This window comes from Opisthocomus hoazin, chromosome 12, assembly GCF_030867145.1.
Source record: "Opisthocomus hoazin isolate bOpiHoa1 chromosome 12, bOpiHoa1.hap1, whole genome shotgun sequence".
Taxonomy (NCBI): Eukaryota; Metazoa; Chordata; class Aves; order Opisthocomiformes; family Opisthocomidae; genus Opisthocomus; species Opisthocomus hoazin.
In genome coordinates this window covers 28,723,015-28,793,998 of record NC_134425.1, presented here as the reverse complement: position 1 = coordinate 28,793,998, position 70,984 = coordinate 28,723,015, and the positions used below count along the sequence as shown (strand labels likewise).

Below are 70,984 nucleotides of genomic sequence, written 5' to 3'. Positions count from 1 at the left end.
GAGTTACAGACAGCAGGCATTCCCAAGCACGCCAGCTGTTAAAACTTGCGACTCTTGCGGAGAGCAGCCTCCTCTCCACAGACGTCGGGGACGGAGAACAAAGCAACCTCACCGAGCTATCCAGTCTCAGGGCGTATTGCATTGGTACTCCAATGGTGGCTTCGTGAGAGATACTCCTGCCTGACAAAGTGTGGGCAGAGCAGGTCCCACGTCTCGCACAAAGCGAGGTTCATTTGTATAGAAATGAGCTGCCGTACAAGAGATAATGGTTTGTTATTGCACGTTGTGGATCTCCATTCATTCACAGCCCATGTGACTCTGGCTGCAGCCAAGTCAGTTTGAATTCATTTTTCAAGTATGGCTTCGTGAGACAATGCATCAGATGTTTTAATAAAATTCAGTCAGGCTGCAGCTATCACCGTCCTTTCATGCACTAATTAGGGGTTTCTATTAAAAAAAAAAAAAAAAAAAGAAAATAATTTTTTCCGGTAATGTCCTTTTGTGATTCTGATACTCACAGTTCCATCTTCCTGGATGTTTATAAATTCCTGCCTTTAATATTTAACATGTAGTACATTGGTTTACCAAGGCTTAGGCAGATATTACAGCCAGCCCAGTGCCAAAAGCACTCTGTTTTGCTTTGTTCAAGATGGCTCTCACATCTGCTTTCCTTCACCCACTCTTGCCTTCCCTTTGCTCTCTAACTAAACGGAAAGCAATGACATTATTTTTGTTCATTCCTTAAATAATCTCTGTGCCCTTCTGCCTGCGTGTTAGCTAGATCCCATGATCTGCTGCTGCTCCGCTTTTGCCTTACACGTATGTTCATTAATTCCTTAATCCCAGCACGCCTCTGAAAACAGCTGCAGCGCTGCGAGGGAGCCCCAGCCTGGGATCCATCACCAGCCCTGCGCTGGGCGATGTCAGCAGCGTGCACCCACCCCTGGACAGGCTGACGGTCAGGGATGGCTGCGACACAAAGGACCCTGGGCCTGCGGGTTTCCCAGATGGACCAGCTTGCTCTGGAGCTGCTGGGAACACAAGGCTGATTTGCACGGTCAGAGAGGCTGGGTCCATCCCACTTGCACCTGAGGTGAGTCCAGCGGCTTCTTCCGTACTTGTCCAAGGCCCTGGCATGCTCACTGGGCTGCCTGCCAAGTTTCTGCACACACTTCTTAAGAGCAAAAATTTTCCTAGAAATTCTTGCCAAAGTGGGGTGGGTCAGTTCCGACTTGGCTGCAAGCTGTAGGTGTGATGGGTGTTCGTCAGCTGCTGTTTTACAGGGCTGACGAGCTTTGGTGGGTATCGAGAAGGATGGACAGCACTCGTCCGATGACAGCACCCCCCAAGCTCTCAGACACATCGGTCTGATTGCAGATGACACCAATTTACTGCAAGCAACGACACATCCCATAAGCGTGTTACCTTTTGGTAGACGGCACCTCTGGAGCTGGTGCATAGCTGGGTTCACTGTTTTCAAAAGAGCATTGACAACCCTTCACCCGCACACATCCCCAGCTCCAAGAGGGACAGCCTTTCCCCCAAAGTGCCTTATGGGCAGAGAGGGGTGTGCCTGATGGGTTCAGATAAAAGCAAACAATTCTGTGTTCATGGATGGAGCAGAGGTTTCTGTGCTCCTTGCAAGTTTCAGTCTTTGAAATATTCATCTAGTAGGTCAAGAACATCCTTGGCATAACTGCTGCCCTCCTGGATTGTGCCCACTGCATTTTGGAATGAAATGTGTCAGATTAAGAGGTCTATTCCAGCTGCCTTGCTGGCTGCGCAAATGGCGCACTGAGTTCTGCCCCTTGCTCTGCGCTGGCGCTCACACCCTGCCTCCCACTGCCCGGAGTTCTGCGTCCAGGTTACAGGAGGCTCTTCGTCGCTGGAACAACGCACTCGCTTTTACGTTTATTTGGGGGAGCAAGTGACTGTCAGATCCGCGCAGCCCAGCTGCTGCCAGTGTCACCGTGCTGTGTGGTGGCCATGACAGCGTGGGCTGCTCACCCTTCCCATCACGGTGCTGCCTCGCACCCTGCTGCAGATGATGCTCAAGAGGTCTGATTTCTCCACGCCAGTGGCACGGGCCCAAAGCAGCGGTTGCTACGCCATGCAGGGCGGACCTGTGGGCTCTTTGCAGTCCCACCGGGCCCCAGCCTGTGGAGGTGAGCAGAACCAGGACTGCTGTGGTGGCACAGGGGCAGGAGGGGACGCCCGGGCAGCTCAGAGACCTGTTGCAGATGCTGCGAGTGCACAGACACACAACTGCTCCCACCACGCGTAATGCAGTTGATGGTTTGGGGAAGTTAAAGCCTGAGCAAATGAATTACTCAGCATTATTTTCAGTTAGCAACTGAATAGCAAAGTGTTTAATAGAAACAGCTCAATAAATCAATTAACAAATGCAACCCTGAGTAGCACACTTGCAGGTATTTAATATGAATTACTCTGTGGAACCGCTAACTCTTTAGAGAAGAGGCAATTATCTTTACTGCACCTCAGTAATTACTAACTGTAGTACGTACCACAATAATTCAGTGTAAGTTAGAGGACAGTACTGCCAAACCAACTGGCAATAAAGGCGGGCAGCAGAACCCGTGAAAGCAGATCAGCACTGAGAACAGAAACACCCAGCACAAAATGCGTTGTACTGTCCATGTTCCCCGGATGTGCAATCTCTCCTTGGATGCACTTTGACCTGCAGGAGTCAGGAATATAGTCCCTAACACAGCATTTTGCCAGCAAATGCAGCTTTTGCACGTTTCAAAATTCCCGTATTAGATTTTTCTGTTCACGTTTTTCCCACTGGGAAAACGAAACATCTGTCAGCGGTGGTACCTACCACCCCGAAGAAAGCTTTCCACTGGATTCACATGGGGGTGCTTGCTTCCGGGCAGCTCAACGACCAGCATAGGTCTGTGAGCAGAGGTGCGAGCGTGGGGCTTTGGCCGAGAGTGAGGGGGATGCTTGCTGCCTAGCCCATCAGTTGTGCAGCAGCCTGGGGCCAGATGCAAATGCCAGAGAGCTTTCAGTGCTAAAAAATCTGTCCAGGATTTCACCTTTTCATCCCTGTGTGGAATGGACAGCCAGAAGTTGGGGTTACTGTGGAAAGGAGGTGTTGCATCCACCCGCAGCCTGAGCACTGTACCCCCCCGCCAGTGCCTGACCCCAGCACTGCCTTCGCCCTCCTCCATGGACCAGGGCACTCACGCTTCCCTCGTGATCCCCACGTTGTGCTCGTGAATGTTAGCACCACAGCAAACACACGCTGTTTACAGAAAGTTTGCAACAGCTTTCCTCGGAAGTATCCTCTGCTCTCAGGCAGCTGTCCTGCTCCTGGCCCCGGTCTGGAGATGACAGGCTGGCCATAGATTATGTTTTGTGGTTCCTCCTGAAAGAAGTATCCAGCCCTCATTCCACACATGGGAAGTGAAGCACAGCTTGTGTCCCAGATGTTTTGTGGTAGTCCGTCTTCTGAAGAGTCTCTCTGAAGTTGGTCTTTCAGTTTGTCCTGGCTTCTCTATCTTCGTGAGTACCCTGGGGAGTGATACTGCCTTCTTCCAGTATCAGGTGAGTGCAATCCATTTGCAGGGGAGCTGTGACACCATACGCGAGAACAAGTCCTCGAGGAACCAGCTTGACCCAGCCTGGGGTCTGCACTGGCCCCTGAGACCTTTTTCAGTGGAACCAGTGTCACCTGAAGGACTTGGATCTGAGACCAGTGGCTATGGCAGATCTGTGAACCAGCCTAAAGCCGAGCAGGCTGCCAGGAGGTGCTTGGTAAGACTAACACTCCTGCAGGCACACAGGTCCTGATGCTGCTGCAAACATCGCTGGGGAGTCATACCCCATGCCAGGGGCCTGGGGTCTCTGTCTGCTTGGTCCTGCCTCCGTCCAGCCTCCTCAGGCAGTGTCCCAGTGCTGCTGGAGAATGGGTATGGCCGCAGGGCAGGTAAAACAACAGGGGACCTTGTTTGCACCACATCCTGCGTATGCCAGAATCATTCTCAGGGCTAAGCAGAGCTCTGCTGAGGCTTGACCTTGCTGTTCTAGCCCTGGGCTGATTGGTATGCTGCAAGCTGAGCAGATAAATGAGTGGCTTAAATGCAGTACCACGCGAGGAATATATTAGAGTCACCATGGAACAATCTCTCCATAACTGGGCAGGACACAGCGTGCAGACCCCACCCCTGTCTGCTGCATAGCGACTCCTGGAAACCTTTCTGAATTTGGAGAGAGAGTTTTTTCAACAGACCCCCTGAATTGCAATGGGCAAGCCCATAAGACCTCTCTGCCAGACACAGGTGCCCTTTGCACCCCTCCTGGAGCACCAAGATCGTGTCAGATGTTGGCTCCAGCACTTTGGAAAGCTGTGACCTGCCATGCGAGTGCTCTCTGCAAACCACACACAAGAATGGTCTCTCTGGCTGGGTGCTGTGTTGTGATGATCTGGGCAATCCTTCATGTATCGCTCTTGCCGAGGAGCTGCAGGATGCCAGAGCTGGCCGTGCCTGTCCTTCATGCGTGCAGCCAGTGCAATCCCCAGTCCTGGGAGTGGAAAGAGTTCAACCCATCCTTTAGATGTGGGAACAGGAGAGTGGCCATTCATTCTACAAGTTCACACTCTGTTTAGCCTCAAGCCAAGTGGAGTCTGCTGAACATCCCATGGAGGAGCCATCTGCAGCCCCACCAGCCAGATCATCCACCAGTCATCCTATTCATGCATTCCCCATTTGCAGTTCAAGCGGGCTTCACCCAGCTCAGCCACCTGTGACATCCACAGCACCAAGAGGTCCCAGCACTGCTGGGATCTCATGCCACAGGTCCTGTGGGTCCCAGGAACGCAAGCCCCCTTCAGGTGGTGCTCACCATGGGGGAGGTGGGCTGTGGAGCCCCGGTCCAGGGGACGACTCTGCTGGTGCAGAGGAGCAGGGCTGGGGTGGTAGGCTGTCTGTCCCTGCAGGTGTCGTAGAATCACAGAATCATAGAATGCTTTGGGCTGGAAGGGACCTTTGAGGTCATCTAGCCCAACATCCTGCAGTAAGCAGGGACGTCTTCAACTAGACCAGGTTGCTCAGAGCCCCATCCAACCTGACCTTGAGTGTTTCCAGGGATGGGGCCTCCACTGCCTCTCTGGGAAATCTGTTCCACTGTTTCACCACCCTCATTGTAAAAAATTTCTTCCTTATACCTAGTCTAAATCTACCCTCCTTTAGTGTAAAATCATTGCTCCTTGGAGGAAGGTGCATAGTTGAGTTGGCTGAGATCCTGCAGAAGAAATGTGCTGGTTTTCCCTCTCACAGCAGCTGCTCCAGTCCGGGTCTGCTTCACTTGTCCCAAGTTCTGCTCATGAAGCTGAGGAGGGTCCTCACAGGGGCCACTGCCTCTTGTGCCCCAGAGACTCAGGGCATGTTGTGGGCCCCTGCCTTCCTTTCATTAACCTGTTCCTATTCCTGTTTCTTATCAGCTGGTCTGCCTCCTCACGCAGAAATTGTGCTGAGTAGATTTGCATTCCCTTTTGCATGGGAGAGGATTTGTGTAACTGATTGGTCTGACAAGCTGCTACCAACTTACAGCGGCAGGTTACCCTGGCACGGTGCGAGTGGCTGTAATGAGACAAAATAATGAGCTATCGTAAGGCCACCCCAGCCTGAGCTGCTGCACGGTGACAGACGACTGCTCAGATGTGCCTCGCACATGCGTGGCAGCCCGTCCCGTGGGCACGGTGCTCCGTGTGCGCTAACGAAGCAGCAACGTGGCGGAGGAATGGACCCCCGGACACAGCGCCGAGAGAAATCGTGGGGGTTGGTGCTCCAAGGCCGAGGAGTGCTCATCAGGGCTGGGGTCTCGCCTGCCGCCTCGGGGATCGCCCGGCTCTGCTCGCCACTCGCAGCGATGCTGCTCCGGGCACTGTCGCTCTGGTTCCTGCCAGGGTTGGGAGCAATTCATGTCAAAACCCACCACTCGGCCCCGTGCGAGAGAGGCAGTGGAAGTAAAACACAGCTGCTCCCAGCAGCTCGGGCAGTTTCTAATTCACAAGGTGCCGGCTGCAGCTCGTGATTTCATCCGGGGAAAATGAGCGCTCCCACGGCAGCTCTGCTCAGTTGCTGGAACAGACCAGAAGATGTAGCTCTCTGGCACCTTTTCTGACTCCTGATGTCTCCGAAGCCCTCCCTCCTATCGCTGCAGTGCTCGGTGATCAGAGCCAAGGCGTCGCAGGCTAAAGAGACAAAAATAGGCTGGGATCGTGAACCCGGCAAAAGTTTCCAAGCGAGTTTTACTCCAGTTTGAGAGGAGATCTGAGGCTGAGCAGTAAGTGGCTTCTCTTCCTCTCGAAGGGGATTTAAACTGATTGCATCAAGATCTCCCATTAGCCACCAATGTGATTAATGTCTCCTGTATTGTTATAAAGTGATTCTATGTTGTAGATCTTTCTGAATGCCTCCTGAATTTATTATTTCCTTGTCCCAGTTGCTATTGGTGACGGCCTTGGTAAAATCCCTAGCAACATATAGAATGCAACATACATGGAAATTAGTTGAATACTTATCAGTATTATAGTCATAAAAGGCCCTATTTATTAAATATACGGCTAAAGTGACACCTTAACAGCCAGGGATACTAAATGACATGGGTAACATTCATTTGTATGTTGGTACATTGGTATGATAGTGCTCCAGCTACAGTGAACTTTATTACCAACATCAAATTAAGATATATTGTGGGTAACATCATTAGGGCTGGTTGAACTGAACTGAATTTAAATAATGTCTTGAAGACGCAGATTTTTCTGTGGCTTCAAGACCCTCCCTAGCTAATCTCCCATGGCGCAGAAGTGCTAGCCAGCAAGCACAAGTCTTCACTCAGAGAAATACCCTGATTTAATGATGTCCTTCTGCTGAGATTAATTAGAGTTGCTGAGCAAGACCTGGAAGACGATGCTGCACTGCATAAAGATTCCTGGGGTGTGAGATCAGTGCCTTTGCTGAGATGAATGGAGATCTCACTATTTAACTCATCACAGGGAAGGTGACACGATCACGGGAAGAACATTTCTGATTTGAGGAGCTCTTTAGTGTGACAGCCAGGGAGAAAACTTTCGGACTGGAAATAGGGAAGACACTTCTAGCAGGCAGAGGAGAGAACTGTGGGAAGCCGTGGAAAGTTTTTCACCACTAAGGGACTCAACTAGCAACCGGGTGGCCTTTTCTACAAGAACCACTGTAGCTCAGCCATGAGTTACAGAGTTTGAAGCAGAAGTCACAGGGTGAGATTCTCCAGCTGACCATACCGTCGGTCAGACAAAACACTCTTCAGTTTAAACTACTAGATAGATCATAGCAGAGGTGGTCACCAGCTCATGACAGACGTGCTGCAGCCCTGTGAGATGCATGCCTGAAGCCTGATCTTCTCTGCCCCTGCGGAGGAAGAAATCAGCATCTTCTTCTAGCGTGTGGTAAGGGAAAGAATGAGAATATCTTCAGGAAAACCTGGCACGCTGGCATCCTTGAAGGTGCTCCTGGAAGGTCTTGATCCATGCACCATCCAGCCTACTAGAAGGAGCCTGTCTGCATGCCATCTCATGGATAGCAGGTTTTAGGGTCGCCATGCAGGCATTTACACAAAAATGGCTGGAGGCTCAAGAAGGTCTGTCAGGTCCCATGGCTGTTACTGTTGATTAAAAGTAGCACAGTAAATCATACGGTTTGCAGGCAATGGTTTAGAAACACGATGCTTCAGAACAAATGGGACACATCATCTCCCAGTGAATACACTGCACGGTGGAACTTATCACCACGGGAAGAAAGCCAAGTAGTTGTCAAGAGTGAAAGCGTGGCCTTTTCTGTAGGACTCACGCGTCCTCGGGAAGCCTGGGAGGACGGACGTGAGGAGGGCACTGAGGAGGGATGAACACTTATGCTCCAGACCTTGTGCTGGTCTCTGTTCATTCGATACTATGAAAAGACCTAGTCTGGGAAGCAGAAGGTTTTCACTCCTTCCTACAGATCTTTACAAGTTGGAAGCTTCCCATGCTGCCACAGTCTTGGTGCCAGTCTTGGCCAGGCCTCCTGAAGCCTTGCAGAAATACCCTGGAGAGCTGCAGACTGAGGATGGGCTCAAGCCCTGCCTGTTCCAACAACATTATACAAAGCTCCAAGGCCCAGACACCAACAAATTAAAACAGAGATCAGGTATTCGAGAATTTTGATTTTCTCTTCTGGAAAAGCTGCCTTAGAGGTTCTGGTTTATGCATAGCCCTTCTCCACCCACAGCCTGGGTCACGGCATGGCCCTGGATGCGAGTCTATCTGTGATCAAGCCAATGCTTTCAGATCACTGCAATAGCAGCGTTCATGTTAACCCTCTCCAGAGGAGAGGAACAGGATCAGAGCTTTCCTCTGGGTTGCTAGTTTTTGAAAGCGGTAAGGTCAGTCTGAAGCTGCATGCAGTTGCACACGGGTGGTATTACTTGGTATTTCTTGCAGCCAGAAGCAGGGCTGCCAGCTGCGTGGCCTTACCACCCATCACCTACACTTGCCTTCAGCTGCAGCAGGAGCCGTGACACCTCCCAGCTTCAGCTGGGGCTGGGGGGTGGCAGCTGTCCCTCACCTATTTCACAGCTACAGTACTAGACACTGCAGAGATGAGTGCTGTGGATCCTACCACCTGAATCTGTGGCACAGCCTTTCTTGGTGCTTTGCCCAAGGCTGTGAGTTCACCAGAGCAGAGAAGGTGCACGTTTGGGCATCGCTGTACTGAGAGGCTTTTCAGCTGGAACAAACTCACCTTACAACTCCTCAGTGCGGAAGAGTTGATGTTACCCACACGAGTAGAGAATTCAAGAAGAAAGCCAAACATTTTTAATCCTTTTAAAAACAAGCCTCACCCTTTGAGGATGGTTTCTGGATTTCTGAAGGTCCTGTGGCTCTTCCAAGGTAGGTGATTTTGCATTCTGCAGTTTGGGTGTCTGATAGCATCTCTCAAGCTTTTTGCTGAACTTCTGCTCCCAATCATTTTCTGTAGTGACGAGGGCACCAACCTCTCCAGCTCTGCGCCTTGTTGCTAGAGGGAGCTCCGTGAACCGAGTGTAGGATTGCTAATCGGACTCCTGAGGGCTTTCTGCAGCAACACGTGGGCTTGTTTAATCACGGGTTCACCAGGAAATCGTTTTGAAAAGACCTGTCACTTTCTATCTGTGCCCGACCGTAAAGCGGCAAGGCCTGGGCAGGGTCCCTGGCTGGCCCCACCTGCAGACTTGATGCATGGTTAGTGATTGCTTACTCTGCTCCAGGGTGATTATTTGTGTTCCTCATGCCATACTTCATAGCATCTGCGAGCTGATCTCCTCCTATTTATTAGATAGCTATTTGCACTTTGTGTTAATTCACATTTACGATGCGAAAAGCATCCCTGCCCAAATTGCAGGCTTCCACTATCACATTCATCAGCTGGCGCGTGGCTGGGAAAAGGTACCTGCAGAATAAGAGTGTTGGCTAGTTTGCCTGTCAATTCGCACTAAATTGCAAAGATGCTGAATCACACCTAGCAGCAGTGAGTGAAATCCTGGCAAGTCTTGTCCACGGGTGGTGGGAGAGCAAAAAGATGCAGACATCTGGTGTGGATACACATGGAGCAAATCAGAAAGCCTGCTGGGTCTTGCACTGAGTGGGTGATGGAAAACCAGATTGCTGTGATACAGGAGTGCTAGGTGAGGGTTATTAAAAAAACATCACAGCTTGCAGCCCCTGTTCTAATGGGCTGCTTTTTCTCTCTCACTCTTCCAAAATACGTACCTCCCAATCCAAGCCTATGCATTTCCCACTTCTCCCCAGTTTATATATGTATTTCAGTTCTCGGGACTTTTGCATGAATAAAACAAGTGTGATTATCTCACAGGAGGACACACATTTCTGACTTTGATTTTAGTCTTGTAAAGGTGGTGAGGTCTTTGTCCAGCAATCCATGGGCAGAGTGCTACAGACAACTTATCCAAGGTAACCCTCCACAACAGCAACACTTCTGGTGAGAAGGGTAACATGATATGCAGCTCTGGGAAGAACAGGTACTGCTACGTCCACCTATAGACACAACCGAGGTCTTCCTACACCACGCATAGCGATGGGACGTGAGAACTGGAGCTACCTGAGGCCACAGGCAGGAATAACTGGTTGCACTGGGCATAGGGAACTCTGGAACTGGGCCTTTGCTGGTCCAGAGCCTTGTAATCATTCAGCCACAAATCTCCCGATGGCTTTTCGATTATACGAATATAAATGACATCCACAAACTCACAGTCATTAATGAACAAGATCTTAGAAAGGGGCCATTCAATGCACAGAGCAATTAACACGGCAGTTGATTAAGGCAGTTTGAGGATAAGTCCTACGAAGAATTCAATATTGCTGTGTTGCTTCATATAGGTGCTTGGCAGCAGCATGAAATCGTGGCCAGTGTGCTCTGTGAGCAGCCGGCACACAGGCTCCCCAGCGAGACACGCGCTTCTTCATCCCCGTGACCTTCCCAGTCCCCAGCGGCATTCAGCTGTTGCTGTGCAGAAGGGCCGAATATCGGGGTGATCCCATGCTGGCAGTGGGTGCCTGAAGGTTCACAGCACGTTATACCTTGTCCCCCTGACCCACACATGCCAGGTACCCCATGGGGTGCCATGCGTGTGGAGGAAATTTCTGTTAGGCGTGGAGTAGCCCATGGAAGCAGGGACAGATCCATCTTGTGCTCCCAGAAACCAGTGTGAAAACCCCCCACGGGCCAAGCCATGATATGTTACTGCTGCGACGTGCCAGAAGGAAGCCTCTGCACACACACCATGTGCTGGGGAGAAAGAAAGGGATTCAGCCCAAGCCAAGGAAGAGCTGAAAGGACCAACCTCTGTGAAGCTGAATACGGAGACATGTACACTGCAAGACCTCACCACTCCGACACACCCTGTCTGGTTTCACCCTGTGCTGAAGCAGCCCTGCTGCTAGGCAAGGGAGAGCATCGTCACTGCCAGGAGGTCAGGGTAGGACAGGAGGAGAGGAGGCCATGCGTTGGAATATCCCTGATGCAAACAGCGACAGACATCACTGAGGGAACATGAAGCCGGGGACTTGGGGACCCGGGAAATTCCTCCCGAGCCCATCTGCTGGCACCAGGGCTGCGGTCCCCCGGCCCTCGCCCACCCAACAGCGAGGTCTCTCACACAGTGTCTGTGCACGGACAGCCAGCTAGTCCCCCCCAGCCTGCAGCCTCTGACTCCAGTTGCTGCAGTCAGACCCCTCGTTCTACCCACCAGCTAGTCTGGCCCAAAGTTCGCTAGTCTGGCCTGAAGTTTACTAGTCTGGCACACGTGCAGAGCAGAGACCACACTCACGCAGGTGCAGGGCTTGGCCAGGAAAACACCGATCAACAGCTTGTTTGCAAGCCATTAACCCTTTTTGTCCCCCTCCCCTCTACTTTTCCGCACTTGTTCCTCACAGGTCTACTTTGTTCCCTCACTTTTTCCATCTTTGGCCTTTCCCCTAAACATCCCATAATAAGTCTTGCACATTCCCACATGCACTTTCAACTGTTTGATAACATTCTCTTCCTGATGAGACCCAGGGTAATCTTGTTTCCCTTTTCTTGTCATTTACAAAGTTTTGGTTGAATGTGGGTAGGGAGATGTTTGAGCAGTTCCCTCAAAGGCTGGTGAGTACATGGCTCCAGATTTGTGATCTTTGGTGTTGTTACCAAGGGTTAGGGCTTGTGTCTGTTTAGCTTATTACTCTTCCCATGTCTTCTCTTTGCCATTTGTGCTGATTTGGATCTCACATCGGAGCCCAGCTGTGCCTCCATGAGTGCTGCAGGGTACCAGGGCAATCTCCATCTCACCATCTCAGCAGCACTGTCACGTATCTGGCAGTGTGACCAGGACAAGGGTGCCCTGGTCAGCGTGTGCGGCGCGAGCCTGCTCCGGTGACTGCAGCCATCGTACAGTGCTGGCCCTTGCTGGGCAAGGCAGATATGGCAAGTCCACAGGCCTCAGTTTCCCCTTCCAGGGGATGAAGGTGGCATTCAGCCCCTGCCCTTTGTTGAGTGCTTTGTGTCCCACAGCAGCAATGTGCTCTCACAACACTAAGCTTTACTGTTGGTACGACTGCTAGGAAGTATGAGAGGTGACTCATTCTCCTAGGAAAATATTGCTTTCATTCAGAGCCTGGAGCATTTCCCAAAAGTAATTAACTAGGAGAAACCGCTAATTAAAAGACCTGGTGCCTACAGAAGTGTCTGGCAGAGATGGGTGTCATTTTGCCAATTTTGAGGCACTAAGATACGATACTTGAGCTCTCAGCTGCCATCAAAGCCCACCAGTGCTGCTTCCCAGTCTGCCCCAGCAAGGTCCCAGCTGCACGGGCTGGACCCATCAGCGCAGGGAGTGGGCAAGGAGGACAAGAGCTGCAGGATTTTGCTCTCCCCGTGAACTGTCTGTGAAGAGGCTGATGTCTGGCAGCTGAGTCCAGCACATCGTGCACACTGCAAGATTTGTCTGGGTGTGGACTTGCCACCTGACTGGAAAGTCTCTGAGGACAGGCCACGGTAGCTCATGTTCCTGGTGGGCTGATCAGCCACCCCGCATACCCAGCCTGTACCTGGGATTTTGTTTCCAAACTTCCACGCAGAACCAGGAAGAACGTAATCATGAAGAAAAACATCTTCCTCAAAATAGATATGGTCTGCCTGATGAGTAGCTGCAATCAGTTCAGGGAGATAGGACAGATGAACCCAAAACTTGTGTTCTGGCTAAGGAGTGTGTGCCAGTGACCTGTGGTTTGCCAGCTCCTTCCTAGGCTTTCGGTCCCAGTTCTAGCTTTGTAGCAACTTTTTTCAAAAGGTGTTTGGTATCTTCCATCTCACTGAACGGGAGAGCCGTATGTCACTTCTGCAATATGAAGAGATAAATTTTTCATTTTCATGGTTATAGCAAGCCCTGTCTTCTGCCCTAGCTGTGTTTGGCACTGATGGGCTCAACAGCCTACCTATCTGATAGCTTCAAGCACAGCTTGTCTCTACTCCACAGTGTTTTTTTTCTCCAGAAGCAAGTTTGATGGCTATGACCCAATGAACTTGAAGGAACGTGTGCTTTCTCTCTGAAATGGCATTGTAACCTCAGGTATTCTCCAGGAAAGCAGACACGGTGGGTGGCAAAGACCCTGTGAACCTGAGCACTGCTCAATCCTGAGGCAGATCATCTGGATCCCTGGATCTAGCCTGAGCTTTGTGCATCATGGATAGAGGGGGTCAGCTCACTACCCCTGGAAGAGACCGCAGCAAATTTCTCCCTCCAGGAGCAGAAATCAGATCCATCCCATCACTTGGTTCTTTCTTCCATGAAGGAAGAGAGAGTGATATGGTGGCTCCTCATTTGGAGAAGGAGCAGGAAGGCTTTTTGTCTGTCTTTCTGCCCAGAACGACGATGTGGGAACACATGGTGAGGGGCAGGTTCTTCCTCAGAGGCAACTGTTCTCTCCAGGGCGTCTCCCTGCTCCAGTGGTGGCAGGGCTGTGACCCAGACACACCAGCACCAGGAGTTAGGAATTAGTTAATTTTGTTCGTTATAGCTATCTACGCTTGGCATAATGACTTGCAAATGTGCTCAGGTCATTAAGGTGATAACTCTTGTCACTGTGGAAGCCAGTGCGGCAATGTCAAAGTAGCTTTTTTAGGACTCTGCTTCAGGCACCTTATCTCACGACTGAGAACGGAGTACCTTTCGGCAGGGCTTAGGCACTTGCAGTATCTTCGTCCAGGCTGTGCTACGGATGTGGCCGTGCACAGCAGCTGGTAGCACCAGTTGTGCAACACAAGCCCTCCCTTTCCCTCCCTGCAGGAACCTGGAGGAGGGAGAAAACAGTGGCAGGAGGCAAGAAGGGGAAGAGGACAGTGTGGCTGGAGGACGCTGAGCGCCTGTGTTGCACTGGAAGCTGTCCATGACTGCCGTTAGGTGGGTCTGTCTTCTGCTAGCAAAGCCAGATGATGTTAAAGCCATGTGAGAACCTGCTCTCCAGCCACAGGAGTGTCAGCATTAGGAGCCATGTCCCAGTGGTGCGAGTCCCCATCTTAGCCCTGCCTGGGTGAGTCTGTTTTCAGCCTGGAAAGCATGAGATGCGCCAGCAGGACTGCTGCACAGCACAGGCTGTGCTCTGGGATGTAGCTGTGGAACCTTTAAATGAAGATGCAGGTAATCAGACTTCAGAAAGGATTATTTGGGCCCTAGTCTCCTCTTATTCTCTCTGTGTATCACTGCAGATTTCACTGCAGTGACTCCAGTTTACACCCTATCAAGGATGGAAGAGTTAGCTCTTGCATTTTTAGCTGTAGTAAATTATTTTTAGAAACCACAGCATTCATCATGAAAGCCTCTCTGTCTCCTCTTGCAAGGAAGGACTGAATAATGAATGAATACAGAGTTGGACTAATATCTACGGCTCAGCGATCCATGTGAGCAGACCAAGCAGACCGCATGTGTGCTGCTAGTGGGCAAGCTTGCTTGAGCCTGCATCCTGGGAGCACCAACGTGTCCAGGAGCTCTGTCTTCTCCTTCCAGCCCGGCAAAACTACAGCCTTTAATTGCTCTGACACACCTCCTTTGGTGCTTGGATCGTGAGATGCATTTAACCTCAAACGTGAATCTTTGGCCTTTGCTTGAGCTGGGTTGTAGGTGTGCTTTGCCTGGCCTTGTACCTAGCTGACTCGACCTCGGACCTGACCCATCACCGTGGACTTGTCTGGCAATCTGGACTGTTGGCCCTGGTTACCATCAATGCATCTGCTCCTCCTGCTTGGGTACGGTGGGACTGTGCTCTTGCTGGTGACAATCCTGCCCCATTGTCACCCTTGGCTCTTGGCTTGTCTGCCTTGAAAAGCAGGCACACTTGAGATGCTCCCTGGCAGCTCTGGATTCCTGGAGCCCTGAGATGAGATCCCTGCTCCTGGCCCTGAGGCTGTGCCCTCACAGCTCCCCGTGGTCCAAGGCTGACCTCCAAATCCTGCAAGACCCCGGGGCACATCACAGCCCTGCAAGACTCTCTGACATTCCCTGCAACAATAATGACCTTGGAAGCCTTCAGCGGAGTTTGGGAAAGGCTCTGGGAGTTTATTTCTTAGATGTGGCTAATTGTTGATGCCTACCTGGAAGGGCTATGGTTCAAATGTTTGCTGCTTAATGACAATAATGGATGGATGCCCTAATGAGGCTGCTCAGGGCAATTAGACCCTCTTGATGTGCTTAGAGTCTGAGAAATCTGCCCTTTTTGAGAACTGGAAGCACTTGCTTTGGGGAGAAAACTTGTAAAGCACTTCCCCACGTCCTGACTCCTCGTCGCAGCCAAGCTCCAGGTGCTTGCAAAAGTGCTGCCTGTAAACTTCGGTCATGCCTGGTGTTTAGTACTGGTGACACAAGCCCTGTGTCCTATCCTTGCAGATGTTGCCCTTCAGCCAGGTTGCATTGTTTAATTCTTCAGGCCCATAACTATTTCAGGTCATGTGTTAATGGGTTTGAAATCAGTTATTGTGCAGGGAATGATAAATGACTGTACACTGCAGCTAATGAAGGGGATAGATTATTGGGTTATAAATCAATTAAGTGGTTCTGAGGAAGTTGCAAACCGCAAGAAGAAACCATGAAGGGAGAGAACAACACCCAATGTCTGGGGAAGAGCGGGAGCCATCAGGTGCCATCAGCCATTACTTTCTCCCTCGAGGGAAGCAGAACAACACCGCTGTGCCATGACGCTCTTCAGTCTGGTGGTGGTTGCTGAGGAGGGAATCCGGCACGCTCTGTGGTTATCAGGGGGTTACCAGCAGCAGGCTGCCTCTTCCAGGAAATAAATCGTGCTCTGCCTGTGCAATCTTAAAGTGGCAATGTGTCCTGCTCTACCTCAGGTGGTCTGGATTTGTTTTGGAGTACGGCCAGAGCTGGCTGTGGTGACTGTCCACAGGGGCTGCCGCTCCAGACACACATCTGCCAGATGTGTCCAGAAAAGGACGCATCTACCAAAACTCATATTCCCAGCAGATCAACAAGCGCCTGTTGACTCTGCTGCATCAGGATTTTTCCCTGTATGGGACATGGCTCTTCTTTGGGAGAGAGCCAACGAGGCAGATGTCATAGTGGGAGTCTGTTATAGACCACCCAACCAGGACGAAGAGGCAGAAGAAATATTCTACAAGCAGCTGGGAGAACTCTCATAATTGCTAGCACTTGTTCTCACGGGGGACTTCAATTTACCAGATGTCTGCTGGAAATGCAACACCTGGGAAACAGTCGAGGAAGCTCCTGCAGTGCATGGAAGAGACCTTCCAGACACAGCTGGTGAGTGAGCCAGCTACAGAGGGTTCCCAGCTGGACCTGTTGTTTCTGAAGGACTGGTGGATGATGTGATGGTTGGAGACTGTCTTGGGCACAGCAATCATGAAGTGATGGAGTTTTCAGTTCTTGGAGAAGTAAGGAGGGGGTCAGCAAAACTGCCACCCTGGACTTCCGGAGGGCAGACATTGGCCTGTTTCGGAGACTGGTTGACAGAGTCCCTTGGGAGGCAGTCCTGAAGGGCAAAGGAGTCCAGGAGGGCTGGACATTCCTCGTGAAAGAAATCTTAAAGGTGCAGGAGCAGGGCATCCCCATGTGCCGAAAGATGAGCTGGCGGGGAAGAAGACCAGCCTGGCTGAACAGAGAGCTTTGGCTGGAACTCAGTGAAAAAAGGAGAGTTAATGAACTTTGGAAGCAGGGGCAGGTAACTCAGGAGGACAATAAGGATATTGTGAAGTTATGCAGGGAGAAAGTTAGTAGGGCCAAAGCCCAGCTGCATCAGTACAGGCTTGGGGTGGACCTGCTGGAGAGCAGCTCTGCGGAGAGGGACCTGGGTGTCCTGGTGGACAACAGGTTAACCATGAGCCAGCAGTGTGCCCTGGCTGCCAAGAAAGCCAATGGGATCCTGGGGTGCATTAGGAGGAGTGTGGCCAGCAGGTTGAGGGAGGTTCTCCTTCCCCTCTACACTGCCCTGGGGAGGCCTCCTCTGGAGTACTCTGTCCAGTTCTGGGCTCACCAGTTCAAGAAAGATGAAGAGCTACTGGAGAGAGTCCAGCGGAGGGCTACAAGGATGGTGAGGGGACTGGAGCATCTCCCCTACGAGGAGAGGCTGAGGGAGCTGGGCTTGTTCAGCCTGAAGAAGAGAAGGCTGAGAGGGGAACTAATATATATTTACAAATATCTGCAGGGTGGGTGTCAGGAGGATGGGGCCAAGCTCTTTTCAGTGGTGCCCAGTGACAGGACAAGGGGCAATGGGCACAAACTGAAGCAGAGGAAGCTCCAGCTGAACCCGAGGAAGAACTTCTTCCCTCTGAGGGTGACGGAGCCCTGGAACAGGCTGCCCAGGGAGGCTGTGGAGTCTCCTTCTCTGGAGATATTCAAGACCCTCCTGGACAAGGTCCTCTACAGCATACTGTAGGTGACCCTCCTTGGGCAGGAGGGTTGGACTAGATGACTCACAGAGGTCCCTTCCAAACCCTACCATTCTGTGATTCTGTGATTCTGTGAACTAGAATTTAATCAGGCTACTGCCGTAAAAGACAATAAATTTCTTTTCTATAAATACATTAGCAACAAAAGGAGGGCAAAGGAGAATCTCCATCCTTCATCGCAGGGGGAAACATTATGACAAAGGATGAGGAAAAGGCTGAGGTACTTAATGCCTTCTTTGCCTCAGTCTTTAATAGTAAGACCAGCTGTTCTCCAGGTACCCAGCCCCCTAAGCTGGAAGACAGGGACGGGGAACAGAGTGAAGCCCCCATAATCCAGTGGGAAATGGCTAGTGCGCTGCTACACCACTTAGACACACACAAGTCTGTGGGGCTGGATGGGATTCCCTCAAGGGTACTGAAGGATCTGACAGAAGTTCTCACCAAACCACTTTCGATCATTTATCAGTGGTCCTGGCTAACCAGAGAGGTCCCAGCTGACTGGAGGTTAGCAAATGTGATGGCCATCTACAAGCAGGGCTGGAAGGAGGATCTGGGGAACTAGAGGCCTGTCAGTCTGACCTCGGTAGCAGGAAAGGTTAGGAAGCAGATCATCTTGAGTGCCATTCCATGGCACGTACAAGAAAACTGGGTGATCAGGCCCCATCAGCATGGGCAATGAAGCTGATGAAGGGTCTGGAGAACAAGTCCTATAAGAAGAGGCTGAGGGAATGGAGGTTGTTGAGCCTGGAGAAGAGGAGGCTCAGGGGGGACTTTATCGCTCCCTACAACTACCTGAAAGGAGGTTGTATCGAGGTGGGTGTTATAGAATCATAGATTGGAAAAGACCTCTAAGATCATCAAGTCCAACGGTCGATCTTTTCTCCCAAGTAATAGTGATAGGACAAGAGGAAATGGCCTCAAGTTGCGCCAGGGGAGGTTTTGGTTGGATATTAGGAAAAATCTCTTCACTGAAAGTGTCTCAAGCATTGGAACAGGCTGCCCAGGGAAGTGGTTGAGTCACCATCCCTGGAGGTATTTAAAAGATGCCTAGATGTGGTGTTTAGGGACAAGGTTTAGTGGTGGACTTGGCAGTGCTACGTTAGCTGTTGGACTCGATAATCTTAAAGGTCTTTTCCAACCTAAATGATTCTTTGATTCTATGATTCTAATATTAAAAGGGTTAATGGGCACCCTGTAAGCCCTTGGCACTCTGTCCTGTACAGCAAGATCCAGTGATGGTGTGCTCACACCAGCTCAGAGGGTAGGGGTGGTTTGGGCACTTGTGACTAAGTCCCCTCTGAGTCCCTGTGTTGGGAGCACAGACCTTGCCTGAAGGACATCCATCATGTACAACAGGGGCTAGCTGAGAGCATGCCTCCTGAGTGTGTGGGATGAAGTTTGTTACGGTCCCACCACACAGTGGTCTCAGTATTGCCCCTCTTTAGGACAGGGATGGAAAAGTTCCCAGTTTGGGAAGAGCAAACGATGACAAGAAACTACTGTTATCTGGGAGCCGCACAGCTTCCATGCTTCTCACTGTCTTCTAACTTCTTGCTTTGTTCTGTGTGAGCAAACCTTTACAAAACCAGCAATGCAGCGTTTTCTAAATTCTAATGAGCTGTGTTCTAATAGTTATCTAATGAGCTGTGGCAAACAGCAAACAAGCCTCTGTTCGCTTTAATCTCTTTAACTACAGCCTATCCTAGAGGCAAAGCGTATCAAGTAAGAAGTGGACTTGAGGCTGAACAGATACTCCAGAGAGTGGTGCTTGTCCTCTGTGCCATTGGTGATGTGTCTGTTGCAGGCCTGGGAGATGCCGGCACATGCATTAAACCACATGTGTGCCTGAGCTCTGGTTCAGCAGGAACAAATTTTCAGAGCCCTGCATCCTACTCACAGAGGAGACCATGTCTTGATCAAGGTTTTGACTGCTCTTGAACGGTTAAATTTTGCTGAAAACAGCACGTCTTCAGGCAACAGAGGTGGACTGAGGAGCATGGACACAGACTTCTGTGTTAGAAATATACATCTAGTCTGGATGCTTGGACCTGTCCCTGCAATGACCCTGTCATAGACCATCCCACCCAGATGTCTTTAGCTCTCAGGCGCTTGGCCAAACTGTTCATGGCTTTCCAGCCCACCTCTTCAGGGCAGACCTAGGACAAAGATCTTCACAGGAAGACATGTATCTGTTTCATACAGGGAATCACATCTCTGACCTGATCCCAGCAATGTAGTGACTTTCCCAAAACTGCTTCTGTGCCTTGTTTTGCACCTGAATGCCAGCTGGTGATTGTTTAATTGTGCTGAGGACCTCCCTTCATGTATAGCTACTAGTTTCCAGGTAGACTTTTGGTCTGCAAAACACAGCATATGCCTTTCGGCTTCAGAGCAGCCTGAAAGGCTCATCTAGCAGGAGAGGATGGTAATCGTGAGAGTGAGTACCTGAATGCATTTTGTCCTGTTGGGTGGAAGGTTGGTACAGGATTGACCTCTTTGACACAGCGGGATGTTGTTAGGAAGCCTCCAGAAGGGACGAGCTGGCCCACTCTTCGCGAATGTTTACCTGCTGTATTAATAGTCAGAGCTCCACCTAACCAGCCTATGATTCCTCCAGGAGGCAAGTTTTCTTCCCGTGGTGAAGGTGCATTCAGTAAGGCTGCAAGAAATAAGGTGCTCGTCTTTTCTACATTTGTATGGAGCGGCCCGGAAAAGGAGGTTCACCTGTAAAATCCATCAGGGAAGCCTTTAAGAACTGCCTGCATCTTCAGTATTCAGGTGCTGAACTTCCCGCCAGGGTGAGTGCTCAGGTGATAACTCTCTGCTTTTGATCTATTGAATTTTGCAGTGACTTTGGTATGGTGATGAGACTGCAATATCCCATAATATATGGCTCTTTCTAGCAAGAGCTCAGCTATAATTGTATTTATGAGCAGAATACTTATAGAGGCCTTCAGGGAGCTTCAAGTGTAAAAACATTCCTGTAACAACATATAGACAGCCAACAGCCAAGCAATTAATTTCTTGACTACAAGTGGTGTTTGGGGCTCTGTCCTGGTGTACGACATCCATTAACGCTGCAGATACTCTGCTGAAGGGAACGAGGGAGCTGCTGGCTGGACACTCAGTCTTTCCTCTGTGCTTTGTGTACTTAAAATTGTTTTTAAATAAAGTCCACTGAAGCTACAGGAGACCACCGAGGTTCTGGCGTATTCTGAGGGAAAACACAGCTTTTTGTCCGTGGCAGTTTATACAGTAACAACCCTCCTTCCCAACTTGTCCTCCCAAAGAAAAGGCAGGTACAGACCCCTGAGGTCCAGGCACCCAAACGGAAAGAGAGGGATGAGTTTTCTAAGCCTGCTTGTGACCCTGACACGCTGAGTGTCGTCACCTCTGTATTTCTCTCTGATCTTTCCTTTCCCCTCCACAGTTATGAAGGCCCAGACGATGCCCTCATTAACTAGGTCTGGTCATGGCTCCACACCTGATGAAGTCAAACAAATATGAGTTCCCTTGACAGGAATCTCAGTGCCTGTGTTTGTTGCTGCTTTGGCTGAAATTTACTTAATAATGGGATATCTCACACAATTCAAACCTCCCATAGAGTGGCATTAATCAGCCTTGCTCTATGGGGGAAGAAATTCTGTTGCAGTTAAAGAAAGCTTCTTTACAGTTTCTGATTAGTAGGGTGAGAGGAAAGGAGATTGTTTTCATCATTTTATGAAACAAAATAACAGGATATTCAAAGAATTATAAATTTTCAAATTAAAAATTTTGGAGAATAGTTTCCATTCAACAGACAAACTCTACCACAGAAAATTGCTGAAGCCAAGGATTTAGCAAGTGTGAAAGGGCTTCAACATGTATATAGTTAGTAGGATTACAAATAATTATTGTGGTTATAATATGGATGGTTCCAGCATTATAAAGAAAAACACATGTATTAAGAACTGAGTTGTATCCTTCAAACACCTTGTACGGTGTTCAAGCTCCCTGGTAAGGACTCTAGTTTGGGTACTCCAAAGCTGCAAACCCCTTCCCAAGGAAGATGTGTAAAGACAGCTGAGCCTATATTGCTCAGTTCAGCTATTAAACACAGGAATGAGGACCTTGTCGTGCCCTTCTGGTTTCTCACGTACCCCTGACTGTGTCAAAGCAGGCAGTGCAACAGCTGGTGGAAGAAGGCAGAGAAGTAAAGAGCCAGCTTGGGACTGGGCTGCTCATCCACAAAGAAAGAGAACTAAAGGTATCTGGCTCCCAGGTAAAAGCCTGTACTAGACACAAGGCTTTGCTCAGCTCTACTTTGAGAAAATGTCTCTTTAATAATCATAGGTTTCTGGGCTTCAGCTAGCCACCTGCAGCAGTCAGCAAGAATTTTCCCCCAGAAACCAGGTTTTCCTCATTTAGGGGGAAGGTGTTTTTCCTAATCTCCTCTAATACATAAGGATAACTGCAGCTAGAGATGCAATGCTTCGTGGAGTGATTCTGTTAACTGAAGCAGCACTATCTTGAAGCTCTTAAAGCCCTGCTAGAGAGGTATGTGTGTGCTTGGCTTTATGACTGATCTTGGCTTGAAGTGTGCTGCTAGAAAAGTTGTTATACTTACACAGATTATAGTTTGCAAAGCCATATTGTGTTTTTGTTGTGTAATAAGGAGAAGACATTAAACTTCTTCAGCGATGCTGGGATAATTATCAAATGAAACATGAAGAGAGAACAGTTACTGCTGGTGCTTGTGCTTCCTTTGGACTTCTGGTTCCTCTCTTGCACGGTGGGGTGAGCCCAGGATCCCCTCCAGCAGATAACATCCTATAGTGTGCCAGCTCCCAACTGTATCTACAGACCCTGGAGACCTGTGTGTGCTGACTAAGTGTCCTGGGTTCAGCTGAGCTAGGGTTGATTTCCACAAGAAGCTGGTTGGGCTGACCCAAACAGCCAATCAAATGGGATGTTCTGTACCAGGTGGTGTCAGGCTCAGTATTTAAGTGGGGAGCTGGCTGAAGGAGAGGGATTTGCTACTCAGGAGCCAGCTGAGCATCAAGTGGTGAGAGTGTTGTGTGTTGTATATTCTTTTTATCAGTATCATTGTTGTTGTTTTCTTCTCCTTTTGCCATTCTGTTAAACTGTTTTCATCCTAACCCGTGAGTTTTGACTTTTCCTTCTGATTCTCCTCCCCATCCCACTGGGGAGGGGGAAGGAGTGAGAGAGTGACCGTGTGCTTCTTAGTTGCAAATTGAGGATAAGCTACAATGATAAGCCCAGCAAACATGGAACAGGCCACGTAACTAAGTTGGAAGACATGCTCATAGAAGACTGAAGTCTAGAAAATTTGAAAGCTGCTCTGTCAAGGTACCCCTGCTCTCTAAAACAGCAGACTGTGGTCCCTGCCCAGGGAAGACAAGGCATTGCAGAAGGGAAAGCTGGTGGCTGGAGGGAGGAGTGCCTGTGCAGAGCACTGCCGGGGGAGGACTTGTTCTGTTAGCAGATGGAGGAAGGAAGAAACAGTGTGTGCAAGGGACCAGTGGGCAGTCCTGAAATGTCACTTGGCCTCTGACATTTCTTTGACTTCTGTGGAATCTTGACAGTGGGGGTGGCAGTATGGGATGGAGTGGAGAGACATTAATAGTAGTAATGCTGTCTAAAGGTTAAAGCTGGTTAAGGATTCTGGTGGGATAGAAGGGCACAGAGGTGCCTTCACTAACCTAGGAGAATAGGTTCCAGCCTTGCAATTTAAATGCTATAAATTGAATGTTGTTGGTTTTTTTTTTTTCAATAATAGGGCATCTTGAAAAGTTTCACTGAGCCCACAACAAACATGGGCAGCAGGTATTTGTGCTGAGCAGGAACTGCCGAGAGACCAGCAGTGCTTGGGCCAGCGGAGGATGATTGGCCAGGTAAAAGCTGATCAGCTGCAGCCTAGGTGGGGCTTTGGCAGCCAAAGGCAGTGAATGAGGTCTTACTAAGGGCAAGAGGAAGCTTGACTGAACAAGGAACTTATGGCTGAACTCTAGTGCTAAAAGTATGCGCAAGTGAGGAAGGTCTCCAACCCTAGTCTGCTTTTGCTGTTGCATGCAGATACAGCTGAGGAAAGTACAGGTTGTAGAGGTCACTGGATCTGCAGTTTCACGTCCCTCCCTTGCCAAAGCAACCTTTCCAGCACTAGCAGAGCATTGAAAATACTTTGGAAAAGCTTTGTCTGCTCTTGGCTTTCTGAGATGAAAATGGTGTAGGCATACTCATTGTCCTTCTCTTCTCTTGGGTGCTGGCTTAGAGGGTAACTTGAAATATGACTTTGTCCAGAGTAAAATGACCACCATTCACTCTCAAAGCTGGAGATTTTTGGCACCTGTCTGCCAGTGCTATTTTGCCAGGCTGTCTGCAGATACCAAAAAATGCCCACACATGGCTGGTTCATCCATAGGGGATTTCCACCTTACCAGCCTACTGTGGTTGGTTTGTGCATGCTGGAAGTGTATATAGTACAGCCCAGTAGGCTACATGAAGGTCTTTTCTTGGGATGCTGGTTCAGAGGAGCCTGGGCAGGCACTGCTTGAGCAAAATACCAGTGGTACATCCCATATGTGGGCCACTGAGACATGCCCTTCTCCTGTCCCCGGGCTCCTGGCTGCCCTGTGGGGAAGGCATTAAACAAGTGAGCACTCATGCACATCTACAGGATGCTGAAGACTGTTACCTCAGCAGAGACCCTGCAGGGACTTGCTAGTCCAGGGGCTTTAATGAAGGGGCTCATTCAGCTGCTCATACTTCCTCCCTGGGAGGCTGCTGGGAAGGTGCAGAGCTGCTGCCACTGGAAACTGCCACTAATTGGACCTTATTAAAAATTTACTTCTGTTTTACAATAAAGCTGGAGCATTTATCTTCCCCCAGCAAAGCCATTAATTAACAACACAAATGGGCTACACTGCCAGGAGAGCAGCAAAGCTATGACTGTCAATACGGTGACCTCACTGCAGCCCTTCCCGTCAGCTCTGTGGGGAAAAGCAGCTGCCCACGCAGCCCTGCACAGGTCTACCTGCAGATGAACAGCTTCTGCTGGCTGTCTCTCATGGGGTGCAAGCTGTAGGATTCCCTGTTTCCTCCATGAAGGAGCTAAGGTGCAAGGGTGTGTCTTTGAAAATAATCCCTGCTTTTTAACGAGAACTAATTACCTGATTGAAGCAAGCTGCCCAACAACTGGAGGACATTTAAGGGCTAATGAAAAGCCCCAGATATCCCTGGAGGATTTCCTCCTGTCCTGGGGGACATCCCTGTGGCAAGAGTTTGTCTTGGTGGGCTGTACTGCAGCAATGCAATGCTTCCATCGCTGGATGTTGAACAGCAGGTGCTTGCTGGAGCTGTCACTGGTGTTTTTGCAGAGGTCATTGTCTGTTGGGCAAAACCACTTAATGCCAGCATCCTGCCTTGGGACACCTGTATTATTTTGAATACAGGCATGAGACTGGAGAATTATACTAGGAAAAACTGGTCTTCTCTTTGGCTGAAGGTTTCTGACCCCTTTTCCATTGCATTATGGTGAAGTAAAATGTCTGAGTGGGGCTGTTGGCTGGGCAATTAGTGACCAGGTGGGATTTTGTATGCTAACTTCCTGCATCCTGAAAAGCATACCAGTTCTACCTCTGTGCCAGAATTGGTGCTGGCTCCACAGCAGAATCCTGGGTGAAGCCTGTGCCTTTCCTGTGTAGCCTGGGCTGGGTGGGTCAGTGTGCCTGTGGGAGAAGGGTTAGGGAGCAGCATTTTCCCTTTTTCTGCGGCAAGCTGTTGGATCCCGAATTCTCCATTACCATAGTAGAGGGTTCAGGGACTGGATGCGATGGCCCTTCCTGAAGCACTTGCATACCCCTGCCCAAGCAAACAGCAAAGCTGTTGCTTGCCTCCCCACAGGAGCCTGTTATCCCCAGAGATCTTTAGCATGCCAGAAGAGCAAAGACATCAAGGAGAGATGTGAGTACAGCCTCCCCTTGAGCTCCACAGGCCAGGCTAAGCAGCAGACCATGGACCCTGGGCAGGGGGTTTGTGGCATGGGCTGATCTTCTTCATCCTCCATCCCATTTGCAGACCTGCATTGCTCTTGAAGAGTTGTCTCCTGTTCTGCAGCTGAGTGTGAAACTGTGCAGTCCCCATGGCTCTGTCTTTAGCCTGGGGTGGGAAGGGAGTAAAATTCCTCCAGTTACACTCATGCAGAAGCAGTGGTGGGAGGGATGCTGTGAACCAGGCTTCCAATTAGGTGCAGTGCCATGGCACCTGTCTGGATGTGACATGATAATGCACCTGCTAAACATTATAAGAAGCTTCTGAGATTCAATGTGACACATGCGAAGCAATAGCTGGAGTTTAGTCAACACTCCATCAGTTAAAAGTCTATATTTCCAATTATCTGTGGACAGTTTGCCTTCAAGGATAATTGGCTTCCTGCAGCTCTCTAGAACAGATGTCAGGGAGCTCCTTCTCTTCCGCAGAGGAAAACCTGGATTGGTTTATAGCATGCGATACTCTGGAGGTGTCAATGTCAGAGGCAAAGCAGGATTTGGGGAATAATTAGGCGCTGTCCTGGTGCGGAGCTTCACAGAGGCGCTATCCAGTGAGGAGCATTAGTTACCCTGTCCTGCTTGTGAACGGTCAGGCTTGGAAGCCTACCCAGTGAAGATGACCTGTGGCAATGTCCCTGTCCCCTGAGGAGACTGCCAGGAGACAGCCAAAGGAGGGTTTGGTCATGGAGGGGTTACAGTTGTCCCTTTGGCACAAGGTGGACTGAAGTGACATCCTGGAGGAATGACTACCCTGTCTCCCTTGCTGATGCCACCCATGGAGGGCAGGAAGAAGAGGCTATTTCTTTTGAAAAGGGGTATTTGAGGAACTGCGCGTAATGGACTTCCTGGGGCTGTCTTCAATGCGCCAGGCAGACAAACATGGCCTGACGGGCTCTGCCGACTGTTCACCAGCTCCAGGATGCTCATGCTGACATCCAGCAGGCTGTCACACCTGCATGGACAGGATGCACAGTCCGTGCAGGAGAACTGGTAGGGATAGCAGGAAATCACAGGTGAGGGAGAGCTGCAGAAAACACCTAAACGCTAGTAAGAAACTGAAGCTTCACAACTCTCCTTGTAGAATTTAAATATCTGAGCAGAAAATTGAAATTTTTTTATTACAAAAGACTGCTGCTGTGCTGTATGGGAAATGTAATTTCACAACTCCATGTTCTTGGTCTCCTTTATTGATAAGGGTTATTGACTAATCTGCAGCTTCTAGGAGCTGCTGGACCTCTCCTCCAAACTGTGTCAAGTCAACCTGTGTCAGAAACCTCAGTGGCCTCTGTGAGCGAGAGATGTAAACCCGCTTCAAAGTGAGTGCCCAAACGAGCCCAAAGGAGAGGGCAGGATGGAAGCACCCCAGGAAGACTCCTGTGCAGCGCTTCAGCTCTGTTTCTGAATTAGAAAGTTTGGGATGCAGTCCCTGGGCTTTGTTTTAGAGATGAAAACTCTGTAGCTTTGAAGTGAAAAGGGAACTTCCCTGGTGGAAAAATTTATAGCTCAACCCTTTCTTTTTCCTCTTTGGAAGTAAGTTGTTGTTGTTTTGTTTTTTCTAACCTACAAATAGCAATTTACACAGTGACATCTGGACCATTCCTCCAGCATGGCTGGAGAAAAGCTATTTATGGATGTGAGGGCTTCCCCAAACGATCTTGGGAAGGCTGTTGTGCCAGCGAAGGACAATGCAGCACACACACAGAGTGCTGTGCAGTTTTGGGTGGCAGTGCAGGCTCTTGAGATGGGATGGAGGGATCTGGCTGCTGTGGCTGTGGGGAAGGGTGGCAGGCAGTGTGAAGGGTACGAGAAGGAGCCCCAGGCAGTGCAAACCCATGGGGTGCTGGAGCAGCTCTGCCTAAACATCGGCCTCTTCCAAGGAATTAGAAACTCATCTGTGAACATCTCTTCGTACATCCTACCCCTGAGACATCAGGTTTTGACACAGTGCAGTGTATGCTTGACTGTCTCCTCTGAGGAGCTCCAGGCTGCTGCTCATCTGCAGTTAGATGGAGAACCAGGAAAGCACGTGGTGCCTCGGGGCATGAAGGCAGCCACTAAACATACTGGTTCTTAGTAATGCTTCCCATAAGAGGGATGTGAGATAGTTGCCTAAGCCACCATGAGCAGCATCTTACTTAAGCAAGCAAAGGAGAGTCAAGGACATGTGTGAAGGCCCTTGGCATGGGCTGGCCCACAGCTGGCTCCTGACCTGTTGTGTCTGAGCCTTGGTACTTGGTACTGGGAGATGTTGACTCTGTAGTAGCTTTGTGGTCTCCCTTTGCAGTCTGAGCAAGATTTCTGCTGTCCTCTGGCTCCGTCAGCACTGTTCCGTGTTCTGACTGCTGTCAGACTGCTAATGAGCAAGTAATTGGCTCCACGTCAACAGGACGGTAATAACGAGGGACCATGGGCTACACGTTCCCAAGAGGAGGAGCAGCAGGAGGGCAGCACTCTGGTTGTGGCCCACAGCAAGCCAGAGACTGTGATTATTTGCTATGTCTGACTCCCTTCTGACAGTACAAATTGCAAATCTTTGTCCCTGTCCCACACCTAGGTGCTTCACCTGGTGAGTGGGAACAGCCCTTTGCTGGCGACAGCACCAGGGCTTCACTCAGATGGCTGCAGGGCCCCCTCTGGCACGTCCCTCCCCAGCACACATCTGTGCTGGACTGTGGCATATTTGCCCTGAATTTTACCCTCTTTGGGTGTTTCTGCCTTTTATGCAGGAAAAAACTGCATGGCGTTAGTGACCTGACCACAAAGAGCAGGCAGCCCGTCGAGGAGGATCTGTTTGAAGGTTATTCACAGCTGATTTATTTGCTTCCGTCTGCCCGACTCTACCATCTGGGATGGTCTTTGTTCCTGTAGGAAACCAGCGAGGGTCCTGGGCCTGGCTCTCCCTCCAATTCATCAACAGCAATAACACGATCGTTATGCAGCAGCTCCTTTACTCAGGCGTTTTGGCTTGCCAGCGTGGTGATACCAGGCATTATTACCCTATAAACCTTCCTGCGCAGATAGATGTGTGATGGCGGGATTAAGTGTCCCCAGCCTGCCTCCCATGTGCTCTGCCTGCAGCAATCCCGTCCCGTCCATTCAGTGGCAATTCAAGGCTTTTCTCTGCTGTGTTAGAACAGTGGTGTTGAATTTAATGTCTTTTCTCTCTCAGCAAAGGGTCTTATGCAAAAATAGACTTTTCCATCCTTTGCTTGCTTTTGCACCAGAAGAGTAACGTTTAGGCAAGCGATGTGCCCTTGGTAATCAAACTGCTTCTTGTGTGTGGTCATGTCTTTGGATAAACCCAGGTGGTTCCATAAGAAACCCATAAAGTATTCTTAATGTGTAACACGGTACAGGACAGTTTGATAAATAAAAAACCTGCCACCAAAAAACAGGGGAAACACTTTGTGGCTGGATTTTCCCATCCGGGGCGTTAGAGACTGAGCTGAGCTTTCTCTACCAAATATGGGAAGTCTTTATTTCTGATGCCAGGGCAAAGCCGAGGAGGCTTAGCTTGCCTGTGAATTAAAAGTTTTTTGTGGGCAGGAGTTACGGACGTAACTGATAATTACCTAAGCCTAATCCAGGAAAACAGGAACTGTGGTGGAATAAAGCACTTCAACATGTGGGCGCTCTTTTAACCATCTCCTTGTGGTTCCAGTTCCCCAGGTCCTGTCCCATCAGCTCTGTGGGTGGAAGAGCAGGCGGTGCCAACTTGCTGTCTCTGTCCCCCAAGGGCTGAGGGCCATGCATGAGAGTTGCCCACGGGAGTGGCAGCTCTGCTTTGCAGGGGGCTTCAGGGTTTAGAACCTGGGGCTCTGCTGAACTGTGGGTGTCACAGGAGCACTTTGAAACTCCTCAAGCAGCTGTGTCTAGATGGCCTTCCTCTCTCTGGGGTCTTCAGTGTAGGCAGGTCTAGGTGAGTTGGTCCTCTGGGCTCCAGTAACATGTAGCAATTGGTGCACAGGGACACCTTCTGTCAACCACCTTCCCTAGGATGAGAAGGTGTTTTGGCTTCAGTGCACATGTGTACATGGCGGAGAGCTAGTGCAACAGTACCCATCTTCAATGCCAGTAAGCTTAGTGGTGCTTGGTCAGACAGAGAGGGTCTGGAAGAGGACTTTGGCTTCACAGCCTGGACCTGGGGTGTTTTATGGCTCTGCTCCAGCCCAGTTGCTTCTCCCCAGGCATCACTCCCTCCTGCACAAGCAATCTTCCGTTGGGCCACTTGTCCACAGGCTCTTCAGCTCACCATGACCTCTAGGTAGTACCACTGTCCTCTTGGAGAAGTAGTGGTTTCCGCTAGTGACTGGGAGACTGCAGCACTCCAGGGGAGAAATGTATGACCCTTGGGGACAACACAACTGAGATGCATCCAGTTTTATGCAATTCTATTTAGATTTCATCAGTGTTACTTCTAATTCCTAAAGTCCTTGCACCCTGGACTTCATGTGGTTGTGCTAATGTAACTGGAAGATTGTTTCTGGAGTATGTAGCTGTCTAGGGCTAAAAAGATTTTTTTCAGAAGTGAAAATAAAACTCAGCCAAATTGCTAATATTTGTACTGACCTACAGATAAAAGCAACACCATTCCCGAAGTCTAATTATGCTTGGAAAGGGCCAGGTTTTAATCATTTTTCACAAAACCGATGGATATTGACTTAAATGTTTCTACTGGTAGGATGTAAAATAAAAACAACTCTGATGCTAATTGCTATTTAGTCAATCAAAATGCTGTGATTTTAGAAAATAAAACTCTGAAATTATCTCAGAGTGCTTCCTAGTATTTTGGAGCGCTAAAGAGAGCCTCTAGCAAATGTGGAGAAAAATTGTCTCAAAGCTCAGTGTAGGATGGACTTGGACATGACATTGCAATACAGAGCCCTGACAATGGCCTCTTTCTTTGCTGGGTTGGTAGTGGAAGAAGTGGCTCATTAGACATTTGCAGATTAATTGCAGTCATCACCATTGCTAGAATAGAGTGTCAGCACCTGGGGGCTCTTAGGTCTCCTTTGGAAAAGAGAGAGATATATGTGTAGGGGTTTTTTTGGTTTAGTGAGTAGTGCAGCTAACCTCAGATTACCTTTGATTCCTCATATTGATAGTCTCCAATGCCCATAAACACACGAGTTGGTGAAGTCCAATAAAAATACTCTTCTGGGCAAGGATCTATTCACAGTGCATTCCTGTCCAGACCTGAGCAAACAACTAAGATTTTCCACTTCTTGGGCCAATAAAGCCAGAATTTTGGGTTGAACAGAATATTTCGCTAGAACATGCCAGGGAATGTTTAATTTGTGTGGTCTTGGGGCATTTTTAAACTTTTTTTTTTTTTTTAAATGGAAGGATGGAGCTGCAGGAAAAAAATCTGCTGTGCAGAACAACTGTAAAACTATAAAATTTTACATCTTGGGGGCATTTTTAAAACTTCATTTTTTTGACTGAAGCAATTTGACAGCTTTGCAAAGTGTTTACATCAGCTGTTTACATATGTATTTGCTGGGGAAAAAAATTGTCTTCAGCTGAAATAACTAACTGATCTGTAGCTGTGTTACAGATGGACCTGGTACTGCTAATGCTGTGTGACTCTCCTATTTTCAGTGGCGTTTGTTTTTGTCACACTTTGATAGACTGGGCTGATGTTTTCCATGCCAACCGTCTTCCTCTAGATCAGTGTTTATAGGTTTGTTTAGAATTTTTTGTTGAAACATTTCATCTGTCCTTGAAAACAGGGCCAGGGAAAGAAAAGAGAATTCCTTTGCTTGCTGCTCTTCTTAATAAAGTCATGTGGTACCTGGGTATTAGGGATAATCCAACTTTTGCTGACCCTGTGGAAACTCAGTTTGCTTTAGTCTAGTTGGAAATTCTTGAAAAATCTCATTCTAAACAAACTAAGCAGGAGTTTGTTGGCGTTCAAAAGCTAAACTCCCTGAAAATCCTGTTTGCATGAAGCACGATCTGTCCCTTTGTACCTTCTTCATGTGATGCTCTGGGGTCAGCACATGTCCTCAGCCTGTCCCTTGTCAGAACCAACCTGGCTGCCCCCTGCATGGAGGATGCTGAGGAGCCTCCTCCTCTCACTGCTCTGAGGCACCGGCACTGCTGCCTGACCCGACCTGGCCTGGGATGTCATTCGGCTGTGCACATATAGTGTTAGAGCCAAAATCTTGCTGGAGGTGAACTCATGCTGAAGCCCTTATCTCTTTCCTGTCCCTTGTTGTCCCTTCCAGATACACCTCCCTGCCTTCTGTTGCAATGCTGGGACTATTCCTGAGCAACTGAGGCTCAGGCTTGGCCAACCTGCCCAGAGTGCGGTTTTTAATCCTCCTTGGGCATGGCTCACAAGGAACTTCCTAGGACAGCCATTGCTCCATTGAGTTGGAGCCCACAGGGCTGGTGGGTCCTGGGAGAGTCCTCATGTCTGCACTGTGGTCTGCAGAAGCTCCTGGAGCAGACGGCTCATCCAGGTTTCTCTTGCGATATCCCAGCACCGTAGGCGGGAAGGTCTCACCCCACCAGGCAGGTTTGGTTCCTGCCCAGCTTGGTGTGAAAGCATGCAGATGCTGGTTCTCCCTGGACCTGAACCAGAGCTCCAGCACCTGCTCCTGGCATCAGCATTCCTGGGGTGCTACTTCAGGGAGACTTTTGTATCTGCATAGCATAGCAGCAAAGAGAGGGAAGGCAGCCCCATGGGAACCACTCGAACTCTGATGTTGGATCTCAGCTGGGATTTGTGCCCCTGGTTGTCCCAGCTAAAGCCTGACTGTGGATGTTGGGAGCTGACAGATTGCTCCCATGGGGTGCCAGCTGCAGAATCTGAGGTGTCTTCATGCTCTGGAATGGGCTGCTGGGCTCTGGAGGAGCTTAGGTCCTGGTAGTGAAGTGAAGCAAGAGGCTGGTTCTGCTGCATCCTCCCGGGCAGAAGCTGCTGTCTGCCCACTCTGGTCCCAGTGAGAGCACAGGCAGCAGCCACCACTTCTGTGCTTGCTCCAGTGTGACTGCAGCCCCCTTCCGCCAGGCCAGCGGTGGGTGGAGAGACCGTGACCTCAACCGGTGCAAGGAGCAAGCACAGAGCGGCAGAAGCTGCTGGACTGCAGCATCCCTTTAGAGAGAGAGGAGTCTTTGTCTGACTGACGAAGATTGACACAAAGGAAACCTTGGGGGGGTGGAACGACAGAATCCAGGTGCATCAATCCTAAAGAGTGAAACTGCAATTGTTGCTGAAGGACGAACTTATGGTTTAAACTCGGAGGGAAATCTGGAGAATCTGTGCTAATCTACACATACAGGACAACAAAATGGCCTGAAACATAGAGCTACATTTCTTTAAATACTTGTCTTAAAATTAATGCAGCAATTAATTAATCATTAGAGTTGTGTATTCTTTGAAAACACTTTCTTTGAGGCCTCCTTCCTATATAACGAACATTTGATCCTAGATTTAACCAGAAAACTCAGCCCTGGCCTTTAGCTATGCAAGTGCAGTGGTGCATCCATAATATAAATTTTCTGTATGTTTATGAATACAAACACTTAATACACAAATCTATATAAGATAGACAATAAGTGAAACCCCTTTCCCTGGGAATATGGAGTGTTTGAGCTCCGTACGAGAAAAAGATGTGGTCAGTTTATTTAACCTAGACAACAACACAGCTCTGGCAACTTGAAGTCCTTGTCATCTGGGGTCCTTCAACAGGGTTTCTCCATCATCTGCCCTAAACCATGACCTTTCTCAGGCTCTGGAGAGATCAGAAGGAGCACGTGCAGCTTTGTCCCTTGCCAGGAACATACCAGGAAAAAGTTTATTTAACGCAGAGAAGATGAAACTTTGCCTTATCCATCACTGCTGTTCAGAGCAAAATAAAGGCGCTGATTGATTTTGTGTTAGAAGGTAATTAATTGTTGTGCAAAGCCTGGTTTAGAGTTTAAAGGCCACATTACTACAGCTAGGACCTCTGGCTGTGTCAGCAGCATCTGGCAGCTGAGAAATGTGAACAAAGGAGCAGAGTTTGCCCTGAGCAGCTCATCTGTGTGCTCCAAAAATAGGCAGAATTCACAATAAGATGATGAAGGATGGAGCAAGAACTGAGGCAGTATTAGAGCATGTAGCAGTAAAGACTAATTCTCTGCTATGCCAGTGCTTGATACTGGGTTGCTCCCGATTTACACCAACAAACTGAGAGGAGAATTGTGAGTGGTGATCCCAGCAGAGCTGAGACCCAGGCTATCCATGAGCAGCGTTTGCTGGTCTTTGGTTACCCCAGGGCTATGATGCTCACTCACACCCACGGTCTGCACGGTGCGAGCTCCGCAGCAGAGATTGGAGCATGGATTCTCCATGGGCTGCTCTTGACGGCTCTACTTCTGTGAGTTGCCTGCATGCCCTTGACAGAGTGCTCCCTCGGTTCGTGCCTGTAAGCAAGGTTGCAGGGCTGAGCCCTGTGTTCCTTCTCAGGCTCAGCAGGGCTGAGTAAGAGGAGGCAGGCAGGAGGCAGTCCTTCTGAGGTGCAAGCTTCCCTTCCCTAGGCTGCTTACTGTTCTTCAGCAGCCTGCTCTGAGCCATAACTTGGCCAAGAGCATGTTTCTACTGCCCAGAAGATGGAAAGGAAAGGGACAGACCAGGCAGGAAGGCAAGTGAATTAGTGCGCTGCCGCCTGATGTTCAAAGGGACGTAGGGAAGCTGGGGCTGAGTTTGTAATGAAGCAAAGGATACCCCTCTTCATGGACCTCTTGTGAAAAACAACTTATGATTGAATGTCAAAAACTTCATGGGCAATTAAAATGTTGATTGTTTGACTTTTAAGGACAGGCTGGAATTTATGGCATTTCTAAACACTGCAATTAATCTGTTCAAGTTATGGTATAACCTGAAAGAGCAAACAGGAGATGAGACAATCTTTACATGAAATCTCCTTCCTCCTACTCTAGTAGGATTAGTGTTTTTCAAATCAGCCCAGCTTTTGGCCTCAAAGTATGAATAAGGCTTTTCTGAGTTCTCTCTTCTCCACCTTCACCTCATGTCTGATTGCCATCCAAAGTACTGTCACCTGCTGTTGCATCTGGAGAGGTTGGTTTGATGTGTAAAAGTCTTTACCCTATTGCATGTTCATTGCTAGGCTTCACTTGCACAATTAATCCAGATGGAGTGCTGGCTTCAACACACTTTTAGAAAAAAAGATATTAAAAAATCGTGTTCTGTAGTTCTGGGTTTTGAAGAGAAGCTTGTTGGCTGGAGGTGGTCTCTAATCACCCGAGTGAGTTAGCTCATAAGCTGCAGCACTGCTGGAGGGGCCTGTCACATTACCGGCGAGGTATAAAACTGACCATCTGTGAAGCTTTGCTCTGAATCCAGAGTCTGTCATAAAACATTCTTCCTGATTAAAGCCTCCAGGAATCTCAGCTGGAGGAGCCCTCCCCCACCTTTTCTCCATTTTATAAGGTGCTTGAAGTCAAATGGCACCTGATTCCACCCCCGAGCATCTGCATCTTGTTAGCACCCGGGCTCCAGTACTTACAGAGCTCAAGCACTTTAGCAACCCTTTAAAGTGAAAGTTGTGGAGTATAAGTGGGTGCTTCAGCCCAAGCAGCGTGTTTTTCTGAATAGGGGCAGTTCCGTAGGACAACAGGCACAATTGTCAATAACATCGTTGACTCTCAGGGCTGTTCATTCAGTAAATTATTTCTGACGTTGGCTGGCTCTGAACTGGGACTTTGGCTGTTAAGTGCAGAACCAAGGAGAATAGCAAAGTGAGCAGGGCAGAGATCGGCAGGTACTCCAAGCAAGAGGCATAATAAGCTACATTCTCCTTTTCTGTGAAGACAGTATATTTTGTGCTAGGAACGTTCGAAGCAACAGCACGTCATGGACAATTTACCCTACATGTGCCCTGGGGTCTGGTTTGGAAAGCTATCTCAGCAAATCTCCCCTGTTGTGCTAATGGCCCTACTACTGGTAACAATGTAATGTCCTATTGATTATTTATCCATCGTTAATAGACTTATGTATTCCCAGATGAATACTCTGGTGTAACTGCAAGCGAGTGCAATTGATGTTTGACTGAATGCAAGGGTTGCTGCAGACAAAGGATCCAGAGCCTAAAGCGAGATAAAGACCTTTTCCCAGCAGATTTGCAAACAGGGAAAATTAATTTACCCAAGATGAGACTTGGAAGAGGGTGTCCTGAAAAAGGCTGTAGCCCTTTCACTGACGCCGAGAAGGGTTCATAGGCTCTGGGATCCTGTTATACCAACTTCCTACCTGGTCTTCTGCTGTCAGACATGTTCATGGTCTTTGTGCTGTGAACACAGACAGGAGGAGGATTTACAGTCAGTACTGTCTGGGAAAGGGAACGCTGTCTGTGGGGACAGGGAGGGTATTCAGCTGGGTACCTGCAATTTGCAGGCCCTCTCCTCCAGCGTTTAACCAGACTCTAAAAACCACCATACCTGCTCAAAATCCAGATATTTACAAAAGCAAAACAATTTTTTTTATTGCCTCCTCTCTGACCTTCGTGTTCCCCACCCCCAATTCACCCTTTCCAGCCTTTCTTTGCAATTCTGTAGTTGGAAAATATCACAGAATCACAGAATGGTAGGGGTTGGAAGGGACCTCTGTGGGTCATCTAGCCCAACCCTCCTGCCGAAGCAGGGTCACCTACAGCAGGCTGCACAGGACCTTGTCCAGGCGGGTCTTGAATATCTCCAGAGAAGGAGACTCCACAGCCTCCCTGGGCAGCCTGTTCCAGGGCTCCGTCACCCTCAGAGGGAAGAAGTTCTTCCTCATGTTCAGATGGAACTTCCTGTGCCTCAGTTTGTGCCCATTGCCTGTTGTCCTGTCACTGGGCACCACTGAAAAGAGCTTGGCCCCATCCTCCTGACGCCCACCCTGCAGATATTTGTAAGCATTTATTAGGTCCCCTCTCAGCCTTCTCTTCTTCAGGCTGAACAAGCCCAGCTCCCTCAGCCTCTCCTCGTAGGGGAGATGTTCCAGTCCCCTCACCATCCTCGTAGCCTTCCGCTGGACTCTCTCCAGTAGCTCTTCATCTTTCTTGAGCTGGTGAGCCCAGAACTGGACAGAGTACTCCAGATGAGGCCTCCCCAGGGCAGTGTAGAGGGGAAGGAGAACCTCCCTCGCCCTGCTGGCCACACTCTTCTTGATGCACCCCAGGATCCCATTGGCCTTCTTGGCACCCAGGGCACACTGCTGGCTCATGGTTAACCTGTTGTCCACCAGGACACCCAGGTCCCTCTCCGCAGAGCTGCTCTCCAGCAGGTCCACCCCAAGCCTGTACTGATGCATGATGTATGCTTTGATCCTGCAAGATGGCATCCTCTAATGGCCAGTTTGCCTCTGAGTGCGTTCAGAAGGGCAATGCAGAAGTCCCCTTCCTTCCACGGGCAGGAACCCGGCAGTGAGGGCAAGACTGCGAGCAGTCTGTGGCACGATGGGAGCTGCTGCAGCCGGGGCGGATCACCAGACACACTCTGAGTCTCCATCCGCTGGTGCTGGCCAGGCATCTCATCACAGGACCAGTTCCCACCAATCTCTTTGACGACCCAATTGCCTGCCCTGGTCTGCACACACCCAAGTGCGATTTCAACCACTTCCTTTGGTAAAATGCAATGAGAGCTATAAATCATGTCAGCACTAGCAGGGATGGAAATCTCCCCCTGCACCCAGCCCAGGCAGCCCTGTGGAAGAGGGATGGGTTGACTTAGCAGCTGCTGTTGAGGACTGGATAGAGATGAGGGTCTGTACACAGGTGCCGTTGCTTCTCCAGAATGGATATATCACCGTGGATATGTCTGCCAGAGACCCAGGCTCAGCCACAGCCCTTCCCCTGCTGTCAGAAACTACTGTTCCTGAGCAGCTCTTGCCGACGGATCTGCGTTTGTATGAAAAGCCCATCAAAATGCAGAGGGTAGGCTTTGTTGTGCGAATACATTGACTGGCCGGCTAGGCTACGTGAAAAGGTTGTACTGTGCTGTAAACACAAAACTACATTTGTTCAAAGGCAACAGACTCTGTATTTCATCACTCTCTGTCACTGCAGCTCTGCAGAAGGTTTATTGCAGAATGGATGGATCGCCACGGGAGTGGGATGTTCCCTCTCTCAGGAGTGGTCTGTGTGTATAGTTAAGTCCTGTTCCCAGTGTTGTGGAGGATTACTACTGGTGGTAATACAAGGCACTCTGGAAGGAGAAGAAGACAGGGAGAAGGAGCCTAGGGTGACCTTGTTAGCTTCCACTTTTATTCCAACAGCAATCACTTTGTTCAGCGCATCGTGCTGCAAGCGCTGCTCAATCTGCTGAGCGTCACTTCGCCAACACCACCAGTGCTGGGATGTCCCCTCCATCCTTAGGCTGCTGTGGTGGACAGAGAAACTCTGGGTGCTGGCAGGGCACCCCTTGGGCTGGAGTCCCACAGTTACGATTTCCCATTTGCTCTCCCCCCGTGCTCTGCCATCCACCCTCTCCTGTTGTGTGATCCTCCCTTAAGACCAGCCGGCAATATTCTTGGCTCTTCCTGGAGTCTGAAGGAGCCCTGTATTGGGGCAGGTCTGAGGCATCGGCACTATTTGGGTCTTTTCTGCTGTGCCTCAGTGACTCTGTGTGGGCTGGTGCTGTCCCTGTCACAGGCACCTGCAGAGCAAAGCGAGTGGTGCCACAGCGATCGCAGGCACCGGTGGGTATTTAGGGCAGCTATGTCTCTGAATGCTGCTGCTCTCACGGCACAGAACAGGGCATGAGCCCCAGTGCTCTCCTGACACCCAAGGACAGCTATGGGCTGTCCTGGCTGAGGAGCAGAGTTTAATTCCCCACAAATTTCTTCCATCTGGGTGAGTTAGGGCTGATGTCCTAAAATGGGTGCCAAGATCAGAAAAGTGTTGAAGAGAAACAAGCTCTTGAAAGGCCATCGCTTGGCTACGCTGAGCAGGGGTCATTATCTAGTGGGGTCAGCGGAGTTCTGCCTTTTGACACCGGGGCTAAACAGAGCCAACAACAGAGCAGGACAAAAGCTGCGAGGGAAGATAAGTCAGCATTTCAGCAATGGCCCTTGGTTTCAGAAGCATTTGAGTTGTTACATCCCACCATCTGATTCGGCAGCGCAGAAAGGAATGGTGCAAAATCCTCAGAAAACCTGGATTCCACCTTCACTGGTTCTGCAGGTTGCTGGTCTAGCTAAAAAGGGAGAGTGCCTAGGAACTTGATTTAAAGGAGTGAGAATAGTTGTGAAATACCAGGCTTAGGCTGACCTATGTGCGAATAATTCCAGCTCCCTTATCTGTATGTATTGTTCCCTGCTCTTAAATGTCACAGCCGCAGACCATTTGTCCCAGAAACTTCTACCTCAGCTGGTGTGCTGCTTGGATGGTGCTAAAGGAGCAGCTCTATAATACTTTGTAATAATTTGGTTGCCTCAGGCCCTTCTTTGCTGTATGTACTAGTCCCACCCTGCTCACCTTGTCCCCGCAGGGTTCTCTGCAGTGCGCTTTGCATTGCAGAAGGTTTTATGTTCTCCTGCCACGGGCGCAGCATCACTGTTCCACGGGCACAGTGGCACTCTCCAGGCACCTAGATCAGAAGCTCCCTTTGGTTTTTCGATAAGAGACATGAAGGATCTAATTCTTCATAAGCAGATCTTTCAAAACATTTCACTTGTTTAGTGTGCGAGTCGGTTGGACTCTGGTGCAGATGCGAGCCCTTGGCTATTCTGCAAACCAGGGTGCGAAGCTGGTCATCCAGAAAATGAAGAGTATGTGATTTGTGACCACTTGATCGCATCCTACTTTGAGTCACTTGACAAGAAGTAGATGTGATCCTGTTGGAGGAGCAGGGACAGATTGTTTTTTTTCCGAACCTGTGTTCAACATCACAGTCACAAGAATTTGCAGATTCCTTTATGGCGCAGCACAGACTGATTCCCAGGCAAGTCCAGCCTTACTGAATAAGAAAGGTGTTTTGTGCAAAAAGCTATGAATAATCATATGATTAAACTCAACCTCCTAAGAAGTATTCACAAGAGGCCTTACTGGTGATTATGCAGGCAATCTCCTTTTTAACTACTGATTGGCTTTGCAATCTTGTATTGAACGTGGGCTTGCGCGTGTGCCTGCATATGCATGTGTGTGCGTGGATGAGCAAGCACATCCACGTGTGTCTGTGTGCCTACGTGTCTGCCTCCACGTACGCGTGTGAACATTCCCAGAGATTTTAAAGGCTAGAGGCAAGCCCCAGACACCTCTCAGTACTGGCAGGACGCAGCACTGGGTGGGCAGTGTTCGAGTGTCACCTCCGCCCGCTCTTGTCCTCTCTGCTAGCCATGTTGGGGAGGGCAGAGGATGGCTTCTTCAGGGCAGGAGATGAGGAGAGTCCAGGGATGTCAGGACTGGTGGCTCCTGTTATATCTTGCAAAGCTGGAGGACACCCCTCAGCTGTGGTCTGGCTGTGGCTCTGCTCCTTTCCAGCACCACAGGACAGACCAGGGGCGTTTCTCCAGGAGGTGAAGTCTCTGTGAAAGAGAACAGAGGGAACAAAAGGAAAATGTACCTACACATCTCTCTAAAGAATGAAGTAGGGTTGTAGACTCTTATCTTGCCTGCCTCTTGACGTCACATCAAGACTCAGGTCTGCTGTGAGCAATAGCTGAGGCTTTTGAGTCTTTCTCACACAGTTGAAAGAACCGAAAACACATGCTTGAGTTGCTAATTAGAGCCTGAGCCAAGGTCTGTTGTAGAAATCTTGATCACTCTCCTGTCGCTAGCAACAGAAACCAAAGCAATCCCTTCCTGTACATGCCACATTTTCCCTGAAGAGCGGCTCTGGGATCCTTAGCTCATCTCTGGAGTGGCGTTTGCTCAGCTGCGACTGGCTTAACATTTCCCCTCTGTTGCGGTGGATGGGAATTCAAAATGCAGCTAACCGGCAGCCCAGGCAGAGAGCCAGATGTTGGTGTCCTGGGCAGTGCCTGTCCCCCACGGCCGGCTAGCCAGGAGCAGACTTCTTCCAGAAGCTCCTGTACCTCAGCAGAGACCATGAAAACCCAGGTTCTCTTATGAACAAGAAAATCAAGCTCCACATATCAAGGGCTGCCTTCAGGACCTCGCCTCGTGCCCTGTCCCTCCTGTCCCCATGATTACATGGGTCTCTAGTAGTAGTTTATTTACTGTGAGGCATCCTCTCTTCTTCCCTGTTCTGCCAAGGAAATGTTAAGGCTCACTTTTCACATTTATTGACAATCATATACCAAGAGTTTTAAAAGCAAGGAGGCTGTGTGCTGTTTGTAGTCCTCCCAGCGTATGAGTGGTTTATAAGATATCTGATGGTGGACAATTAACCCTTCTTCTCTGCATGGCTTACTTGGACCTAGATGCTGTGGCAAAGCATGTTCTCATGATACTCCTGATCGCAGAGGAAGGCAGTGGTGTCTGAAAGTTAGTCCAGCCCAACTCAGCAGCAGTGCTATGGGTGTGCTTGAAATCAGGGCTGAGATCCACTGCGACCTCCTCAAATCCGTTCAGCCTCTGCACACCCCATTCTCACGCGATGCACCCGGGGTCTTGTCAGACAGGAGCAGCAGTGCAAGGTGCTGCCCAGTCCCTTCTCCAGACCGCCTTGGTCACCTGCCCAGGAAAGAAGGAGTAGGAGGCAACTTCATGGACCGGCCAAGGGGCAGTTTAGTTGCACAGCTGGAATATGAGAATATAGATTGGTCAGCTGGATAAATAACAGAGCCAACACTGGAGCTGAATTTGCTAGGGACTTCTCCTTTTACTGTGTCATAGATGCACTTACTAAGTAATTTAACGTGAGCATCTTTTCAGGTCAAATTTTCCATGGGACACTGTATATAAAGCAGGACACTTGAAAATCCCACAAAATCTGCAAATTCATTCCTTCATCAAGAAGCAAAGTACACAATCAACAGTGCATAGATTATACGTAGATACATCCAATTCTGTTGGTCTGAACACACAGATTCAGTTTTGAGGGCAAACCAGAAAGCAGTGCAAATCTGTGAGCTTTCTGTTCTCTTTCACGTGTACTTGTCATTTCTCAGTTCTTTAGTATCTGATATATTTTTCACCTTTGCAGTAGATCTCCACGGAGTAAGCATGCATTTACGGTGACACATTTGGGACTGCGGACCCCGCTGTTAGAACAGTTGAATTGAAAAGGATTTATTAAATGTATCATGAACAATTGATCAAGGTCATTTGGGGTGAAGTTTTCTTGGGCTGATACAGAAGAAATAGGTACAAAAAGAGGATCATCAGCTGAAATCCACTTTGGATCTTACCGGGAAGTGCTGAGGTACAAAAAGACCTTTCAAAGATGAAAAGGACAGCAAGCACAATATAGAGCTGTGTTTGTGCTGTCCCCTTGGGGTGAGGGGGAATGTCCTGCCAGGCAGCTGGCATGAACTTTTTGGGCTCTGCTCTTCTTTGAGAAGACAGCAACGTGGTTTTGGCCCTCTAGAAACCACAGGGATGTCCACACTTGGCAGGTTCTCCTGTTGCCATCGGTTGGTGGAGACTGTTTTGGAGGTGCTTGCTGAGGTGTCTCTACTGCATGCTAACAATACCGGTGCTGCTTGAAGCTCCTGTTGAGTCCCCAGCAAGCAGTGGCAGCATCTAATGAAATACCTCTCATGCTTCTTAGAGGGTTTTCATAGCTTGTTCATCCCATTGATTGCATTGCTCTTTACTTGTCCTGGCCATTAATTGCGGGTCTTCATTTTCAGCAGTGTCTAAAGACAGGTCGTGATTGGATGCCTGCACCTTTCAACATTGCTTTCTCCTTTAGGCCATGCAATTTATGTCATTTCAAGAATGCAAATACAATTTGGAAAACAAACCAAAGCCAATTAAAACAAACCTTTATAATTCCTGTAAATGTAATGACTATGGTTACACGTTTGTATTATGTATTTTGGAACTGCAAGGGCTTACGATAGAGGCAGAGGCATTATTCACCCAGGGCTTATTTCACTCACAAGGCAGAGAAATGTTTGACTTTTGATTTCAGGTGAAGGACACACTGCAGAACCAGATCAGTCTGTCTCTGTACCTCTGATTCATGAGGCAAAGAAATATATATTTCATCACTCGGGCTACACTCATTGGGATGTTTGAGGGAATCAAAGAACTTTTGTTCAAATGACACAGCAAGCATGTCCTAATTATTTTTGCTGCAGAAGAATTGTCTCCTAGCCCTCAGTCTTGACTCGCCCCCACTGTTAAATGCAGTACCCTTTCTAGGAAAATGGACACTGCTCTTCCCACCTAGGTCAGAAGCAGAAGGGAATTTGTAGGTGTAATACACCGCAGCCTGCCGTGGTCTGCAGTGTGTCAGAGCATGAGGAGCTGGAAGAGATTTTCCCCCAGGCTGAGGCAGGAGGCTGCTGCTTTCTGGAGCCGGTCACACGCGCAGTCAAGCCCCAGAGTCTGCACTGCAGCAGGAGATTTCTGCTCAGTCAGTGGCGGAGGTGGTACGTGCTGCTGGTAGCTGCCTCCTGGGACCTGCACCACTGGCAGGGGAAGCCCCCTTCCCTCTAAGAGGGTCTCAGACCTCTAAATTGCAGCATGGGATGGTCTGTTTCATGCGAACAGGCTGCAAAGTGACTTCCAACAAAACCCAGGTATACGTATTGCCAGGGGAGCTGCTGCTGCTGCCTGTTCCTGAAAACCCATGGCCCCGACACGCGAAGGCAGCCTGCCAGGGAGGCTCAGAATTCGTGCGTGAGTGCGGAGGGAAGCGCTTTATTCTGTCCACATTTTGTAGCTTGGAAACGCCAGGGCTTCAGCTCTCCTCTTTGCTACCTTTGTTGCAGGGAGTTGCAAAAGGGGAAACTCGTGCCTGGATGGACGGGTGGGGTTTGTCCCACACAGGGATGTTCTCCAGTGCCAGTGAGATTTTGCAGCTGAACGGGTATTTAAAAATGACCATACCCAAAGCCCAGAGGGTTTTTCACAGTGGAAGGTCTGGCCAGGAGTCCTTCTCTCCTTACGATATTTGCTTTGTCACAGATTCAAGGTGCTGTGAACTCGGAGAGAACAATTTACTGTTCTGCCTTTGCAAAACGCTTAATCAAGAGTGTCTGGAGGTGATGAAGTGTAGCTTTGCACAGTTTGTTTTCTATCTGGCTCTATCCCCCAACTCCGATATTAATGCTAATAGATTAGGGAGAGATTGAGCTGGATCAGATAAATATATTAACGCATCATCTGCATACAGCATTAATGCAAAGCTCTTTGAGCCCTTATAATTCTGGGGATATTTTCGTTTCTGGCATGCATTAGATCCCAAACATCCAGTTGCAAAATCAAATGATGAGAGAGTGAGATGTTCTCATATCACTTTTCTGCTCAGGGAAGTGACTGGATAAGAGGCTTTTTGCTGCTACTTGGGAAGTAGTTAAAACAAAGCCAGTACCAGGCCAGGGATCTACCTGGCAGCTGTGAAGCCAGGACTCCAGAGATGCTAACCTGCCAGGACATCGATGGAATCAGTCTTTTAGCAAGTGGGAATTAATGATTTCTCCTCCTTTGCTTGGATTAACTAGCTTTCTCTGGCTGGAAGAGCAATGAAGCTGTCTTTCTAAACCAGGCTAATTTGTGTTGAACTCAGTTGTCACAGGTCAATTATCTGCCATGCTGTGCAAATTGGGGGCAGCTTGTTTGCGATGAAGGACGGAGGGAATCAGCGTGTCGGCTGTGCCAGGCAGCAGCCCGTCCTCTGCGCCCCGAGACGGAGGGGGCTGTCCTCGGGCGCAGAGAGGCATTCCCCGGGGACCGCTGCCCGCTCCCCGGCTGCAGCGTGCATCACGCCCGGGGCTCTTCGGGGTCCGTGCCGGCCAGCATCCTCCCAGCGCTGCCCACCCCACTGGGCACCGCAGGGCTGGCAGCACCTCCTGCCTGCAGAACAGCTGGCATCACCGAAGTCAGGGGCCTGGAAAAGGTGATGCATGGATCTGTGGGGAGACCCCGGCATTGTCCTCTCAGGCTTCCCAGGAGCCAGCTGCCAGGCAGGCAGGGAGACATGCTGTGACTGTCACTGCTTACCAATGCTCAGCTCTGCCTGTAGCTCTGCTGCGTCTCTGTAAGGAGAAGCAGCGGGGATCCCTTCCCTGGGGAGCTACCAAGGCTGGTCCCACTGGAGAAGGTTGCTCAGGTTGCAGCAGGTGAGCAAGAAAAGGATCAGACTTTACTGCAGCTCAAACAGGGGGTGAGAACCTGCCTAAAAGTCTAAACTAGTTTATGATAAGCCTTTTTCAGTTCTCATTTGCCTTTACTAATTGCTTTGAGGTTATTCTTTTAAATAAGTTAATTATTCTTTGTTTATTCTGGTGAAAACAGGCTATATTTATCTCTACTTTTAGCTTGAAAGACTTCTAGTCTTTTCAGAGACCTCACTAGCAGAGATAGCCACAGCAGATGCACTGCAGAGCCCTGCTTAATGCAGTGGTCTGTTGCACAGGGAAGTTACGGAGAGTGTTTCAGCTGCAGTTTCTGAAAAGTTAAATCCATGGCTCGGGCATGGTGCTGAGGAGGAGTCTGCTCTGTTCACAGACAGTGCTAGGGGAGGCGTGAGAGACCCGAGCATCCCTTCAACAAACACAGAGGCCACTTGTGTGTTGCTGTCCTCAGCCCACGTTCTGCAGAGCTGAACCCTGACTCCTCTGGACCTGCTCTGGGGCTCAGCGAGTGGGGAAAATCTGGTGAAGGCCAATGAAGGTGCCACACAAACTGTTTGTTTTAATTTCTAGGGGACCATTGAGCCTGCCACTGGCAGTCCCTGTTCACTTGCCGTACTGCCTTTCACCATGGTAATGCTGTCTCCAGGTCAAAGCCGGCTATGAAATCTGCTGCTTGCAGATTCCGGATGCAGATCTGTCTGCCCATCTTGGCACTGACCCAGGATGAGCCACCACCTGCGTGGTACAACTACTGCTACCACACACCTTGTCTCTTCTGCCAGTGAAGATGTCATTTAAGATGTTTGATCTAACACTTTTCTTGCCATTAGCATGACGCTGGTGAGCTCTGGAGAGTTGCTGCAAAGCAAGCATGAAGGTAGCATATGTGACCAACGTAACAGTTGGCTTCACCCAAAATTGGATGGTCATTCAGTGGTACGGTGACCTTTTTTACCTGCTCTGCTGCTCAAACCTCAAAGCCAGACGTCCTCCTGTCCCCCTCTTCTTCCACACATCAGTTGCATCTGCCCTGGTCTCTCTCCGGCATTAGCTCTCTGGCATTCCTTTTTATTGCTAGTTTAACAAGGAAATCTCTCTGTGGGCTGTGGCAGCTGGAAAAGCATCTGCAGGAGTGATTTGTAGGGCTTCTGCTGGTAGCTTGGAGGCTGGACAGACAGATTTTCTGCTGGCTCATAGCCTGAGTTCATAGGTTTTCCAGGCTATATCAGGCATGCTGTTTCCACAAAGCTTGAATCTTTGATGAATGGCTGTATCCAGCGAGAATATGCTGCAAGAGCCTGAGTTCCGAGTGCAGAGCTCATTTCACCAGGATGGCTGATTTGGGGAGCAGCTGAAGCACTGGTGTAACCGAGCAATTCCTAAAATCGACCCAGTGGTTCTTGGCAAGGTTTCCTTGTTCTTGCCTGGAATATAGAGAACTTTGCAGAAAGATGAGCCTGTTTGGCTGTACCCTGCTGCCACAGCCCATCCTCCAAGCCACGCTCGTCACCAGTCCCTGCTTAGAGACCATCCTTAACAGAACATGTGGCTGACGGAGAGAACAGGTCCTGCCACCATGGCATGGGCTCAGCTTGAAGGAAGTTTCTGTGTCCTTCCAGATGGAGCAGAACACATAGATGATAAAAGAGAATGGAGCATGGGTAACTGGACCCTCTGTGCTAGGAGACCTCTGAGGACGTTCTAGAGCAGACTACTAATCAGGAAAGTCTCTGAAGCATTGATGCTGCCACGCAAAAGATAGCAGATGGGAAATGCTCTCCTGGGTGCAGCCAGACTGATCTCTGGTGGATTCATAGTCCCACAGTAGTCATCTGACTGAAAGAGGTACAACAGTGTGGCTTGCACATGGGCTCTGGGCTGCCCTAAAAAGAGGATGAGCCACCTACGCTTCTCCCACCTTGTTCCCCCACCTGCTCCAATTGCTCGGTGATAGTAAAGGTAACATTATGTTTCTCTTTGAATTGTATAAAACTTAAAATCTTTTCATGGGGAGGGATGCTTAACGTTTGTCCCAGTTCAGGTTCCAGTACTTGTCAGGGAGGCTTGCTCTAGCTTTTCCACCCCCATATCGCACTGCCTCCTCACCCTGTGCCCTCTGGCTCCTGGTCCTCCTGCATGTGCAGCCCTGGGGACACGCAGGCGAGAAGACACCGGCACCCACACGGCACCTCCTCCGCACCACCCTCGAGGAGCCGCTGTTGTTTGTGATAATGAGATGTGTCGGGAAAGGGAGGCTGGGGAGGAGAGGAGAGAGCGGGCAGATGGGGAGCAGTGCTGCAGCTGCGCGGGCTGGGGTGGGGGGCTGCCGTCTGCAGCCTCCAGGCAGGCTCTGTTTGCCTCATGCACTTGCAGAAAGCTTCAGAACAACCAGGAGCATCCCGCCGCAGCTGAAAGCCTCCAGCAGCAGCACTGGGTGCTCCCTCCACTCCAGCTTTGAAGCGCAGAGACCTGGTTTGCGGAGAGAAGCCAGAGAGGGACACCCGGACAGGATCCCCGCACAGCTCCTGCAGGAGCTGTTTTGGCACGGGGTCTGCTGATCCTGCTCTGGCACAGTGATTGCCACCCCTGCGCTAGCCTTGTCTCCCTCCTGTCCCAGCCCAGGCTTTGCAGCACCAGTCTCTGTTAAACCTTTCCTGGCAGAACCTGTCTTGAAGCCTTCCGTGTTTCACAGGCAGGGGAGCCGAAAGCCAGCTACAAAGCAAAAGCAAACTCGGCCATGAGGTTGGTGTGGCTGCTATTCCTGACCTGCTCCCTTACTGCTGAGGAGGCCAGTTGGGGTGGACAAAGCTCCCAGCCTCTCGCCGAGGGCTCCCAGCTGAGCTGTGTGCCCTGCAGAGGTGCCTGACTGTGCAGTGCAGAAATACCTTCAACTGGCATCCCTTGGGGAGGGAGAGAGAGAGGCGAGCAGCTCAGATGGTTCCATGGCCTGGCAACCCATGTCCTCATTTAGCCATCAAGGTTAATTGGTTGAGGTCCTCTGGCCCTTCCAGGAGCCTTGGCACCCTGCTGGTGTGAGTTGGTTGTCAAACTGGCTGTCCCTGGAATAAAACTAGCCGTACTTACAGAGCATCAGCCAAGGACTAGGAGGGTCCCCATGCCTAGTTTTTCTCCACATCAAAGCCTCTCCTTGGCAGGAGATGCTCAGTGACAGCTCTCGGGATTCCCTGCTCTTGGCCATGCACAGGAACCTGCCTGGGACTCACAACCTGCGGCATCTTGGTTAAAAAGTCTTCCACTCTCAACTCCACATGCTGTCCTCTCAAGTGTGGCTGCAAGGACAAGCTCCTTGGCAGCCCTGTCCCACCACTGCGCCAGCAGTACCTTTGGCCCGGCCCTGCCCTGGTTCTGCCGCTTCCCACTGGGCTGGGGGAATGAGCTGGGTCGGGGTCCGGCAGGACACATTGAGTGAGGACAACCTGATGGCAAAAATGTGGCTGCACTGGGAGAGACTGGAGAAGCTTCTTCTGCTGCTCTTACCCAAAAGGAGAGCTTTTTAGACTACTGTGGTCTGGACAATGCCTTATTCTAATTGTCAGAACAATTAGCAGCTATTTAGGAATGGGCGCCTGATGACTCAGAAAACCTTTTGCACAGGTCACAGGACAGTCTTTCCCCTGAAAGCGGTAAGAGTGAGCTGGGGGACAGCTCTGAAGAGCAGTTTCTGAGGAGGGCTTTGGCATGCCTGAGGGCGGCTTTTGGCCCCTGAGGGCAGGCTGCTATCAGCCTTTCTGTGGAGCGGATCTGCAGTGTTGCACCAGAGAACGCTCCGTCACGCTTGGGAGCGATTAAGCGATGGCAGCGATAGGCAGGTTGCACAGAGAGCAGAGGAACACTCCAGAGAATATGTTCCTCTAGGTAGGAGCTCATGGTTAGGATGCTCTGAGAGGAGGTCATGAGGAAAACAGCTATCTCATGCCTACATGAGCAATTAGAGCAGAGGCTGCGCTAACTTCACAGAGCACCGTAGTTACTGCTAATCAAATTGAGCTGCATCGGCTCTCTGGAATAATTGCCCGTGGGAATTCAGAGCATGTCCGAGCGCTCAGCTCATTAGGCGTGCAGGCTGCAGGCTGGCACCAGCCGCGGTCCGGAGTGTCTGCTTCCGCAGAGAATCCCCCACGCATGGCCAGCCTTCGCCTTTCGGGGTGCCGACGGCGCTCTCTGGCTCCCGGGGTCTGCCCCAAGTGTCTCATCTCAACAGCAATGAGAAAGGTTGCTTTTAACGTGAACTTTGGTGGGACCACAGACAGGCGTGGAGGGAGGCGTGTGGTCACGTGTTCCTGGATTCAGGTCACTGCATGACAGCGCGGTCACACGTGTTGCAGATGTGTCGCTGGTCGGGATAAGCAGTGAGCATATCGATCGGCACGAAGCCCAGCATGGAGAGGGGCAGTTAAGCAGCTGACACTGCAGATTTGTCTGTGAAACTGAGCAATGAGGACTCTGACACTAGTAAGACTAATTGGCTGGATTGATTAGGAGTAGGAAATAGCGAACAGGTTTGTACTACCCCACCACACAGTTTCCAGCCATCATGGCTGGATCATGTTTATTGCATGTTGAGTGTGTGAGCGTACTGTGAAGTCAACTCGTAAATACATGGTGCAATGCAGTGGAAAGGATGCTGTAAGGAAAAAAGCTGCATGCAATGAGTCAGAACTCATAGTCTTTGGCTTCCTGACCACAGGTCACCTGGGCTTTCAAGGCTTTACTCAACCAGCAGCCCAGTACCTGGGTGGTAAATCTATAACTGGGCTGAGTTTGTAGGTAACGAGGTGAAAGCCTCTGGCTCATGGGAGATGCAGCGCCTGGAGGACCAAACTGTCCCCACAGCAGAAATCAATACTGCTTTTATTCTTCCTTTGTCAGGATCCAGGTGATTATCCATGGCGTGTTCTGCACAGTCTTTTTCTAAGACTCTAAAGTGGCCTCTAAAACAGGTCCCAGAGTAAAAAACTGTCCCTGGAGAGCAACTCAGCCTCCTGATCCAGGTCTGTGTTTTGCCAAGTGAATCTCCATTTGCTTTCGGCAGGCTCCAGCCAGGCTGCTGTGCTGCTTCTGCAGCTTCTCCTCCTGCGGTGCAGCTCCGAGGAGCTCTGAAGCAGCTCAGGCACTGATGGCTAATAGCCCCGTTTTGTGTATTGGTTTTGACTCTGCTGGCAACTGGTAAATACGCAAGGCTCTCAACTTGTGCTGGGGTTCACACCCTGCTGTAAACATGAGTCCAAAACTGCATTTGCATCAAGGATATTAATCGAAGCCAAGTGAGAACACCCTCACTAATGAGAGGCCAAGTGCCGCTGCTGGAGGGCAGCTTTCCTAAAGACAGGAATTGCCTTTGAGCGCTTGGTGGTTTTCTGGGTGGTGTTATCTGCTTGAAAGGAACCGCTAGCTAACAGATGGAGATCCCTGTGGTGAGGACACCAGCCGGAAAGCAGGAGATCTGGTTTTGCCACCGAGGGACTCAGTGGGTGACTTCCCATGCCGTGGCCAGAGGGAAGATGCCTGGAAGTCTCCAGAAGTCCTCTGGCAGCCACAGTCTGGTGTCAGGCCAGGCTGGAGACCTTGGCTGTATGTGATTGCTGCCGTAGCCCTTCCCACAAGAAGTGATGGGCTGCTGGAAACATGTGGTGACAAACCTGGAGAAAAAAACCCTCAGAGGAGGTGACTAGACACCCTCCTAGGGGATCTCTTTTAGCCAGAGGCAAGCCTTTGCGCTTGAGGCTGGGTGTCCTGATGGGATTATTATCCGCCTTTGGCCACACAGGAAATCAGACCAGATGATTGAATGGTTACTTCTGCCTTTACCATCAATGAATCAGTAAACGATGCAGCTGAAGTATTTTTGCAGAAGATGCATGGCACTAGTTCCGTGGCAAGAGAATAGCTCAAAGCAACTTCCGAAATATGCTTTGTGTGATCGAAAGCAAGACAGTTTTGAATTAAAAGATGATTCAAGCCCTGGGAATTGTATCAGTGTGGACGGCTCACCATCCTCACCCATTTGCAGCAAACACTGTGCGCTGCTGATGTGTGAAAGGCAGTTTCTCTGCAGCAGCCTAGCAGGCTCCTTCATCTTGCTCATCCAACTTGCTCATCAGTCCCTGAATCACACAATGGCTCAGAGCTTCATCCGGTGGCTGACGGTGACTCACGGGCCTTAGAAAGTCCTAACATCTGCTGCTACCTGTCAGAGTCATGACATCAGCTGCACGATCCCAACTAGTCCCTACACTTGCTCCTCCAGATTACTGTTAACTATAATTAGTCCTATTAAAATAGTCCCAGCAGATCTGCTGGCATAACATATACGCAACTGCAAAAGGTCAGAAGTCTTTGCGCCCACATGCTTTCCTAGCAGTAAGCAAGGTCCTCAGAAAAAACCATAGCCCATAAGAAGCTTGAAAAATATTTTCCTGTGGACTTCCCAATTTCTTATGGGCTTTACTTCCCACTGATGGCAGGGTTAGAAGTTCTGGAGAGTCCTTACTTTCATCCGTTGGCTTTGTGAGAATAGAAAATTAAACCTTAAATTTAAAGGACTGTTTGCAAATCCTTGCTTTTAGTGGGCAGCCCTGAAAAACACTTGTACAGATTTCTTTCTGCATTGCCAAGTCATGTGGCACCTGATGCTCCCAGTGTCTCCTGCAGAGCTTTTGCATGAATCAACGCCCAGGCTATAATTCCTGTGAGAAGTCACTAAAATGCACCCAGGATGTGTAGCCTAGAGAATGAAGCTTTTCTCCAAGAGCACGTCTCTGCAGGAATCACCCGTCACGACAGCGCTGGCTTCCTGCACTGGGGACCTGAGCACGCGCCCGGAGGTCCCCACCGCAGGTAGGAGGTCTGCGTTGGGGCGTCTGCAGTCACGACATCCCTCGCTCGCCCTGTCTCTCCAAAACGCCACAGCCAGCCCGTCGGGCTCCTGACTGCACCCCAGTGGGCTCCAGAGCAACCTTGCCACCAGAAACGCGCTCCTTCCTCCCAGACAGCTTTGGTTTTTTGCTTGCCATTTCTCTGCTCTCTGAGCAGTGTTCCCTAAGGATATATAACTGAGTTTTATAATGAAGCACTTCTCGCCCAGCACATATTAAATAGATTTCAGTTGCCCTTTATTACACAATAATGATAGTAAGATTTAATTACCTCTGCGCCCAACGGGGACATGAATTTTAACCAATATGGCTAAATCTTCCCAGTAGTGTAATTGGTGTTGTCTGCAGTTGAGGGTCATTTCCAGTGCATCAGTGGGTGGTGGCGGAAAAATCCTTCCCCAGGAGCCTGGAACCCAAACTGAGACCATGGGCAGACTAGGAGACTGAGACAGGTAGGGAGCAGCTGATCCGAGGAACTCAATTAAACAATGATGCTTAGCGGAGTTTCAGACCCGTGTCAGAGGCTAAAGATGCAGGAAAATGTGAAAATCCGGCAGCTCGTAGAAATCAACCAGGCCAGAGTTTCTGTGGGCTCTGCCCTAGGACTGTGCTGCTCTCTTCACACCTACCATCATTTCCTACAATTCCAAATAAGTTTTTTTACAGGGTGAAGAAAACAGAGAAAACGCATTCATTGAGTGACTCTGCTTCCAGGGCTCTCTGACACGTCTGTTTTGATTCAAGCTGAAAACTGTGTCACCAGATACATCCCAGGCAGCGACAGTTCACGCTGTGCTTTTTACAGTGCAGGGAGAAATGAGTTCTTGGAGAGTGAGGAAGTGGGGAGAGCTGGGGGTGGCAAAGCCGGGACGAGCAGCCCTCACCCAAGCCCTTCTCCAGCAGCCGTGGTCCCGCTCTGGCAGTGCCTGCTGGGTGTTGCTGCAGCTGAAAGGAGCCGTAAGGGCTGGGGCAGCATTTGGGGCTCTGTGCTGGAGAGCAGAAGGTCACGAGTCACCCCGTGCCCTTTGGAGGGGCTCAGTTTAAGCGCTTTCTTCCCAGAGCTGCTTCGCAGGTACTGGTGTAACGACAAACCGGTCTCAGGTTTGCTCCATTATCTTTCAGACAGTCAGTTTTGTTCTGCTCATCAAAATACAATACAAACAGTTCTCCCACCATGTTGTTTCCAGGGACTCCTGACCCTTTCTTTTGCCTGCGGTTTTGCCAAGCATCCTGGGATGACATGAGCTGACCAGTTCCCTGCCAGGGGACCTGAAGCTCTGCAGCTCCTTTGTGGTGCCTGTCCCAGCCTTCATCCCTCAACGCGTTTGTGTGTCAGCGCTCGCAGGTCACGCTTGGTTGCTGTTCTTCACCGGGCTCCCACTCCAGATCCTCAGAGGGTTTCCCGGAAAGGTAAAATTGGCTCGTTGTATCAGTAAACAAGAGGACAAGGCTGAGAGGAGAGGGTTGGCAAGCCTCGTGTCATATTTTCACTTGCACACTCGGTGTGATGGGAGTACGGGGCTGCAGGCAGGATGTCTCCCAGGCTTGTGGGTCTCCTGCCTGGAAACAAGCCTGGCCCTCGGTGTTTTCTGCTCATGCAACTTTTCGTCTGAGCTAGTCTTGAAAAGGACTCAGTGAGGTTATTTTAGAGCCTACGCTGAGGTTTGCAACTTGTGATTCAGGCCTTTCCATTTCGTGCTGGATTTCATGTCTTCATTCTTCAGTCACTGTTCCCGGAAAAAGTGAATCGTCCCTCTTGTTTTCTCCCTTAGGTCTTCTGCTCACTTTTCAAAACTGAATGACAAAGAATTAGCCAATCTGGCAACCAGGAGCATGAAGCTCCGGCAAAGACGCCATGTGGATCACATGCTCTGATTTATGTCCTCCTTCTGTATTTTGGGATGCAGGACATATTCCAGGAGCCGAACAGTGGCCATAAAGTCCTTCCAGGGGTGCACTGTCAGTCCTCGCCCCTCTGTACCATCCCTGGCTGACCTTTGTGGAAGGAGCCACAGCGGAGGGGGTGGGGGCTGGAATTTCATCCTTGTCCAGTTATCAGGCATTGGTTTATGCTGGAGTTCAAGCAGGGCAGCGCTGGGGCAAGCGGGGGCTATCTGCAGAAGGATCTACTGATTCAGTGCATGGCTTTGAAGAGCTATTCTTTTGGGGAAGCAGTGGGAAATATCCTAGCAGCGGGCTGCGGGAGAACCCTGCAGAGAAGAAGCCAGCAAGCCAGGGAAATGCTTATTTTAGGGGATGCAGCATCACTGGGAATTGCCTGCGCTCCCCCCGGCAGCAGCAGGAGCTGCTCCTTCCAGGCTGCTCTGCAAAGGTCCCGACCATCCTTTAAAGAGCCAAGTACAGCAGCATGAAGATCAGACCAGGAGAATCAAGGGGAGCTTAGGAGCCAGCTGCCACTGCCCTCAGTGCCAGTGCCAGCAAAAGAGAGGAAAGAAAGAATTTTGTGGTCGATTACAGATCAAATAAGGATTTCAGAGAGACTTTAGATTTTTCAGGTCTGTCCTTGGTGAAATAATTTCTAGCTGAAAATGACATTCACTGCTCTGTCAGCTCCATCTCCTCGAGTCGCTAGAGAGGCAAGACGAGCAGCCTGCGTCTGCTCAGGGTCCGGTAGCAGGAGGAGATGCACAGCTCCGCTCCCTGCTCTGGCCTCTCCTCCAGCCACCGCTCTTCGAAGGCAGCCGTGCTGGTGGCGATCATTGGTCTCTGTGGCTTGGAGTGGGAGCAGGCGTTGCGATGTTTGGCTGCAGTACGAGAATGCAGACCATTTTATTTACCTGTAGGAAATTTCTCTTTTATTTCTCTTGTAGGAAATGACAGTCCTGGCTCACACGGGGCTGATGGAGGATCTGTGTTCACCCTGGCTCTGCGCCGGCCACCTAGATAAATCATTTGTTCATTGTGCCCAGAGTCACACTGGGAAATGATGGTATCAGGGCTCGGTTCATTTGTAATGTTAGCTTAGGCTGGAACCTCTTCAGGACAAGGCTTTCTGCAAGCTGCCGAGCCAAAGAGAGCATCGAGCCTGGACGCACAGAGGAAGGAAGTCAAGCAAAAACTAAGCCCCAGAGGCTCCTTGGTTAGAGGCTTCTTAATCTGAAAGGCTAAAGTTGGTATAGGTACTGCAGGAGGTAAAGGAATAAGCAGATCTGGAGCCACGAACAGCACCTTTTCCTCATTTCCCTGGTGGAGATTTCTGGATTTCCCAGTGGGGTAAGTCCACTCTTATGTGGGTCACTTGTTGTCCAGGGACTCCTATCCTGCTCCACAGTTCCCGTGTGGCCCTGAGGCTGACCACCGCTATTTCAAAGCTTGGCTGACCTGCCAACCATATTTATGTAAGCGAAAATGTATGTAAATTTTTATGTAAAGTCCCGACTTTACCGTGGTGTCCTACTTCCATGTTGTTTGCACACTCTCGTAACGAGGGCACTGGGCTTCCTCCGCGCTCCCTCCTTTTGACCCTGTTCATGTGAAGGCATTTCAAGGGTGGCTGCTCCTTTTCTGGGTGGGTTTCTCGCAGCTCAGTGGCACATTTTTCTGACATTTGATTATGGTGATGAGGAGCATTCGCAGTGCTGTGAAACTGTCGTTTGTGGGAAAGTGGGATGTGCTAGATCTGAATGGAGCTGCAGCTGCTGGACACTGTCTTCAGGGTCCCACATCTCTGGAACCAGCCTGTTTCTCCAGTAAGGGGACTGGGCTGGCACCAGCCATGTGAAACGCAGCTGTGCGTGACTTTCTTCTCTTACCCACCTGCGAGGGAGTATGGAGGGATGGTGACCAAGGTCTCCAAGGGCCCTGCTCTGGCTGGTAGTTCTCAGAGGGGGAGTCTGCTCACCTCGGTAACCTTGCTGAAGCCCTACAAAGCACCCAACGGACCTACAGCAACCCAGACAAGGAGCATTACCAAATTGTAAACCATTTATGGCTGCAGGTTCAGCAAAACTGGACAAACTTTTTGAATGTTGCTATTTTCAGTTGGAAAGTGGCCATTCAGCAGCAGCCCATCAAAGGTTAGTCCAGCTTTAAACTGGGTGCCATTGTATTTGTGACTGTTCTTATGGAAATGAAAATTAGAGTGGTTTCTGAGTGAACAGCATATTCAGTAAATAGTCTGAAAATTTATGGTAAACCTTTTATTACAAATATCATCAGTTATCTTTGTGGACCAGTGGAGTTTAAAAACCTACAGCAAAGTTAGTATTCTGGTTTTCTCCTAACTTACCATTCTCCACATTTGTTAATCAGTGCCAGAAATGAAAGTGAGAGAGCCAGCGATGGCAGGAAGCTGTTTTTGGGGTTGTCTGGCACAACTGTCTTGCTATTGTCACTGGTTCAGAAGTTTGTGCTGGAAGGACACGCACCAGAGGTGAGTCAGGGCCCTGAGTGCACCGGTGGGCTCTCATCGCCCCAGCTAGCCTGTAACCATGTCTCTGCCATCCCTTCTCATCTCTCCCCTCTGCCCCGGTGATTCAGCTGCCACCCCATCACCACGCTCTTCTCTGCCTCTGTCAGACACTTGAGGTCCCCCAGGAGTCCTTGCAGAGCATCCCGCACTGCCTGCAGACCACCGCAGCCGGCGGCAGCTGGAGGCACGTCCTGAAACAGCAGCGTGAGAGATGGCTGTGCCACGCTGGCGCAGTGCTCTGCGTCTCCCTGTCAGTCCATGCAGCCTCCACAGACCCAGCACCCTCTCTGGAGCGCGAGCAGCTTGGAGCTGTTTTCTGCTGAAGAGCAGGAGGTTTTCAAACAGTTTGAGAAAAGGAGCAGCTTCCCAGAGCGCCATTGTGCATGCTTCAGCACTGTTAGAGACGCCAAAAACCATGTTTGAAGCTTTTTCCTAAGGCAATCATGCATGTATTTGCAAAGTGCAGGACAGCAATGTGGGTGAAATCACACCCTTCTGTGGGAGGGCAAAGTCCAGAAGGTCATGGTAGAGCACGCAGACCCCTTGGGGGTCTCTGCTGGGTGCTGCAGACTTCCACCATCAACTATTTCTGGATGCAGAGAGTTTCAATGGAAACTTCATTTTATTATTTTGTTGGAAGTGCCCACTTTGCATGGAAAAGAAGCCCTGCAAATATGTCTGTGTCCATCTGTGTGTCTATTTCCTCATCATCCTCATGCGATGCTCTCTAAGCTAGCTGCATGAGGGACTCCAGTCATGCACACAGAGAGAGAAAGCCTTTTCTGATGGGCCTGCAAAGGGCACGTCCCAGAAAGGAAAATAATTGCGACAGAGAGCCTGAACTTTACTGTTCCCATGCAGTGCAACAACACCTTTCTGAGCTAGCTGATCGTAATTTTGCAATGAGAAAAGCAAAAAATTCTCCCTTAACATTTCCAGTGTTATGAAGAATCAGTGAAGAGAAAGAAAGGTGAACACTGTGAGTGGATTGTGCCCTGTGAATGCCTGTCCCCTGCTCTGGGGAAGGAGCCACTCGAGCTGGGTCACCCAGTGTGTTGGGATCCTGGAGCTGTTCTGGCTCCCTTGTGAAGGTTATGCCGCTCAGACACATCCCATGCACTCATGTCCCCACAAGCCTGTGGTGCCCTGTCCTGTGGGCTTTTCCACCTGCGGGATCAGCTACTTGAACCTGGGGAGGTTTAATGCAATTTCCTGAGACTTGTTGTTGTTGCAAAGTCCTGCATCACTGGTGGGCAGAGGTGCCAATTTCCTTGGTTTCTGCTCTCTGCCTTGAACGGCACGAGTAGAAAGTCTGTGCGTGACCATTTATTGTTGGTGATCCGTAGCCTTTCTCAGCAGGAGAGTAGCTACCAGCTGCTAATTAAATATCAAACCTGAGATGCAGAGCGTGCACAGCGCTAGAGTCTGCATCTTATTCGTTTGGGTGGCATTGTACTTGTGGAGCGTTTCATTCAGACACAAAATTAAGCCCTATGGAGTGAAGGTTTCCTTTAACAGCTTCCTGAAGGACTGGTGGTGTTGATGCTTTGTGCTCGCATCCATCCAACATGCTTTTGGGTGGGGGAGGGAGATTTCCATCTCTGTGCATTCTGGTGCAATTGGTGTGGTCTGTCTGTCTCGAGGGAATGGGAGCAAAACCAGGCAGAAAACATGCCCAGACCCTGGTTATCTCACTTATGATGGAGTTTTCCCAGTTTCCCAGCCCAAATCACGAGCTACCTGCACACTGTTTGTACTCCAGTTGTCGCTACGGGAATGGTGCTTGCAGCCTGCATGGGCACTGCCTGCTCTTTGCAGACCATTTGAATGGTCCCATCCCACTCAGCCTTCTCCTGGGGATTTGCTGCTGCTGCTGCTGATGCTTCTGTAATTTACAGGAGCCCTCTGGACTTTCCTTGGTACAATGGGGAGCCGTGTTTTGCCTGAGGTCTTATTTTTGCTGCATCAGCTTAATAAAAGGCAGAACCCACTTTTATGTGAAGGGCTGAAATCTGATTGATCCTTTGCTGCCTGACTCTCAGCATAAGGCTGTGTGATTGTCTGGCTTTTCATTATGTTATGTCTCTAGATTTTATTTCTCATTCTAGCAAGAATCTTTAAATTAAACTCTTTGGACAATACATGCCAGCAGAAACATGTCCTCTTTTCACGAATTTTAATGCTTCTCCTAAGCCTAGATGGAGCTCCTTTTGGAGCAGTTTGCACTTTTTCGGGGGATTTTGTCCCTGTTGTTTTCATTAAGGATAGAGAGGAGACTTCTGAGGCAGGATGCAGGGTGCAGGCTGCCTCTTCCCAAGGGAAATGCAGAAAGCTGCTGTGCGACACAGCACCGCCCACTCAGGGATGCTCCTTCTTGTCTAATGCTCACGAGAAGGAACAACCCAAGCTGAGGCCCCCAGGGGAAACAGCAGGAGAAATCCAGATGGAAAATTATGCCTAAATACATGCAGAAAACCAGCACAGGGACGCTGGTGGGCATTCCTCCTAATCCCAGAGCATTCAGTACCACAGCACACAAAAGCTTTAGGCATGGGAGACGAGCAACACCCCTGTGCCTGCCACCAGCAGATCGGCTGTGGTAATCCTCTAGCAATCTGCCCCTGTGAAATTAAGCTGCGGTGCCTGAGAACAAGCAGCCCAGAGACATGCTCACTGGTGTTCCCCCGGCTTCCCCACCTCTGGAAATGAGTGGTGATGTGCCTGTCTATAGCTCATCAGCCCCTGCCACTCTGTGTGAGCTGCATCTCCTTGCCGAGCGGAGCACAACGCTCCGGTGCTCAGAGAGGTTCAGGTGCCTCTCACTTTCTCCATGCAAGGAGCACTGCAGGGGGCTCAACCATTTGAGTCTTGGTTCCTATGCTGCTTCTTGGATGTTCAGACCTGAATTTGCATTTTTCAAGCACCTACGTCCCACACCTCTGCCTCTTAAGCGGTAAGCGCATGCACGAGGACGAAAGCATGTGGGATAACAAGTGTACGCACCTCATGCTGGGAGAAAAGCAGCTTGTTCATCATCTTAAGTGCTGCTTAGTGTTTGTAAGATCCTCTGGCATGCCAAGAGTCAGAACCCACAGCTTGGGGAGGATGTGGATAAATTCCTGTGGCCTATGCATCATGTCTGGGCAACAGGTCATGTAATCTAGCAGTTCTAGCAAACACAAGAAGCAAGTCAGGGCCTCCTGGCATGTTCAAGGGTGTATTCGCACAAAATTACCCTTGCCCTGCCTTGAGGGAGGAAGCAAAGGCAAAGCAGAGAGACACACACACACACACACACACTCCCCCCCTTCTGTAGGCTGCAATTTATAACAGCATCAGAGCAGTCATGGTCAGTCTTGTCCTTTCCAAGTGACTTTCCTGATCCTGCACAGTGAGACCTTCCATGCAGTGGGATGGCGTTTTTCCAGCTGGGACGAGCATTTTGGTGAGCTGAGAGAAAGGAAAAGATGTGCCAGTGACCCTAAGGGACTCCACAAGAGTTTGGTGCCACTCAGAATGCTGCTGATCTGGATAAAACCAAGCCAGAGGTAAAGACCCATCCATGGGGACACAGCGGGAAGGGAAAGAGCTGTATATAAGATTTTTTATTGCTATTCCATCTGGCCTAGTCACTCTGAGTTCCTCCTCTTTCAGAAAGGTAGTTATTCTAGCCTATATTCTAATAAAACCTGGATTTGGAATTTAAAATCCTTTTCGATCTTTGGAGAGAGTTCACTGCAAGCAAAAGCTGCGGACAGACCTACCTCTCTACTCCGGCTGCTACTCCTGTTCCAGGAGCCCAGGTGCCCTGCCAAAGTAGGCGCGCACAACGCCCGCCCCAGTGCAGCCCCATCGAGTGGTTTCTGCAAGGCTGGCTTGGGAGGCTGGAGCAGGAGCACAGAGGCGGCTGCCGGGCACAGACCGAGGAGGAGAGGGAGGGCGAGGGAGCAGCCGCCGGGAATGTGATGCTCCGGGTTATGAGGGGTCCGGGAGGCTGCTCCAGCTCAGATTAGCTTCTTGATTACTGCACTGTGTTCTCATCAGGAGAGAAGAGGGTTTGATCAAAGGAAGATTACCTCCAAACGGGAAGAGGAGGTTTCATTAGAGAGGCTTAGATGATGTGAAGTAACTTAACTCATCTTCTGAACAGCTCAGCTTAACTCTTCGGGCAGGGCTGCCCTCCACTCCCGCCTGTTTCAGCAGGCAGCTCTCGGCGCAGGCAGGTCGCTTCCATGAAGGAGGCCCTGGAGCTCAGAGATGCTCCAGGACTGACACTCGGCCCCAAATGTCTGGCCTCAGCCTGCCACATACACACGGGCTCTTGTCTCTTTCTGCAGTGATTAATCCGGGCAAGGAGCCTCTTCCAAACCCACCTCCAAGTGCTAGAAGTAGAAATATCCAGCAATCCTGTTCACTTGCCAGCCCAAAACCTAACAAAAGAGTGTGTGTGCAGTGTCCAGCTGACCACTGCTGCTGATCAGGGCTGGTCGGTGCTGTGAGGCACCTCTCCGCTCCTTCTGGAGCAGGATATATTTTTCTCCTGCTCCTTGTCCCCTTGGTACATAACCCTGTGGTGTGCCTGCAAGAACTGGTAGGTTTGAAGCCATCATCTTCAAGGAGATCCAACGGCTCCCATTGTTCAGTTTTACCTGGATTTGCTTCCAGAGCCTGGCATGTTTAAAAGTGGAAATAATTGGTTGGGTTTCATCTGTCCAAACATAGCTGTGTGCGAAATAGATGCATCCCATCTTCTGCTCCCCAGAGCTTGTTGCCTTGGTTGCCTTTACTATTGATGGAGAGAAATTGGCACTTCTAGGGCACAGGGAATCTCCTGCTATGAGAGATGTCTGAAGAAACGCAGCTGAGCTGCTCCCAGAAGCATCACCACTCCCCGCTGACAGTGGGAGTCCAGACAAGTTGCTCTGAAGGGGCAGAAAAGAGGGTAGTCTGGTGCTTACCCTGAGCATCAGGTCAAGTTTGTAACTGCAAAACGTGGAATAAATTTATGAAACCACAGGAAAGTGTAAAAGAATCCTAGAGCGGACTTGACAGCAGAACTCGTCTCTCTCCTCTGTGATTCCTCACCTGGGATCCCCGAGCAGCGTACCAGCCACGAGAGCAGGGCAGGAACCCACGCAGGAGTCACTCTTCCGAGCCAGACCCGCAGCGAGCCGGGAGGGCAGGGATCGCACGTCCCAGAGCGACTCAGCCCCTCTGCCTTCCCCCTCTGCATTCAGCGCAGACCCTGCCTTCTCCTCCCTGCTTTCTTTTATTTATAAACCTGGTCCAAACCGCAAAGGCAGAAATGTACCGACAGCTGGTCTTGGGGGAGCGATACCTTTGCTGTTCAGAGATCTCTCAGTCACTGCAAACAATAAAAGTGTCCACTGTGCACATGTTCTGTCAAGCAAACAGAGACACTTAGTTTGACTACAGAGAGTGTCCTTCACAGCATGATCAGCACTGGGACAGATTTGCTAAGAGGAAGCTTTGTCCCAGCCACCTCTGGCTTTAGGTGTGCTGGACCTTACACCCTCTACCCTGGAAGAGGTCTCAAGGCTAGCTAAGGCTTCATGCAAACATACACAGGTGAGGTGAGGAAAGCGCTCAAGTTATGATGAATTATGATATTCCTTAATATTCAAGGGCTTCACTCTGCAGTGTGAATGACACCCTCAGTGAGGCATCTCATGTGGAGCATCCCTTGGCTCCGTATAGTTTTGGCCTACTCCAATCCCTCTGCAAGCTTATGGCAACCACTCAGGACAAGTTCAGGATTCTCCTGGGAAAGGGAGGCTGTGTGAAGACCTGAGCTGTCTAAAGTCTAACAGAGCTCTCCTCTGAGATCACAGAGGGCAAACCGAGAAAGCCAAACTGGAAACAAATGGACAGACCTTGGCATGCCATGGGCAGGGCCGAATTGCTGGAGAAAATCCAAACATCTGTTGGCTGGCTTTTGGGTCCTTTTAAAAGAGATCTAAAAAAATGATCCAAGCTCAAAACCCACTCTGTGTACCTGAACCAAGCTTGAAAGTGCTGGGAACACAGCCTTGTATGGCTCTTCTCTCCTCTTTGTGCTTTTCTCCCCCAGCCCTGATTCCTCTCCCTCTTCTCGTTCCCTTATTTCCTTCTGTGTAGGAAGATGTTGGTTTACCTGGACATGATTGCATCCTTTGCGCTATTGCTGGAAGTACCCAACTGATGGGGCAACTGAAAGGCTTAAGCAACTTCACGGGTAACGTACCTTTGCCAGGTCTCAGAAGAATGGATCGTTGAATGTACTGAAGCTGTGTTCCTCCAACAGTGGCTTGCAATCTCATCTCTCACCAGAGGCATATTTTCTGTTTTGCTTTCTTTTTCACCATGTTAATGTATTTTGAGCCTTGTTTTTCCTTATAGAATACAGAATAAAATTCCAGCAATGACAGCACCTTAGCTAGTATCATTCAATTGATTTATTCCTCCACCCCCGAAAGCACAGTTATTACTTTCCTTAATAACGTCAAAGAGGCTCTCAGACAAGGGACCTTTCTCTATCAAGATTTTCTGTTGCTAAAGGAAAGTGACTCAGAGATGCTGTTACAAGGGAAGACTTAATACATTACAAATGTTTTAACTACCATTCCTCCCTGGCCCCTGAACTCCTCATTAAAGTTTACATGGGCTCTTGATGGTGCTAATTGCCCTGAGAATAAGCATAACAAGAATTTTTGTGCTTATAACCCCACAGCAGAACTCATGGTCTTCTTTGTACTCAGTGGTGTTCAGATCCCAGTTACTCCATCAGAAGTGTGTGGGAAGCAAAGACCCTGCAGAGGGCATGAGAAAGATTTCATCAGTCAAAGGAATTCAGCAAGCGTGGCAGGACTGTGGCAGAGAGACAGGACAGAGAAGAGAAGGTGGGACAGAACAGCTGAGGAATGACCAGGAGCCATAAGGAAGTGCTGGAAGGTGCACAGCCATCAGGTAAAGGGAACTGGGACTGGAGACTCCTGGGACTTCCCACCCCCGAGATCTCAGATGGCTGCATTCCGTGGCCTTCAGCACCAAGTCTTCATTTTCTCACAGAGCAGCCCTGGAATGGATTGGAAATCTTGCCCTGTGTCCCCCAGCTGCTTGCTACTGTCTGCTTCACCCTGGCCTGGGCTAGCAGGACTAGTTGGTTGCTCTCACACCTGGTGCTCAGCCAGCCCTGCAAACATGTCCTCTGGAAATCTTAACTTATGAGCATTCCTGCCAGAGATCCGTCACTGTGTTCCCGTTGGTAATCTCACAGGCTGGGCGCAGGGCTGCTGTCTTTTGTGAGCGAATCTCCTCGGAAGATGAAAAACCAGAGGAGGGGGATTTATTAAACGAGCAATGGATAAGGGCTTCAGATTGATCTGTCACAGGCAGCAGTGAAATTGATTGAACTGGCCACGCCGCACTGGGAAGCAGATTATGGTGCCTCTCCTCATCCCGCTGCAGCTCCCCGATTCCAGCACCCTGTGTCCAGGGTCTCCCTGCCCATCCCTTGGACACAGGTTACCCAGCGATGCTGGGATCAGTCCCCATCTTTCGTGGGGACTACGAGTGTGTTTAGTGGGTAGACCTGCACTTTCACAGGGGCAAATCCTCCCTTGCTTATCCACCTGCCACACTACGCCTCTGCTGTCTCCCCCTCAAAATGGTCTCACTTTGAATTAAATTAGTAGCCGTGCCAGGGAGGAAGCAAGGCAGTGGGACTCTTGGTCCAAGATTCTGGGACACCTGGGGTAAAGGGGCAGCCTGAGGTCCTGACCCTGCTCTGAGTAAAACTGCAAAACATTTTTTTCTGCGGTCTCTCCAGAACTTACTTCAAGGGAAGCAAGACGCCCAAAGAGGGGGCAGAGCCTTCAGATAGACATCTCAGCTTTCCCCTCACCAGTATATAACTACGTTGTAAATGGTACATGCCTTTTGACGTGGTGAAAACATGGTGATCACAGGCCACGTTAAGAGCATACTGTTATTGCAATGTACCCATGCACTGAGACTCCGAGTCCTTCACTGTCTCCACTGCTTTTCTTTGCTCCCTGAAGCATGGGAGGAAAGAAGAGCAATGGAGACAATGCCACTATAGGGACCAGACCTTTGTTTCCTCCGAGGACAACACACAGATCTCAGCAGGTTGCCTCATGACCAGATACACGCAGACAAGACCTCTGAGGAGCTGCCAGTTTTTCCCCAGAAATTAATGCAAATACCGATTTGTCAAGCTGGATTGGTGCCTGGCCTTGGAGGTCTCTGGTGTTGCTCAGCTAGTCATTCTCTGCCAGCAGCTCTACTACCTCTTTCCTCAGCAATTCCACCACCAGGCATGCTCCAGACTGGATGCTATCTCTATCCTGGCCATCAGTGGCAGGAAGATACAGACCAGAACCTCAGGAAATCCTGACCAGTCTCTGGGAAGAGGCAGGGAGGTCTGGGAACCCACCTTGGCATACCTTGCATGCTAAAGGTACACGGGACCGCTTTGAAGTTCAAAAAGGACCATGCCCGGGAGAGGGCTTTCCCTTCTGTCCTTCTTCCTCCTTAATGTCCCCCATAGTGTTGACTGTCTGGGATCTCCTACAGGCCTTTCAGGCAGCAGGATGAGCAGCCACATCCCCACCGCTCTGTGAAGCGCAGGCAGAGAAATGACAGCCATGTGCGTGCGTACGCTAGAGATCCGATGCAGCCAGGAGTCAAACATCATTAACATTATTGCACATTAGAGACAGTAATTTTCTAACAGAAAAGGTATTGCACCCAACATGAGGCAATTTATTTTGGATATCGTTATGATGGATAAAGATGAATTAATCACCAAGCTGGAAGTTAGTGGTTGCCTAGGGACCCATGATCATGACCTGATTATATTTAATATAGGCAAAGAGAGCACAGCCCCAACCAATGCTATATATCCATAGACACACACACTCATACAGTGCTTTAAAAAGACTCAGTTCCCAAAGCTGGGGAAAATTATGAGTAGAATTAATTTGAAGGGAAATTTTCATGAAAAAAAATGTGAATGAAGATGGGAAGTTCTTTAATGAGCTCTTGTTAGGTCATAATTTCACCTCAAAGAAAGACGACAATTTTGTCTAAAAGTCCATGACAATTTAATGGCAAAATGAAGGAGGCTGTTAGAAATAAAAATGCAATATGGAAAGAATAGTATTACTGGTTACTGGTATGAATTGCAGCAAGGAAAGGCAGGGAACGTGTCAGGAAAACTGAAGACAAAAAAAATATCCACGGTTGGCAGGTCAGTGAACAACAAGGAGTTTCTGAAGTGGTTTGGGAGCATGGGAACCCACCAGTACAAGCAGACTCTTTCCTAAAAGGAACCATTTCAACCTGTAACTGGTAACATAGCAAAGCAGAGCTCAGTCAACAGGACAGCTCGACCCAGGAGTCCCATGCTAGCTGTCTTGTGAAGTCTTGGCCCAGTGGTGGTCACTCTCCATCGCTTCTAGCAAGCGAGAGCATCCTGGAGATGCACTGAACGCTGATGCTGGACAGCGAGGACAGCAAAGCCAAGGGGACTCCAGGCCAGCAACATCACTTCCAATGGAAATAATGGAGATGGCCACATGGGATCTGACTGCTCAAGGAATGGAGATGAAATAATGCCCATAACTTGTTCTTCGTGAAGCTCATTTGCCAAGTAGGGCTTCACTTAGAGGTGGCACAAGCCAGCACTTCTGCGAAAAAAGGCAGTCTCGCCTACCACACACCAGCCTGCGTGTTCCAGTCTGGTGGCATCTTTTCCCTGTTGACACCAGGATTTGAGGCAAGCTGGGCCAGTGAGCTTGTACCACATGAAGCTGGCCCAAAAGCCAGAGCTGAATGGTTTGGTTTACACCAGTTCAATTCTCCAGTTTAGGAAACTGCTTTTTTGTTATTATTTTCCAGGAGCAGCACTTACTTACATGAGCTTAATCTGTTTGTCAAACTGAGAGGCTTTAACATTTTCTTGGGTGTTTGATTTACTGTCACCGAGTATTCTGTTTAAAAAATAGCTCTGCAGGCAGCAGAAATTATCATGCTTGGTTTCCCGTGGCTGCCTCCTGTGTGCTTCCTCATGCATCTAGCAATTTGGTTGATCTCAGAAGGAAGCCTTTCTCAGCAGAGCACTAATTTGGGTCGGTTTCCTCTGGCCTGGTTACATACATTCATGGTATTTGTAACAACACGATATCTCCGAGAGCTTTACCTCTCAGCTGAACTTGACGGAAGGTGGCAACAGCGGGACTGACAGGCAGTAATATCACATAATTCCTCCTTTCTTAGGAAACCTGGCTGAAATTAACACCAGACAGCATCAGTCTTGCACTTGATAGATGGACTAAGAACTGGCTAACAGACCTCACAAAAAGAGTTCCTGGAAAATCAGGCTTTCTGCAGATCGGGATACAGATCAGTGCTTCTTCCACACTTTCTCTCAAGATCCAGGGGCAAATAAAAACTACTTCCAGGCAGGTGGATGACAAAGACTGGTCAAGCAAAAGGCCACATTAGTATCAGTACAAGGTGATGGGAACCCCTTACTGTCTGTGCCTTAAAAACCAATAGTTTATTTTACTATGGCTGAGTTCCCAGAAGCCAGGAGTTCAAATCAGTTCGTTGCACCTGGGAGGTATGGTGGTGGGGTGATGATGAAGGTGCCATGCCAGAAGAGCTCACATGTTCATAGCCAAGCAATGGAGGATGCTCAAGAGGAGATGTCCTCTCTGCCTATGCCACTTCAGAGACTGGCACTGAAATGCCCTCTCCTGGTGCCCTGCTCTGACAGCCACGTATCCTTTCGTGGTAGCAGGATGCACAAATTTGCCCTGAGCCCTCAAGGAGTTACGGTTTCATGAACACTCCTCATTCCTGCCTGCTGTGTTTGGTTGGCTGTAACGGCATATTTGGACATCATCTATGTTTCCATGCCTGCCAAACGGGCAGCGCCATTTGTACCAGGGACATCCTCCAGCTGGTGTACCACAGTAGTTTCAGGCTACAGTCCCATAAAACAAGGAGCCTTACCCAGCACTTCTGCCAATTCCTCCTCATCATTCCCTGCACATGGTCCCGTACCACCAACTGACCTATCGCGAAGTCTCTTATCCATTTTGTGAACATCTCTGTGCTGAAGGCAAACCTTTCCTGCTGCCATTCTGCAATTCTCTAACCCCTCAGGACCTGCAAGACCACGCGCTCTTTCCTGCACACCCTCCCAAAATGGCTGAGCTCCCTCCTACAGCCAAACCACCATAAGCCATGGGACATGACAGAAGCCTGGCTCTTGAATTTTCTGTGTTGTACAAATAATCCCCAGCCCTTACGTGCTGGAGTCTACAACATGGTTTATCACACTCCTGCCAGGGACACAGAGTGGGTAATTCCTGACAGGTCCAACCACTGCTTTTCCCTCCAGGAGCCTGTGAACTGGTGCCATGTGGCTGTCAGATTGCTGCCAGCTCTGGCAGCAGCCATGGGGAGCCTGTGACAGCTAGGTCTGAATCTTCGCTGCTGGACCACTGCTAGTGAAGAGACCAGGATCAGAGCAGGTGAGCACTGGCAGGGCAAACAGCATGTGGCAGAGGAGCAGTGTTCGAGAATGGTGGGACAAGGTCCAAACTCACTGCCAGCAAGTGCATAGTTCCAGTTAACTGAGCATGTGTGCTGTGGACATGGGTGTACCTCATGCAAGCAGAGGTGTGAACCACCAAGGCTTGTTGCCCTGTGTGCTGGGGTGAAGGTGGTTTGGTATCTGTGGAAGGGCATGGGATGGGGAGGTCATTACTCACTGTGGTGGGGCTCAAGAATGATGATTTTTCCTGGTGCTGTTTACTCCTGTGTATCACTCTGGTGGTAGGAGGTGAAGGTCGGACACCCAGCAGGACCCTAGCATGATTTAACCCTCTGGGCAAGGGATCTTCACTCTGCCTCACTGACACACTAAACTGGCTTGGGCCCAGGGAAGGGAGACAATCTTTGGTGGGGGAGCTGCAGCAGACAGCCTCCTTCTCTGCCAAGTGCCTCTCCTGGATTTTGGGTGGCCTGAACACCTCAAAGCATCCCTCCACTAGAGCCCTCAGTCCTGGTTCCGCAGCAGGGATGCTCTGCCTCCTTCCCCTTCCAGTGCTGGGGAGGAGAAGCTGGGCTGGCAGCACTGCCCAGCTCTGGGAAGGGAAATCAGGGAGGCATCAGGCAAAAACAAAGGCGCAATGGAGAAAGGCATAAACCAGTGGGAGCAAGATGGCAAGTAGCAGCAAATACTCACAGCCTGGTTTTGCCCCAGTCTCCGTGTGCCAGCCAGCCACACCAAGGGTGTGCATCCTTCCCCAAAGGACCACACTGGGAAGAGGAGTGTGGGACAGTGACGCTCAGAGAGGAGAGGCTGTGAACCCCCGAGGCTTTTCAGTGGAGCCACAATTCCCTGCTGAAGTGTTTCCAGGCACTCACTGCAGGAAGCCCTGGGAGTTCATGCACTAAAACCGCGGTGCTTCCATGCTCCGTAAGCAGCAGCCTTGGGATATTTCAAGGAAAACAGTGCTTCATTCATGACCTTGTTGGCTTGAGCGAACAGCTTTCCCCCTCCACCAGCTGCAGCAGAGGCTCTGGTGCCAGCCCTGGGCACGGGACCCAGATCAGTCACCCAGAGCCAATTCATGCTAGAAATGGCAGGAAGGCACAGGGAGGAGTTAGGCTGGAGCATGGAGAGCTGCAAAATGCTTTATGGACCCTGTTCCCAGTTCCTGCTGTGGGTTGAGGGGGGAAAGGGCAAGGGCTATGCTGAGGGAGGAGTTTTCCCAAGCACACTGGCAAACTGTGCTGAGCAGAGGTGGCGGAAACTTGGCCTTTGCAGCCAAAGTTGCAACCTGCTACAACATCCAGGGCGAGACATGGGAGTTCCTGGGAAAGATGAGAGCCCTGGGTGCAGCCGTACATTTGCTGGGCCAACCAGTATGCTGATGCATTCAAACACATAGCTGGATGTTTGCGGGCTCAACACAAGGGGCTCTCCTGTCCAGTCTGGACCGGTTCACTTCCAGATGTGCGAGTCTGGAATGACCCAGAGAAGCTAAATCCCCAAACTGGTTGAGACTAATCCTGAAGACTCTGAAGCCATCTGCAAACTGCCAGCCTCATTCAGCAGATGGTCATCACAGCCACTGCCTAAGCAGGAGCAGCAGAGCTGGTCAGGTTGGGGTTGTTCCTGGCAGTTCTACAATATTGTCTTAGTCAATAGCTGACAAGATGCTGCAGGCTGTGAATGGCCAATACAACATTAATGAGTATGTCAAAAAACTCAGCGCTGAATTATTCAAAGTGTGCAAGCTGGAAAAACGTCCAGGACACGCAGACACCTGCCTGCACCAGGACAGCTTGGGAGATGTTAGGACTGAGTCCTGGCAGCTGGAGAACTGACCTCAAAGGACAAACCCCATAATTCCTCCAGCGCTCAGGGTCTACCTGCCTCCTCCAGGCTATTCTTAAGCCTAAAGTCTCATTACTGGCCAAAGGGAAGTCACCATAGGTATGGAGCTAAGTCCAGTTAATGTGTTGGCAGTCTAATAGTCCAAGTCATCTGATTGATACAGGAAACCCTATTTAGTAACACAATCAAAATTGTTATACAAAAAACTTCACAATGTCTGTGGTTTCTCTGGTGCTGCGCTCACCATTTCAATGTCTCAATGGGTCTAAGTGTACTCAGACCTGGCCCAGAGTGCCAGGCTTCCTTATGCAGAGAGGTGGTGGGGAGTCAGAGAGACACCAGCACCCTCAGTCCTTTGCTGGGAGAAGTCTAATGTTCATGGTGGGGTTTCTTCTTCCTTGATTAGGGAGACTCCAGTGTTATTCTCTTATGCTCCTTTCTCATTGACTTCCAGCCAAAGTTTGAAATCTGCACGGTAGCCTCCCACAAGCCCCACTTAGCATAAAACGCTCTATTTCATGGATTGGTTATGCTGTTAACATACATGGTGTGCACAGAGTTAAGCTAAAACTGTAATTGTTCCTTACTTGCTAGGCAGTTGTTAAAACAAGCTAAAAGCAGCTCAGGCCAAGGCAAGACCAGACCTGTCCTGAGACTCCGCACTGTCAGGTCAATAAAGCACCTTTGGTTTTCTACTAGGAATAACAAAAGTTACCTTACTAGGTTACACTGCCATCACGATCAGACACACACATAGACACAGACAAAAAATGCATGTTACCATGACCTGGCTGCTAAACTTCATGCCACAAACAGAAGTGCTTTTCAGCCTAGGGTTATCTGGAGCGCGTATTTCACTGGCATCATGGACCCCACGACGTCGCAGGCTCCCTGCATTTCCCTGCAGGCACAGGACTCGGCACAGCTGGGGCCAGGACGAGGGGGATCGGCACCAGATCGGGACAAGGTGCTGCCCAGCCCATTTTCCTGAGCAGTACAGGGGTGGTGGGCAGGGATCTGTGTGTGTTCTCCTGGTTGTACCAGATGCTGGCAGGCTGCTGGGCACAAAGATGCAGGTGTGAAACGTGCACTATTCCCTGCGTTCCCTTCTCCCCACCTCTCAGAAATTCCCTAAAAGCCCACTTTGGATCCCTGCTCAAATGGTTAACACTCACTTCAAATCCTTTTTCTGAGTTGTACAATGTTCTGTATCTCTTATGTGATCATCTCCAGTTCATTTCCACCCCTCCCTGAAGACCATTCCCCCCTCCCTTTGACACGTTAGAAAGGCTGCCTGATAAAATCGCGTACCTTGTACCCTGAACAATCACCTCCAGCAAAACACCCTGGCCCACCTGCAAACAACAGGCTCCAGCAGGACACAGGAGAGCTCAGACTGCACCAGCCTCCTGGGCAATTCTCGCAGAAGAGGCCCCTCGTCCTCCCTCTTGCTCATAGCAGAGCACGAGGTTCA

At 49.8% G+C, this 70,984-nt stretch overlaps 1 long non-coding RNA gene across 4 annotated transcripts; it reads left to right on the top strand.

The window, feature by feature from the left end:
- Positions 1–22,513: 22,513 nt before the first annotated feature.
- Positions 22,514–63,703, top strand: LOC142362867 (uncharacterized). 4 transcript variants are annotated; one of them, XR_012765336.1, is made up of 4 exons: positions 22,514–22,539; positions 52,828–53,050; positions 54,472–54,874; positions 62,211–63,701. It is a non-coding gene; the product is annotated as an uncharacterized LOC142362867 (long non-coding RNA). The 4 variants fall into 4 exon arrangements; XR_012765338.1 differs by lacking the exon at positions 22,514–22,539 and adding an exon at positions 22,548–22,844 and having other exon boundaries at positions 54,472–54,999; positions 62,211–63,703; XR_012765335.1 differs by lacking the exon at positions 22,514–22,539 and adding an exon at positions 22,548–22,844.
- Positions 63,704–70,984: the final 7,281 nt, after the last annotated feature.